This window comes from Lissotriton vulgaris, chromosome 2_1 (assembly GCF_964263255.1).
Source record: "Lissotriton vulgaris chromosome 2_1, aLisVul1.2, whole genome shotgun sequence".
In the NCBI taxonomy this organism is placed as follows: Eukaryota; Metazoa; Chordata; class Amphibia; order Caudata; family Salamandridae; genus Lissotriton; species Lissotriton vulgaris.
In genome coordinates, this window is record NC_141687.1 from 84362981 (window position 1) to 84435069 (window position 72089).

Here is a 72089-nt window from a genome sequence, read left to right on the forward strand (position 1 = left end):
CTCTAAGGAGGATGGAGGCAAAGCGGACCACCAAAACTGCCCCCTGGTACTCTCTGGAACTGCGGGAACTCAAGAGTAAATGTAGACGTCTGGAAAGGAAGTGGAGACTTGACTTCTCTTCCGCTAGCAAAGCCATTTACAGAGACTCGATTAGGTCATACAAAAAGGAGATCAAAGCCGCCCAAGCAATTTTCTTTGCAGAGGCAATTAATCTCGCCGCTCCAAACCCAAAGAAATTTATAGGATTGCAAAGACCCTCATGAAACGGCGAGAACCGCCCTCCAACTCTCAGAATGCACAGTCCCGCTGCAATGACCTAGCTAATTACTTCTCTGAAAAAATTCAGCTGATATATTCCTCCTTCCAGACATACCCCACCCCTTCTCAGAGGGAGTCCTCATCTATTCTTGAGATCCATCCTACTCATTCCCTGCAGTCTTTTCCTCAGATCAATATGGCCACACTCAATCTGATTGCTCCTCAGGTAAAATCAGGCTCCCTGAAGGACCCGGCTCGGCCACAAACCATTGATATGGTAAATGAAAACATTTTTCCAACACTATTGAACCTACTCAATACCTCCATCACTGCAGGCTCAGTCCCACTCCCCTGGAAACAGGCGATGGTCAAGGCCCTTTTAAAAAAACCTACCCTCGACCACACTGATCCCAAAAATTATCGTCCAATTTCAGTCCTCCCCTGGGCAAGCAAGGTGCTAGAAAAACATATTAACTCTGCACTAATGGAGTATATTGAAACTAGCCACCTGCTCGACGACTCACAAACAGGCTTTCGGCCCAAACATGGGACCGAAACCGCCCTGTTGGCAGTGACGGAGGAGGCATGGATGATTATGGACAGGGGGGTCTCTGCAGCCATAATCCTCCTGGACCTAAGCGCCGCCTTCGACACTGTCAACCACAGTACACTACTGTCACGTCTGACAAACATCGGAGTGTCGGGTAAGGCCAGATCCTGGCTAGAATCTTTTCTTTCTGATCGCTCCTTTCAAGTGTTTGAGGGCGACTCCATCTCACTGAGCAAACGTCTCGTTTGCGGTGTGCCCCAGGGCTCCTCATTAAGCCCGACGCTGTTTAATGTTTATATGGAGCCACTAGCGGGTGTCGTTCGACCGTTTGGAGTGCGAATTGTCACTTACGTGGACGACACCCAGCTGGTGGTGTCCCTCAATCAACTGGAATCCAACTCCGGCAATCTGATAGCATGCCTGGAGGAGGTCTCCAACTGGATGACCATGTCATATCTTAAATTAAACAGCGATAAGACCGAGCTAATGATCCTGGGCAACCCCTCCCCACTGGCTCTCAAGCTGCTTTGGCCTTCCTCTTTGGATTCCCCCCCGATGCCCAAAGATAATATCAAGAGCCTGGGCATTTGGCTCGACAAAACTCTCACTTTCAACGCCCAAGCCTCAAAACTCTTCTCCCCGTATTGCCATTCGAGGCCAGGAAGATCATGATCCAGGGACTCATCATGTCTAGACTGGAATTTGGAAACGCGCTGTATCTGGGTGCCCCTCAGTCGACCCTAAACACACTGCAGATTGTGCGGCCCGCACACTGCTCCAAATTCCCAGTCGAACATCAGTTAGGGATGAATTAAGGAGCCTACACTGGCTGCCAATCAGACGAAGAATCGAATTTAAATCTCTATGCACCATCCATCGAGTAATCTGGGAAACTGGCCCGCCCATCAATCGCTCCCTGGCAATCCCATACTCTCCCGCCAGGCAGCTCAGATCATCAAACTCATTTCTACTGACGGTCCCTAGGATCAAGAAAGCCAGATGCGGAGGCCGTGCCTTTTCGTACAATGCATCCGGCCTTTGGAACTCCCTCCCCCTCCACCTGCATGCAGAATCTAACCTACTGGCTTTTCGTAAATTACGAAAGACCCTTCTCTTCTCAAAACTCAATTAGGTCTCCTGCCCACCTCTTCCGCTCACAGTGTCTGTTAGCGCTAGGATGCCTCAGGGTAACTATCGCGCTCTATAAATCATCTTTCCATTCCATTCCATTTCCAGTCCCATAGAATACTCCCTGTCTTCCTGTCTCGAGTGGAATCGTCATGATGGCTTATAGAAAGCCCCCTCCCAGGGGAAGGTCTTCAGAAATTCCTATGTGGAACTCCACAGCATATACTGTAGATGGCTGATTAATGTCCATTCGCATAGGTTTCTCTGCTCCTCCTAGGTGGACCCCCAGAGCACATACTATGACTGGTTGATTAAAGGCCAATCTCATGGGTTGCTCCTCTGCTGTTGCTGGATGGGCTCATAAACCTAAGCTATATAATGGGTGGAGTACACTTTATGGCTATGATACATAGGTTGCTTCACTACCACAGTAGAATAAATCCCCCGAGCACTTACTATGGCTGGTTGTATACATATCCATTCTCTTTTGTTTCTGGTCTCCTACGGTTGTGTAGTCTTCAGGGTTTATAATATGGTTAATGGAAGAACGCACCTCATTTGCAATGCAATAGGTCTCGCATTACTGAATGTTTGAGCTATTGGTGTTGCATTATTTAACAATGCCAATAGCTCAAACTTTAATAATGCGGAACCTATTGCATTGCAAATGCTTGTTTTTCATGTAAGGCTCTTTTTAATTTTTTTCTGTGACCGTCCTTTTTAGCTTATAGAGACCGATGGGGGCCATATTTTTCTTTAGGGGGACTCTCAATTCATTCCTGTGGGGCCTCCTCTTCGGTGGGGGCTTCGTCACGGCTGAGTGTCGTTGATTTGAGCTAGTTGAATTGTCTGTGGAGGGTTTCGGCATGGACCCGATGCACCTTCTTTGTATACTTCCCTTCCACTCAGTGTTTCTCTATTTCTATGAGTAAGCAAGGTCCACCTCGAAGAGGCAGCAAGGTTGATTCACACTGCACTACCTGACTAGTCACAAGTATATATTCAAACATGTATTGCCCACCTCAAATGACCAGCTGCCACATGGCCATAAATACAATACAACTAAAACAGAGCGATGAGGCAAAACAAAAAGTACAGAATTGAGTCGACAGACACAAATAATTCTTTCTCCAATTCTGTTGGTTGTGCATTGCAATTCTGATATTTCTTGTGTTCTTTGAACAAATGCGTACAGCCCTTTGTACGCATTTGTACAAAGAATATAAGAAATAAAAGAATCTGAGAAATAATTATTTTTGTCTGTCGACTCAATTCTGTACTTTTTGTATTGCCTCTCATCACTTTGTTTTAATCCTCCTCGAACGTCCAGAATGTACACCTGCTTTTCAGACAATTGTACAGGACGCTTCATGTTCCCTTGACCCACCTCCTGTGATGGTGGTGGTCGTCTCCATTGCACTTGGTCTTTCCACCAGGTCTGTGGATAGCAGTCTCTGACCACATTGTTTTTGGGTTTGATGGAATTGGTATGGAGTCTTTTGGGCAAGTGATCTGATTGTATTCTGTGCTGTTTGACCTGGTAGGGTTTTACAGTGAGCACAATTGTAAGTTGTTTGTTCATGCTAATGGCTTGTCTTTTGTCAGGTCAGTCTTCTTTGTCGAAGTTAAGAGATGTATCTTTATAACAGTTGTCATTCCCAATCCCTGTTAAAAGGGAAATAATTCCTTCTAAAAATTGGAGAACCCCTCTATTAAGTTTGTTTACAAGAGCATGATCACATTGCCTCGTCGATCACCCTCTCCACGGCTATGAGGGATGGGGTGAGCCAGATTGAATCAATTACTGCCAGATCTTTTTCGGCACCATGGTCCTCTTTGTCTAGTGAAGAAGTTCCCCAGATGTTTTGTTGTTCCTTTCCACTAGATACAAGTTGCTTCTTCTAATCTTTCTAAGGGTGTTCCTGCATTGGCTGAGGTTTGTGGATTGTTGTCTGTCACTTTTGCTAGACAAAACTATTTGGGATTGTTAGATCTGCCGGCCTCTAGTTAGCAGAGGTAGGTACTTTGACCAAATATGGACCCTTGCTTCTAGTCAGGGTAAGGTGGATAAACACTTTAGATAACTACTGCTCACACCCTGGGTAGCTTGGCACGAGCAGACAGGCTTATCCCAAAGGCAATGTGTAAAGTATTTGTACCAACACTCACAGTAACGCAGTGAAAGCACCACAAATAGAACACCACAAATAGACACACCAGTTTAGAAAAATAACATCTTTATCTAAACTAAAAAAGATCAAAACGGCAAAAATCCAACATACAGAAACTCAGTAGAATGTCTTTGAAAAGGTTGTTGCAAAAATAAACTAGTATGTGATCAAATGTGACAGTCTCAACGTACCTGGGATGCGTCACTCAAAACAACCAAAAGGGGTGCAGAGAAGGTGATGCGTTGGTTCTTCCTGCGCTCTGGTTCCGATGCTTTAAGATGGCACCTTGATGCGTTGCGACATCTTTGTTGCGATGCGACAACATGGAGGAGATGCTTGCACGCCCGACGGCTGTGTGGCGAACTCAGTGATTTTCTGAGCCGCAACATACCCTGCGACATGCTTCTCCAGTGATGCGTCAACGCCATCGGCGACGGCAACACACTTCTCCGGTGTTGCGGCGGCGATCAGTGGCTGCGTGCTTCCTCAGCGATGCAACAGCCCTGCTACACGCTTCTCCAGTGATACGACGGAACCCTGTGCGCGGCGGCACGCTTCTCCAGTGATGCGATGGCGAACAGTGGTAGTGGCGACACGCTTCCTCGATGATGCGACAGCGGCTGCTGCGGCGATGTCATGCGTCTCTCGTTGCGTTGCGCTTCCAGCTCCCAACCGCAAAAAGGCCTTACACACAGTTTCAGGCCCTCCCGGCAGACTGGAACTCCCAGCAAGGAAGTTCAGGGAGTTGGAGTTGAAGACCTTTTGTGACTGGGACTTCAGAAACAGGAGGCCAGCTCTTCTCAAGCCCTTGGAGACTTTCCATCAGAGGGACATAGCACACTGCAAAGTCCTTCTTCAAGCAGGTGACACAGCACACAGCAAACTCCATTAGATCTCTCTTAGTAGAAACAGCAAACTGCAGGCCAACCTCAAACACACAGCAAGGGCAGTACTTCTCCTCAGTCTTCTTCAGCTGATCTTCTTTAGCAGGGATTCCTCTTGATCACAAATTACTCTAACCTTCAGGGGTTTCAGCTGTAGTATTTATACCACGAAAGTCTTTGTTCTCCCTGTGTGAGGGGTCCTGGACCTAGTTCAAACCAGTTCTGGGGGCACTCTGCCAGTGCACATCTTCTTCCTTTGTGAGTGTGGGCCGGGGCCATCAGACACACCGCAGGGGTTGGAGCCAGCGTTGTGGAAGGCAGGCACAGCCCGATTCAGGCCCAGATGCTACTCCTCCCACCACTCCAAATGCAGATAGGTCTAATCAGCCGAGTGCTGACTCACCCGGACTCCTGGAGCCACCCCCAACCCCTGTCACTCTCAAACCAGACAGTCAATCCACAAACAGGCAGAGGCACCCAGAAAGGTTGAAGGAGATAGCCACTTTCTAAAAGTGCTATTTTCAAACACTGAATTTAAAAACCATCCATCCTGAAATATGTTATTAAATTCTGATCTCAGGGATACCAGATTCCAAATTTCTATCTTGCTAGTATGGGAAGATATGCAGGTAAACATATTACACAGCATTCCCCATTCTGTCCTTTGGGCAAGATAGCCTTTCAATTGTGAAAAACAAAATTGGCAGAATTCTACTATCGGGACATGTTACCCACACTAGTACATGTCTTACCTTTCAAATACACTGCACCCTGCCCACGGGGATACCTTGGGCCTACCATAGGGGTGTCCAATGTGTAAGAAAAGGGAAGGGTCAGGTCTGGCAAGTGTGTACACTGGCCAGGACATTATTGCAGTTAACCAACTGAGCAGAGGCACTGCAGTGGCAGGCCTGAGACACCATCTTAGGGCTACTCATGGGGGTGGCACAATCGGTGCTGCAGGCCCAATAGTAGCACTTGAATCACCAGCCCTGGCACACCCAGTGCACTTTACTAGGGACCTACTGGTAAAACAAATATGGCAATCAAGGATTATCCAATCACAATAACCATTTAAGCAGGGAGCACTTGCACTTTGGCACTGATCAGCAGTGGCAAAGTGCCCAAAGCATCTAAACCAGCAAAAACGAATTCTAGCACAGTGTTAAAAATACAGGAGGTGGAGGCAAAAAGCCAGGGTAAACCATGCCAAGGATACCAGGTCTAACAGGGATTTGGAAGGATGTCCTCTTGTTAGCATTCATAGTCTGCATGGATGCTGTAGGGTTGTACTATTTCTGCATTGAATAAAAGAACGAGGAACGACAAAAGAATGCTCGGTGGTACCAGATAAGTCTATGATATCACATTCAGAAGAAGTGCTGGAGCCTGGACTGTGCCAGGTGAGCTAATTCAACTATACTGGACTCAGTCTGGAAGAGATTTATAATGTGTGGAATCTGCAGGTAGATAGAGTACCCACCAGAAAGATTCCTGCAGAAGGTAAGGCATTCTTTTGGCAAATGGTACTTTGCCATTTTGGAATCGGTGGGAGAACATTCCAAACACAAATGGTATAGGAGTTGTCCCCACTGTAGCATCTCTCTTTCAAGGACTAAAGATTGTGTTGGTAAAATTAATGCTGTGTTTGGCACAATAGAAATGTGTCCATGGAAACCAAGAAGCTGACCTTGCAGATGATCAGCTTATCCTCTCCCTCAAGGCACCGAGGGCAGGATTTGATTGCAGTTGAAGGGATTTTGCAAAGCTCTACAGATTGTGTGCCAGGTATATGAGTGGATGGCCCTCACCAGTGTTCTGTCTCTGAAGAAAAGAAGTCTATCCTGTCTGCAAAATTCACTTTCTGCACCAACACTGATGGGTACCATCAGCCATGCACCATTTGTCTTTTTACCTGTCCACCTTCTGATTTTCTACTAATACCACCATCCAGATTAATCACGTTTGATCTATTCCCCAGCTCTTGTTGCCCATTTTTTGTTTGTTAGAACCCGTTCTTTCTCCCTCTATTATTCAAACTCATTGTCTATGTTTTCACCCTCTCCTTAGACGCCTTTTATCCCTCTCCTCCCCAATCTCTAGAGGTATCACTCTTATATTTAGGTCTAGTGATGACAGTGACACTGCTAATACTTAGTGATTGATGTCAATTAAAATCGTTATCACTGGTGGATCAACTTGCATAATTTTGTACTTTACAATCTATCTTAGATTTTTACCTGGCCACCAATAATAATTTTTTACTCTGGCTTTTGTGAGGCTTCTGCCAAGGTGACTCCACTGTACTACAACAATAGTTTTTCCTTTCAAGGACACAGGAGGACTTAGTCGGAAACTTCATCCTAACATATCTGCTCGATTATCCCTGAAGACTTTTTTTCAGTAAATCATCACTTTCTTCCCCAGATTGCATTTCTGTGGTTTCTATGTCTTTTAAACCTGTGGATAGGACTGATTCCTCTAGGGGTTCCTCTAGTTCCCCTACCTTTGACATAGGTTCTCTAGATAGGCAATCTATCTAAAATAAAAGAACATATGATGGACAGAATGCTAAGACAATCAAACATTCACCCCCAGTCACAGATCATAGTTAAATCCATTGTGTTTTTCATGCAACACCATTCCAACTTAGACCCAGCCATATGCAAATCAGTCTTGACCCTGCGCCCTATGGGAACAGCCCAGCCCAAACTGCCTGGCCAGGTTCTCCCTGGGCCAGAAACAAGCATCCTGGGACCGGTTTCTGGGTTTTACCCCTCATCAGCCAGGCTAGCATAAATCTGGTGGCATAGCAAGGTTCTCTATATGGCAATCTGCTGAAAAATGTCTCGTGCCAGGCAAATATTAAATTGAAAAGTTATATATTTTGAGACAATGGAGCCACAGAGGTATTTTGGGTGTGGTGCATGTCGAGACCAAGATGGGGAAACATGCACTAACTGTTCATGATGTGTGCAAAAAACAAATGGTAGTCACCAAGATTTGTTTTTTAAATATCTTATAACCCAATAGGAAGCGCCTCCATATCCACAACAGAATAGTTCTTCCTATTGTCTTTAAGGAATTGAGAGACAAATGCAACATTCTTTTTAAGCCAATAACTTGAGACAATGTTGCTTGCAAACCCTTGGAAATGGTGTTTGTGGTGAGAATGATTTTTTTTCCTTCATCAAAACACCCTAAGTAGAACCACAGAGGAGTCATGAGTGAGGAGGAGGAGTAGGGAAGTTTTAAGATGTAGAAAGTGTGTGGCGTGTTGACAGGATATGATATTTTCTTTGAAACTCTGAAAAGTTCAATAGAGAGCCGTCAATAAATATATGGCCAATATTTATAATACCCTTGTCGACTCATTCTTTCCAAAAAAGAACTCTATTGTTTATTTATTGTACCAGATAAGTGATTGTGTGGTAATATCTATATGAGAATTAGAAGAGGCAATTCAAGGTTTTGCAATTGCTGTGGAATGGGCAAGTATAGGAGAGAAAAAGATCCTGGGGGTTGAGAATTATGAACGGTCTCCTTTAAAGAAAAATGAGTGATTTGGTACTGTTCCAGTTGACCCCAGGTGGTTAGCATTGTGTAAGGGCTTGTCGAAAGGGAAATCCAGGTCTGTTTCAAAGTAATAGCGGAATGGTAGCGCCGAAGGTTAGGAAAATTTACACCACCAGAGTACAGCAAGATTCTAGGCTGAACTTAACGAATGGTAAATGGTTTTAAAGAAAGAGAGCGGGAGGCTAACCAATAGCATGGATAAGTAGAAATTGATAATTAGTAGCAGCATCATTTTAATCATTGCTAATCTACTCCACCAAAAAAGAAATAATGGAGACCAGCCTTCCGTTAACATGGTGATTTTCGTGATGATCTTGTTGAGGTTAAGTCTAATGGTTTCTTTAATGTTCTTTGTATAAAAGACACCTAAACACTTAATATATTTTGAGTTCCATGTAAACCCCTATCACTCTATGGGTTTCTCCTCTCAAATAAAAGCATTAGGATTTTCCAATGGAGAACGACGAGGAAGGAGAGCGGCCATAGCGAGGAGGAGGCAGCCACAGCAGGTAAGTGCCTTTAAAAACAATATATCATTAATTAAGGAGTGGGGAAGAAGCGGAGTGGAGAGGGAGGTTCCATGGAGTTGTTTTCCAACTCGGTGGAATTCTGCGAAGAGGCACTACGCCAGCTCCGCCTAGGCCTTACCCAAAACTATCGCCCTGTTACCGACGTATGTACAATACGTTGCTACAGGTTGATAGTATCAGCTAGCCGTGGCGAACACTGCTACTAACACTAGCAACAAGGCAATACAAATGTTAACCCCTTTGCTGCACCGAACGTTCAGCACCCAGTGCTCAACATTCGAATAACAAGTGCTGGCCCGTCGGCCTACGGTCGTTCGCAGCACTGGGGAGGTAGCGCAGCCGTCGGCCGTTGGACGACGGCAGCGCTTAAGGGTTTAATGCTAGTGAGAGAAAAGTGACGAAAGGCCAAGTAGTGGCTGTGAGAAGTTGGCCTGGTATATGATGCTCACTAGTTCTAGTGATCACCTTGTACCATGCCAAGCAACCCTTATGATGATTGGTTGTAAGTCAACCTTATAGACCAGCTATCCTAGTAGCGTGGACAAAGCAGTCTTAGGCTAAACTCTGTAAAGGCATGTGAAGCAAGCTGTTTTACCATACACAATCCCCTTGAATACCAAATGAAAGGACACCACACAGATATATATTGAAAATATATATATATATATTTATTTACTACAAATATCCCCAATACTCTTTATGAGCACAGAAGCAAATGGGTTAAAACAAAACAGTTTAAAAATGCAAAAGTTGCACAACATGGATGAGCCCTAGTGGCCACCAAAACCATATACTAAAATAGTGGTATAAGAACCACCTATCGGAAAGGAAGTAGGCCTAAGGCCTGGGGAATCGCTGGAGCTGTTCGGGATTTACAGTGAAGAAGTCGGGAAAGGCCCGCGGGACTCGGGTGCAGCGCTTACAGCACACGCATGCACTAATGCAATGTCAATGGTGCGTAAAAGGTATAAAGTTACTGTTTAAGGAACCTTCGGACTGACCTAGAAGGACGAAACTTTAGACATATACACTAGAGGTGTGTACCAGTGTAGGAACACCGGCGTTGCTGAGTTACCTCACCCACAGGAAGCGGGTGCACAGGTGCTAAGTAGTGTCGGGATTCGTCACGCAGGTCGATGGTACCTGAAGATGAAGATGCTGCAGGCGGTTCGTCGAGGAGAGTTCCGGTGGATCCAAGGGTGGATCTGAAGTGGTGAAGACCTGAAAGCAGAGGGGACAATGTTCAAAGTCACTAGCCAGTGACTACCATGGAACCAGGATGGAACCAGGCGATGTCGGGTGCAAACAGGCGAAGAGGTATAGCTTGTGTCCACAGCCACGTGGACACGAAGAGGTCGAGGACGTCCAGGAGTCGATCACGAGCTGTCCCACAAAGGCTCTAGCTGATGGCGGTGTCGGCAACTTGATTGGAGCAAACAGGCCTTGGCTAATGCAAGCCACGCAGGAAGTGAAGAAAGCTTGTCACTCGGACCAGCAAGGTCAGAGCGGGTGCTCCTTTTCAGGGGAGCGAGGGCCAGTCTGGAGCAACCAGACCCGCAGTTTTGATTGTAGGTTTCATCGCCAAGATGGCTGCTAGCCACGTGGCAAGTGGCCGGGATGGCGCATCGAGTGGCAAAGTGCAAAAGGGCCCCACGCAGATCGTGGAGATGCTGGGGGGCTGATCTTTGGTGCAAATGCTGCTCGGTGGTGGGGCTTCTCAAATCCCAAAGCACAGCATCAAGGGTGCCTCGGGTGCTGCACAGTCAGCTTCTCGGGGTGTCCGGTCTCTCGGTGCCTCCATGGGTCTCTTTTTTTCAGGGACTGTGGATGTCTGGGAGTCTGGGTCTCGTCGGGCTCCGGGCTCGGGCTCCTGCAGGAGGCGGCGGCAAAGCAGACGTCGAGTTGCTGGATGGTGCCTGTGTTCACAGTGTGGCCACTCCTTGGCCACAAGGGAGATGCTCTTCAGTCTTCTGTGCAGCAGAATGTCGAAGTCCAGGCGTCTTCTTAGTTTCAATTCGATTTCAGGATGATCTGAGGTGCTATGGCACTGCTCCCACTCTTATTCCCAATCTGAGGGGTGGATCACCTGCTAGGTCCCTCCTCTGGATGGGACCAGGAAGGGGGGTGGTTACACCCCCTTTCCTTTGTCCAGCTCCGTGCCAGGACTCGGGGCTGGAAAGCCCCAGCACCGGTTTCGACTGGCTTATGCACGAGGACACCTTGTGTGCCCCAGGCATGTCTGATTCTATTCAGCCCTGTCCTACCCAATACACAAAATCCTGTCTGGGGTGGTGCTTGCACCTCCCAAGGCAGGAACCCCTTTGTCCAAGCCTCCCTCGCTGGAAGGACTCCCAGCAGAAGGAGGTCAGACTTGTGTCTGTGGTGGCAGCATCCATTTTGTGATGCTGAGGCTCAGGTTAACTTTAACCGGGGTTCAGGTTATGAACATGTCGTGTCCCTCTAGAAGGGTGGAATGCTATCCCCGTCGACAGGACTGTCGAGGGGATAGTATTCCAAATCGTATGACACCTTACTCGGCATGTTTTGTGAAAGCCAAACCAAAGTTAGCATATAACCGCGAGGATTATAATGCACTTAAGAGTATATGGTATGGCAATATCCCGGAACAGCTAAGGGAGTTGTTCTCGACAGCTGCAGACGGGCTTAGCTCGTGCCAGAGCGTCATCTCACATGAAACCAAGCACTCTGCCTCCAGGATTGCTAAGGCCTTCCATAGGAGTGGCTTCTACGTTAACATGTGTCCAGTTAGGGTTAGATATAGGGATACTATATCTAAGTAAGAGGGGGTTACACCAACTCACCCCAGCTGACTGAATAGCCAGTTGTGTCAAATATGGAGGCCAGGCTAGGGGTGGCACAATACATGCTGCAGCCCCTGGTAGGCCTTGGATACACCTATGCCCTGGGTACCTGGAGTACACTGTTACAGGGGCCTATAAGGTGAACCAGTTCCAATTCGTAATGCACCTAAAGTGCATTGGCATATTGGCAATAATTTAGAGAGAGAACAGCAGGCTGTGGGTCTGATTAGCAGGCCCACAGCCACATTAAGTCATAAACCAGTAAAGCAAAAAGCAAAAATTTGGGGTGACCATAGGATAGCAGACCCTACTCTCCTACACAACGCCCTCCCCCAAACGCAGGGACATTAGACTAACCTTGACCAGTTGTGTCTTCATGTTCTAAGTGGAAGTACCTGGAGAGACCATCTGCATTACCATGGTCAGTCCCTGGGCGGTGCTCCACTGTAAAGTCCATCCCCTGTAGGGAAATGGACCACCTGAGTAGTTTGGGGTTTTCACCCTTCATCTGATTAAGCCATAAGAGGGGCTTATGGTCGGTCTGAATCTTGAAGTGAGTGCCAAACAAGTATGGTCTCAACTTCTTCAGGGCCCACACCACAGCAAAGGCCTCCCTCTCAATAGCTGACCATCGTTTCTCCGTGGGGGTCAGCCTTCTGCTAATAAAAGCAATGGGCTGGTCTTGACCATCTACATTAAGTTGTGAAAGCACAGCTCCCACTCCCAACTCAGAAGCATCTGTTTGGACAATAAACTCTCTTGAGTAGTCAGGACTCTTCAGGATAGGTGCAGAGCACATGGCCTTCTTCAGGTCATCAAATGCCTTTTGACAGTTTACTGTCCACTGAAACATTTTGGGCATCTTCTTGGTTGTCAGATCATTATGAGGCGTCACAATGGACCCATAGTTCTTAACAAACTTCCTGTAGTACCCAGTCAGGCCCAAGAAAGCTCTGACCTGAGTCTGGGTAGTTGGAGGGGACCAGTCCTTTATGGTCTGGATCTTACTCTCCAGTGGCTGACCTTGGCCTCCACCTACAAGGTGGCCCAAGTACACAACCTTACTCTGCCCTATCTGGCACTTGGTGGCCTTGATAGTGAGGCCTGCCTTTTGCAGAGCCTCTAGCACTTCCTTCAGGTGGACCAGGTGATCCTCCCAGGTGGAGCTGAAGACAGCAATATCATCTAGATATGCTGCACAAAAGTCATCCAACCCACTAAGGACTTGATTCACCAAACTTTGGAAGGTGGCAGGTGCATTTTTCAAACCAAAGGGCATCACCACAAATTGGTAATGTCCTCCTGGGGTAGAAAATGCTGTCTTGGCTTTGGAGTCCTCAGATAATCTAATTTGCCTATAGCCAGCTGTCAAATCAAATGTGCTCAAATATTTGGCAGAAGCTAACTTGTCAATGAGCTCATCTGCCCTTGGAATAGGGTGTGCATCTGTCTTAGTGACAGCATTGAGTCTCTGTAATCCACACAGAACCTCATCTCTCTCTTGCCATCTTTGGTGTGAGGTTTGGGGACCAGAACCACTGGGCTAGCCCAGGGGCTTTCTGAAGGCTCAATAACACCTAATTCCAGCATATTGTGCACCTCAGTCTTTATACAGTCCCTGACATGGTCAGGTTGCCTGTAAATCTTGCTTTTCACAGGAAGATTGTCACCAGTGTCCACCACATGGGTACACCAGTTAGTCTGACTGGGTGTCAATGAGAACATATCTCTGTATGACTGCAAAACTTGTCTACAGTTATGTTGCTGATGTTCAGTGAGGCTGCCATCTAAGGCCACACCATCAACTGAGCCATCTTCAGGGTTCTGAGTTAACAGGTCTGGGAGAGGGTCACTCGCTTCCTCCTGCCCCTCATCTATAGCCATGAGCAAGCCCATGTCTGCCCTGTCAACATATGCCTTCAGTCTGTTGACATGGAGCACCCTGTGGGGGCTCCTAGGAGTCCCTAGGTCCACCAAGTAGGTAACCTCTCTCTTTTTCTCAACAATTGTATGGGGTCCAGACCATTTGTCTTGGAGTGCTGCTGGTGCCACTGGCTCCAACACCCATAACTTCTGTCCAGGCTGATACTCAGTCAAGACAGCCTTTTGGTCATGCCAAGCTTTCTGTAAATCTTGGCTAGCCTCAAGGTTTTTGGATGCCTTCTCCATATACTCAGCCATCCTGGAGCGGAGACCAAGTACATAGTCCACTATGTCCTGTTTAGGCTTTTTGAGAGGTAACTCCCATCCTTCCTTCACCAGACATAGGGGTCCTCTTACAGGGTGCCCAAACAACAATTCAAAGGGGCTGAAGCCAACCCCCTTTTGTGGGACCTCTCTGTAAGCAAACAGAAGGCAGGGTAGAAGGATGTCCCATCTCCGCCTGAGCTTTTCTGGTAAACCTTTGATCATACCCTTGAGGGTCTTGGTAAATCTATCAACAAGTCCATTACACTGTGGATGATAAGGAGTGGTGGACTTGTAGTTGACACCACATTCCTTCCACATAGCTGTTAAGTATCCTGACATGAAGTTGGCATCTCTATCAGATACTACCTCCTTAGGAAACCCCACTCTGGAGAAAACTCCAAGTAAGGCCCTGGCCACAACAGGAGCTGTTGTGGTCCTAAGGGGAATTGCCTCTGGGTACCTGGTAGCATGGTCCACCACCACCAGTATGAATCTGTGACCAGATGCTATAGGGGGATCCATTGGACCTACAAAATCAATCCCCACTCTTTCAAAGGGAACCCCCACCACAGGTAGTGGTATCAGGGGGGCCTTTGTTGTGCCACCTGCTTTATCACTGGCTTGGCAGGTTACACAGGAGCGACAAAACTCCTTGGAGTCTTCAGACATGTGAGGCCAGTGAAAGTGAGGGACAAGCCTGTCCCAAGTCTTATTCTGGCCTAGGTGTCCTGCTAAGGGAATATCATGGGCAAGGTAAGAAAGAAGCCCCTACATTGCAGAGGTATAACCAACCTCCTGGTTGTACTATGCTTGGGGTCTCTACCCTCTGAATAAAGGAGCCCATCATCCCAATATACTTTATGGGTACCTTGAGCATTCCCAGCAGCCTCAGCAGCAGCCTGCTGTCTGAGGGGTTCAAGAGAAGGACGGGTTAACTGAGCCTGCCCCAAGTCTGCCCTAGAAGGTCCCCCTGTCCCCAGAAACTCAACCTGATCAGGTTCAAGTTCTTCAGGGACAGTTCCTTCAGGGGTCTCAAGATCATCTTCCTGTGAAGGCTGATCCTCCCTTGTAGGCAGTTGGGAAGGCACAGCCTTTACCCTCCTGTTCTTCTTCTTGGAAGGTGCTTGGTCCATTGTTCCAGGATCCAAGACCTGAGGTTCAGAGAGGCACTTTTTGGCCTGTGACCTGGTCACAGCAAGGACATGTGATGATATCCCTAACATCTCTGCATGAGTCCTGTACTCAACTTCTGACCATAGAGAGCTCTCCAGGTCATTGCCCAACAAACATTCAACTGGGAGATCTGCACTAACCACAACTCTTTTTAGGCCAGTTACCCCTCCCCAGGAGAAATTAACAATGGCCACACTATGTGTAGTAGTGACATTGCTGGCATTGGTATCCAGGTAATTGTCATCTGGTATGTATTGTCCAGGGTCCACAAAGCTAGGTGTCACCATAGTGACACTGGCACATGTGTCCCTGTATTCTTGAGCCACTTTTTCATTAATCAAAGGTGTCTGTCTGTACGTGCCCAGATTACTGGGACTTATAGTAGGGGTCAAATCTATGTCCCCATCACAAATCAGAACAGCCTGTGTAGGGGTTCTGACTAGGCCAGAATCTCCCTCAGTTCCCAAGGTGATACCCACTACCCCCTTAGTTTGTGGGCCAACGCTGCCAGCTGTACTAGTGGGTGCAGGTTCCTTAGGGGCTGCAGTGTTGGGGGCTCCACCTTTTTTACACTCACTTGTCCAGTGAGAGGTGTTTTTACTACACCGGGGTTTCCTTTGATCTTTCTTCTTCTTCTTGGAAGTTTGGGACCCACCCTCAGTATTAGTTTGGGGCCCTGTTGAAGACTTCGGGGGCCTCATTTATGAGTCTTGCGTCAGTTTTGCGCTGCGGATGCGTCACTTTTTGTGACGCATCTGCGGCGTAAAACATGCGCCTTGTTGCGCCATATTTAAAAAGTGACGCATCTAGGTAGATGCGTCACTTTTTAAACCCCTGCGCCACATTATACCTGCGTCAGGTATAATGTATGCAGAGGGGGCGTTCCCCCGCAAAAAGCCTCGTAATAGTGACGCAGTGAAATCTATGAGATTTCACTGCGTCACTTTTAGGATGCGGTTGCGTCAAAATCTTGCGCCTGGTCTCAAGTATGGTCTCAACTTCTTCAGGGCCCACACCACAGCAAAGGCCTCCCTCTCAATAGCTGACCATCGTTTCTCCGTGGGGGTCAGCCTTCTGCTAATAAAAGCAATGGGCTGGTCTTGACCATCTACATTAAGTTGTGAAAGCACAGCTCCCACTCCCAACTCAGAAGCATCTGTTTGGACAATAAACTCTCTTGAGTAGTCAGGACTCTTCAGGATAGGTGCAGAGCACATGGCCTTCTTCAGGTCATCAAATGCCTTTTGACAGTTTACTGTCCACTGAAACATTTTGGGCATCTTCTTGGTTGTCAGATCATTATGAGGCGTCACAATGGACCCATAGTTCTTAACAAACTTCCTGTAGTACCCAGTCAGGCCCAAGAAAGCTCTGACCTGAGTCTGGGTAGTTGGAGGGGACCAGTCCTTTATGGTCTGGATCTTACTCTCCAGTGGCTGACCTTGGCCTCCACCTACAAGGTGGCCCAAGTACACAACCTTACTCTGCCCTATCTGGCACTTGGTGGCCTTGATAGTGAGGCCTGCCTTTTGCAGAGCCTCTAGCACTTCCTTCAGGTGGACCAGGTGATCCTCCCAGGTGGAGCTGAAGACAGCAATATCATCTAGATATGCTGCACAAAAGTCATCCAACCCAGTAAGGACTTGATTCACCAAACTTTGGAAGGTGGCAGGTGCATTTTTCAAACCAAAGGGCATCACCACAAATTGGTAATGTCCTCCTGGGGTAGAAAATGCTGTCTTGGCTTTGGAGTCCTCAGATAATCTAATTTGCCTATAGCCAGCTGTCAAATCAAATGTGCTCAAATATTTGGCAGAAGCTAACTTGTCAATGAGCTCATCTGCCCTTGGAATAGGGTGTGCATCTGTCTTAGTGACAGCATTGAGTCTCTGTAATCCACACAGAACCTCATCTCTCTCTTGCCATCTTTGGTGTGAGGTTTGGGGACCAGAACCACTGGGCTAGCCCAGGGGCTTTCTGAAGGCTCAATAACACCTAATTCCAGCATATTGTGCACCTCAGTCTTTATACAGTCCCTGACATGGTCAGGTTGCCTGTAAATCTTGCTTTTCACAGGAAGATTGTCACCAGTGTCCACCACATGGGTACACCAGTTAGTCTGACTGGGTGTCAATGAGAACATATCTCTGTATGACTGCAAAACTTGTCTACAGTTATGTTGCTGATGTTCAGTGAGGCTGCCATCTAAGGCCACACCATCAACTGAGCCATCTTCAGGGTTCTGAGTTAACAGGTCTGGGAGAGGGTCACTCGCTTCCTCCTGCCCCTCATCTATAGCCATGAGCAAGCCCATGTCTGCCCTGTCAACATATGCCTTCAGTCTGTTGACATGGAGCACCCTGTGGGGGCTCCTAGGAGTCCCTAGGTCCACCAAGTAGGTAACCTCTCTCTTTTTCTCAACAATTGTATGGGGTCCAGACCATTTGTCTTGGAGTGCTGCTGGTGCCACTGGCTCCAACACCCATAACTTCTGTCCAGGCTGATACTCAGTCAAGACAGCCTTTTGGTCATGCCAAGCTTTCTGTAAATCTTGGCTAGCCTCAAGGTTTTTGGATGCCTTCTCCATATACTCAGCCATCCTGGAGCGGAGACCAAGTACATAGTCCACTATGTCCTGTTTAGGCTTTTTGAGAGGTAACTCCCATCCTTCCTTCACCAGACATAGGGGTCCTCTTACAGGGTGCCCAAACAACAATTCAAAGGGGCTGAAGCCAACCCCCTTTTGTGGGACCTCTCTGTAAGCAAACAGAAGGCAGGGTAGAAGGATGTCCCATCTCCGCCTGAGCTTTTCTGGTAAACCTTTGATCATACCCTTGAGGGTCTTGGTAAATCTATCAACAAGTCCATTACACTGTGGATGATAAGGAGTGGTGGACTTGTAGTTGACACCACATTCCTTCCACATAGCTGTTAAGTATCCTGACATGAAGTTGGCATCTCTATCAGATACTACCTCCTTAGGAAACCCCACTCTGGAGAAAACTCCAAGTAAGGCCCTGGCCACAACAGGAGCTGTTGTGGTCCTAAGGGGAATTGCCTCTGGGTACCTGGTAGCATGGTCCACCACCACCAGTATGAATCTGTGACCAGATGCTATAGGGGGATCCATTGGACCTACAAAATCAATCCCCACTCTTTCAAAGGGAACCCCCACCACAGGTAGTGGTATCAGGGGGGCCTTTGTTGTGCCACCTGCTTTATCACTGGCTTGGCAGGTTACACAGGAGCGACAAAACTCCTTGGAGTCTTCAGACATGTGAGGCCAGTGAAAGTGAGGGACAAGCCTGTCCCAAGTCTTATTCTGGCCTAGGTGTCCTGCTAAGGGAATATCATGGGCAAGGTAAGAAAGAAGCCCCTACATTGCAGAGGTATAACCAACCTCCTGGTTGTACTATGCTTGGGGTCTCTACCCTCTGAATAAAGGAGCCCATCATCCCAATATACTTTATGGGTACCTTGAGCATTCCCAGCAGCCTCAGCAGCAGCCTGCTGTCTGAGGGGTTCAAGAGAAGGACGGGTTAACTGAGCCTGCCCCAAGTCTGCCCTAGAAGGTCCCCCTGTCCCCAGAAACTCAACCTGATCAGGTTCAAGTTCTTCAGGGACAGTTCCTTCAGGGGTCTCAAGATCATCTTCCTGTGAAGGCTGATCCTCCCTTGTAGGCAGTTGGGAAGGCACAGCCTTTACCCTCCTGTTCTTCTTCTTGGAAGGTGCTTGGTCCATTGTTCCAGGATCCAAGACCTGAGGTTCAGAGAGGCACTTTTTGGCCTGTGACCTGGTCACAGCAAGGACATGTGATGATATCCCTAACATCTCTGCATGAGTCCTGTACTCAACTTCTGACCATAGAGAGCTCTCCAGGTCATTGCCCAACAAACATTCAACTGGGAGATCTGCACTAACCACAACTCTTTTTAGGCCAGTTACCCCTCCCCAGGAGAAATTAACAATGGCCACACTATGTGTAGTAGTGACATTGCTGGCATTGGTATCCAGGTAATTGTCATCTGGTATGTATTGTCCAGGGTCCACAAAGCTAGGTGTCACCATAGTGACACTGGCACATGTGTCCCTGTATTCTTGAGCCACTTTTTCATTAATCAAAGGTGTCTGTCTGTACGTGCCCAGATTACTGGGACTTATAGTAGGGGTCAAATCTATGTCCCCATCACAAATCAGAACAGCCTGTGTAGGGGTTCTGACTAGGCCAGAATCTCCCTCAGTTCCCAAGGTGATACCCACTACCCCCTTAGTTTGTGGGCCAACGCTGCCAGCTGTACTAGTGGGTGCAGGTTCCTTAGGGGCTGCAGTGTTGGGGGCTCCACCTTTTTTACACTCACTTGTCCAGTGAGAGGTGTTTTTACTACACCGGGGTTTCCTTTGATCTTTCTTCTTCTTCTTGGAAGTTTGGGACCCACCCTCAGTATTAGTTTGGGGCCCTGTTGAAGACTTCGGGGGCCTCATTTATGAGTCTTGCGTCAGTTTTGCGCTGCGGATGCGTCACTTTTTGTGACGCATCTGCGGCGTAAAACATGCGCCTTGTTGCGCCATATTTAAAAAGTGACGCATCTAGGTAGATGCGTCACTTTTTAAACCCCTGCGCCACATTATACCTGCGTCAGGTATAATGTATGCAGAGGGGGCGTTCCCCCGCAAAAAGCCTCGTAATAGTGACGCAGTGAAATCTATGAGATTTCACTGCGTCACTTTTAGGATGCGGTTGCGTCAAAATCTTGCGCCTGCCTCACAGCAGGCGTAAGACTGACGCAAGCTCTTTCACATGGGGCTTTCCCCATGTGAAAGGACGCATTGCTGGAGATGCGTCACTTTTGTGACACACTCCAGCAATGCGTCACTTTTGCGCTTACAGATGCGTCATACATTAAATATGACGCATCATTGGTGTCGCAAGGAGTGCGCAGTGAAAAGTGACGCATCGCTTTTTTCACGCAGCGATGCGTCACTTTTCATAAATGAGGCCCCCGGTCTTTAGCTTTCTGCTCCCCACCCTTCTGGTCTGTTTTCTTCTGGTCACCACCCTGGTTCTGGTTCTGGTTCTTTTACTTAACCCTGGTTCTAACCCATTTGTCTGCCCTCTTTCCCAATTCTTGGGGAGAGGTCAGATCTGAGTCAATCAGGTGTTGATGCAACTGCTGGTTCTGACCATTATTTAAGATTTGTTCTCTCATAATTAAATTATACAATCCTGTATAGTCTATAACCTTACTTCCCAGCAACCATCCCTCCAGAGCCTTAGTGGCACTTTCAACAAATTCAGACCAGTCCTGAGTCTGTGTCTTCTGGGTCTCTCTGAACATTAACCTGTACTGTTCAGTGGTTAAGCCTAACCCATCTATCAGAGCACTCTTCAGGACCAGGTAGTTTCTAGAATCCCCATCACTAACTGTGAGGAGTCTGTCTCGGCCTCTACCTTCAAAGGAGAGCCACAGGATTACTGCCCAATGCTCCTGAGTGATCTGCTGTACCTTGCAGGCTCTCTCAAGTGCAGTCATCCATTTGTGGATATCATCCCCAGCTTTGTAGGGGGGCACAATCTTACTCAGGTTTCTATGATTATAGGACCTGTCTTTATCCTTAGGGATAATGCTGCCACCAGTGGGTACTAACCCACTCTCTCTAGGCTGTCTTGCTCTAGCAATTTTCTCTTGGGCCAGGGCAACTTCTAATTCTTGCTTCTGGATCCTAAGCTCAGCCTCTCTCATTTTGGCCTCATGTTCCCTTCTCTGAGGGCTAGTCATCCCCCTTCTGGAGTGACCATGAGAGCCTCTAGAAGCCTGGGAGGTATTGGATTCACCTGAGTGATTCCTCCTCCTCCTATGCTCCTGGTTAAGTCCACTTTGGGGTCTGAGTGGGTTCATCCCTGACTCAGTCCCAAATAGGCTTAAGTTAGCCATGCTAAGCCCTCTGGCTGGCACCTGACTATTTCTGCCATCATCAGAATCACTGCTCTCCCCTTCTGTCTCCTCTTCTTCCTCCTCCTGATCAGGCTGAGTATCTCCAGTGACTTGTTCATCCTCATCTATCTGGACTACAGGGACAGGGGTGTCAGTATTATCATCTTCAGTGGGAGAGCCTCCTTCACCATTCCCTGTGGGGTCTGGTTTAGAGGTCTTTAGAGCTTCAGACTGGTCTAAAAGCTCTCTGAGGTGGTCTGTGGTAGGGGTTGGACCCGTCTTGAGACCTCTTAAGGTACAGATCTGCCTCAGTTCTTTAAAGTTTAACATAGCAAATTTGGATGGTGCCCTTGTAGGGTCACTCTCAACAGGGGCAGGTCCAGTGGACCCCTCTGCTCCAGACATTGCTCTAGTGTGGGTGGATATGTTGCAATCTACCTACACTGCTGTTTACCTACTAAACCTATCTAGTAGTTGAAGTCAGGGTGTGCTACTCCCTATCCTCTACAACAACTAAGTTCAGTAGAACTTAAGTATACTAGTCTTGTTTTATATGTACCTAGCAGGTACCTGTATGATCTTTCAAATGATACTCTCAAAGATTCTAATGGTAAAACAACAGCAAGCTCAAATCCCCACCGCTGCTCACCAATGTGAGAAGTTAGCCTGGTATATGATGCTCACTAGTTCTAGTGATCACCTTGTACCTTGTACCATGCCAAGCAACCCTTATGATGATTGGTTGTAAGTCAACCTTATAGACCAGCTATCCTAGTAGCGTGGACAAAGCAGTCTTAGGCTAAACTCTGTAAAGGCATGTGAAGCAAGCTGTTTTACCATACACAATCCCCTTGAATACCAAATGAAAGGACACCACACGGATATATATTGAAAATATATATATATTTATTTACTACAAATATCCCCTATACTCTTTATGAGCACAGAAGCAAATGCGTAAAAACAAAACAGAGTTTAAATATACAAAAGTTGCACAATATGGATGAGCCCTAGGGGCCACCTAAACCATATACTAAAATAGTGGTATAAGAACCACCTATCGGAAAGGAAGTAGGCCTAGGGCCTGGGGAATCGCTGGAGGTGTTCGGAACTAACAGTGAAGAAGTCAGGAAAGGCCTGCGGGACTCGGGTGCAGCGCTTAAAGTGCACGCATACACCAATGCAATGTCAATGGTGCGTAAAAGTTATAAAGTTACTGTTTAAGGAACCTTCCGACTGACCTAGAAGGACGAAACTTTAGACATATACACTAGAGGTGTGTACCAGTGTAGGAACACTGGCGTTGCTGAGTTACCTCACCCACAGGAAGCGGATGCACAGGTGCAAAGTAGTGTCGGGTTTCGTCACGCTTCAGGTCGATGGTGCCTGAAGATAAAGATGCTGCAGGCGGGTCGTCGAGGAGAGTTACGGTGGATCCAAGGGTGGATCTGAAGTGGTGAAGAACTGAAAGCAGAGGGGACAATGTTCAAAGTCACTAGCCAGTGACTACCGTCGAACCAGGATGGAACCAGACGATGTCGGGTACAAACAGGCGAAGAGGTGTAGCTTGTCTCCGCAGCCACGTGAACACAAAGAGGTCGAGGATGTCCAGGAGTCGATCATGAGCTGCCCCACGAAGGCTCTAGCTGATGGCGGTGTCGGCAACTTGATTGGAGCAAACAGGCCTTAGCTAATGCAAGCCACGCAGGAAGTGAAGAAAGCTTGTCACTCGGACCAGCAAGGTCAGAGCGGGTGCTCCTTTTCAGGGGAGTGAGGGCCAGTCTGGAGCAACCAGACCCGCAGTGTTGATTGTAGGTTTCATTGCCAAGATGGCCGCTAGCCACGTGGCAAGTGGCCGGGATGGCGCGTTGAGTGGCAAAGTGCAAAAGGGCCCCACGCTGATCGTGGAGATGCTGGGGGGCTGATTTTCGGTGCAAATGCTGCTCGGTGGTGGGGCTTCTCAAACCCCAAAGCACAGCATCGAGGGTGCCTTGGGTGCTGCGCAGTCAGCTTCTCGGGGGTCTTTCGAGATGTGCGGTCCCACGTCTCTCGGTGCCTCCACGGGTCTCTTCTTTTCAGGGACTGTGGATCGGGCTCTGAGATTTCTGGGAGAGTGAGTCTCGTTGGGCTCTGGGCTCGGGCTCTGGCAGGAGGCGGCAGCAAAGCAGATGTCGAGTTGCTGGATGGTGCCTATGTTCACAGGGTGGCCCCTCCTTGGCCACAAGGGAGATGCTCTTCAGTCTTCTGTGCAGCAGAAAGTCGAAGTCCAGGCGTCTTCTTAGTTTCAAGTCGATTTCAGGATGATCTGAGGTGCTATGGCACTGCTCCCACTCTTATTCCCAATCTGAGGGGTGGATCACCTGCTAGGTCCCTCCTCTGGGTGGGACCAGGAAGGGGGGTGATTACACCCCCTTTCCTTTGTCCAGCTCCATGCCAGGACTGGGGCTGGAAAGCCCCAGCACCGGTTTGGACTAGCTTATGCACGAGGACACCTTGTGTGCCCCAGGCATGTCTGATTCTATTCAGCCCTGTCCTACCCAATACACAAAATCCTGTCTGGGGTGGTGCTCGCACCTCCCAAGGCAGGAAACCCTTTGTCTAAGCCTCCCTCGCTGGAAGGACTCCCAGCAGCAGGAGGTCAGACGTGTGTCTGTGGTGGCAGCATCCATTTTGTGATGCTGAGGCTCGGGTTAACTTTACCCGGGGTTCAGGTTATGTACATGTCGTGTCCCTCTAGAAGGGTGGAATGCTATCCCCGTCGACAGGACTGTCGCGGGGATAGCATTCCAAATCGTTTGACACCTTACTCGACATGTTTTGATAAAGCCAAACCAAAGTTAGCATATAACCGGGAGGATTATGTCCAGTTAGGGTTAGATATAGGGATACTATATCTAAGTAAGAGGTGATTACACCAACTTACCCCAGCTGAGTGATCAGCCAGTTGTGTCAAATATGGAGGCCAGGCCAGGGGTGGCACAATACATGCTGCAGCCCCTGGTAGGCCTTGGATACACCCATGCCCTGGGAACCTGGAGTACACTGTTACAGGGGCCTATAAGGTGAACCAGTTCCAATTCCTAATGCACCTAGAGTGCATTGGCATTAATTTAGAGAGAGAACAGCAGGCTGTGGGTCTGATTAGCAGGCCCACAGCCACATTAAGTCATAAACCAGTGAAGCAAAAAGCAAAAATTTGGGGTGACAATAAGATCGCAGACCCTACTCTCCTACAGTGGCAAAAAAAATCTCACGTTAATCAGCCCAACGTCACTTTTTTGCCTCTAGAGGCAGAAATAGCCTATAAGTCCGCCTCCAATAATAAAATAAAAACAATGGGATGCAGAATGGAGCAGCCTGGGCCTAGTTCTGCACATGTAAACAACCCCTGAACCCCCAACAGCCAGGATGACCAGCCACAGTCCCAGGGGAAGAGGACATGCAAATTCAGGGCTCCTTGTATGTGAAGAGGTGCATCACTGGAGAAAACCAGTGCTGCAGCACTTTGCATAGCGCCATCTTTGCAACAGCATAGCAGCTGATGCCTAGAAGCACGGACAGTCTCTGGGGCCTGCGCCTGAGACCCGGAGTGGGAGGCGGTGGTTCTGTGGAGTCACTGTGGCCTGACGGTGACGGCAGGCCGTGTTGGGCCCAAGCCTGTAGGCTGTTGTGGTAGATATTGAGGCATCAGCGCTTACCTGATTGTGTGATGCCAAGGCCCCGCTGTTGCCTGTGAGAGAAGCGGAGAGTATGCTTCTGGAAGAGCCCAAAGGCCAAAGATCCTGAGCTACATCCTGTCACACTCATTGTGTTTGTTTTTTTTCATTCCGCCTCGCGCTGCATTGATTTCATTAATTCCGCCTCGCATTGTGTCTGTTTATTTTCACTCCGCCTCGCGCTGCATTTATTTCATTAATTCCGCCTTGCATTGTGTTTGTTTGTTTTCATTCCGCCTCGCGCTGCATTTATTTCATTAATTCCGCCTCGCATTGTGTCTGTTTATTTTCATTCCGCCTCGCGCTGCATTTATTTCATTAATTCCGCCTCGCATTGTGTCTGTTTATTTTCATTCCGCCTCGCGCTGCATTGATTTCATTAATTCCGCCTCGCATTGTGTCTGTTTATTTTCACTCCGCCTCGCGCTGCATTTATTTCATTAATTCCGCCTTGCATTGTGTTTGTTTGTTGATTTCAGCCTCGCGCTGTGTTGGTTTAATAAGTTTATCCTTTAGCCCCCGGTGCCCTGTGACCCTCCATCTTGTTGTGTGTCCCCTGGCCCGCCCCTCCTCCCTGCTACCGCCTCCCAGCTGCTGCCCCTCCCACGCTCCGCCCCCTCCAACATCCATTTATGGCCAATGCCCCCACGTGCAGCGTCCACGCGCTTCGGCCACGCCGAAGGTGCGCCAAAGGTAAGCCCGTCTACGCCCGTCCGCGCCTGGACCGCGCCCAGCGCCAGACCCCCTGCCCCTCGCGCTCCCCAGCCCTCCCGCGTTACCTACGATGCCGCCACCCTCCTAGCCCTTAACCCTGGTCGCGCCCCCAACTGCGTCCATGCCGCTCCTGGACGCACCCATGGACCGTTCTCCTGCCTCTCCTGCAAATTTAGCGGCACCGACAACATCCCCGCTACGACCACACCACAGATTCCAGACCCCAACCACCTACAATGCATCCTTCTCAACACCTGTTCGGTCCACAGGCACGCCATTGACCTCTGGAACCTCCTAGACACCATCTCTCCTGACGTCGCCTTCCTAACGGAAACATGGATGAACGCCTCCTCCGCCCCTGACATCGCCATCGCTATCCCTGATAACTATAAGATCACACGCAAGGACCGCACCGACCATACAGGAGGAGGAATCGCTATCATCCATAAGAAATCCATCCGCATCTCTACCAGCTCCGACGCCAACCTCGCTAACTCCGAACACCTTCACTTCCAAATCCACATCGACCCCAAGACCACACTCAGAGGCACCCTCCTCTACAGACCACCAGGACCCCGCGCAAAATTCAGTGAAGACATCACGGACTTCATCACCCCACACGCGCTCCCCTCCAAAGACTACATCCTTCTGGGAGACCTCAACTTCCACCTTGAAAAGATCAACGACCGCAACACCGCCACCCTCTTGGACAACCTCGCCAACCTCGGACTTAAACAACTGGTCACCTCCCCCACCCACATCGCAGGTCACACACTCGACCCCATCTTCACCTCCAGCAACCATGTCTCCTTCAGCCACACTACGAATCTCATCTGGACTGACCACAGCTGCGTTCACTTCACCTACAACATGCCGAAACCCATCATCCACCTCCAACCAACTCTACAAAGAAACTGGAACAAAATCACCACGGATCAGATCTCCACATCGCTCCTTCGAACCTCCCCAGCCCTCTCTTCCAACGCCAACGAAGCCGCCTCCTACCTCACCCTTTGGTTATCCAACACCGCCGACACCTTAGCACCACTGAAAAAACGTCAACACAAACTTGGCAACAAGAAGGCCTCATGGTTCAACGATGATCTCAAGAAGTCCAAGAAACTGTGCCGCTCCCTTGAAAAGGCCTGGAAAAAAGACCCATCCACCAGCACCAAGGACGCCTTCAAAAGCGCCACCCGCACCCACCACCAACTGATCCGAAAAGCCAAGAAAACAGCATTCAAGGATCGACTTGACAACAACGCCCACAACAGCAAGGAACTATTCAACATCGTCAAGGAATTTTCCAACCCCGCGGCCAACTCCAACGACATCACCCCATCTCAAACCCTCTGCGACTCCCTAGCCTCTTTTTTCCACAACAAGATTGCTGACATCCACAACAGCTTTGACAACCAACCCGGAAGCCAACCCACCCTACCATCTGCTGACCATCTTCCCCCCGTAAACACCCTTAACGCCTGGAACCTTATCTCCACTGAGGACACCATCCGCCTGATGAATTCCATCCACTCCGGATCCCCCACAGACCCATGCCCTCACCACATCTTCAACAAAGCAGACTCCGTCATAGCCCCGCACCTCCGAGACGTCATCAACTGCTCCTTCAACTCCGCTACCTTCCCAGAAGACTGGAAACACGCTGAACTCACCGCCCTTCTGAAAAAACCAACAGCAGACCCCACCGAACTCAAAAACTACCGCCCCATCTCGCTTCTTCCATTCCCGGCCAAAGTCATCGAGAAAGCTGTCAACAACCAACTCGCCGCCTTCCTCGAAGCCAACAAATCACTCGACCCCTCACAATCTGGCTTCCGAGCCAAACACAGCACTGAGACCGCCCTCATCGCAGCAACAGACGACATTCGAACTCTACTGGACAATGGAGACACAGTCGCCCTCATCCTCCTCGACCTCTCTGCAGCCTTCGACACTGTCTGCCACAGCACCCTTTTACAACGCCTCAGAAACATCGGTATCCAAGGAAAAGCACTGGAATGGATCACCTCGTTCCTCACTGGAAGAACCCAGAGAGTCCGCCTCCCACCATTCAAGTCCGAGGCCTCTGAAATCATTTGTGGCGTACCTCAAGGATCCTCACTCAGTCCCACCCTCTTCAACGTATACATGAGCCCCCTAGCGACCATCGCCCGCCAACACAACCTGAACATCATCTCCTACGCGGACGACACTCAACTGATCCTCTCTCTCACCAAGGACCCCAGCACCGCCAAAACTAACCTACACGAAGGAATGAAAGAAGTCGCCGAATGGATGAAACAAAGCCGTCTGAAACTGAATTCAGACAAAACAGAAGTCCTCATCTTAGGTACATCCCCCTCTGCATGGGACGACTCCTGGTGGCCGGAAGCCCTCGGAAAAGCACCCATCCCGACAGACCACGCACGGAACCTTGGCGTCATCCTGGACTCCTCACTCTCCATGAACAGACAAGTCAACGCCGTATCCTCTTCCTGCTTTAACATTCTTCGCATGCTCAGAAAAACATTTCGCTGGATCCCCTCTGAAACAAGAAAAACAGTCACCCACGCTCTAGTCACGAGCCGACTGGACTACGGAAACACCCTATACGCAGGCACCACCGCTAAACTCCAGAAGAAACTACAACGAATCCAAAACGCCTCAGCCAGGCTCATACTAGACATCCCACGCAACGAACACATTTCTGGTCACCTTAAAGACCTCCACTGGCTACCCGTCAATAAGAGGATCACTTTCCGACTGCTTACCCACGCACACAAATCACTCTACGACATCGGACCAGATTGCCTCAACTCTCGACTGTCCTTCTACACCCCCTCCCGCCAACTTCGCTCCTCCAGTCAAGCCTTCGCCACTGTACCTCGCATCAACAAGACCACCATGGGAGGCAGATCCTTTTCATACCTGGCTGCCAAAACATGGAACTCACTCCCCGCTTACCTTCGCCTCACCCAGAATCACCTAGCGTTCAGAAAGCAGCTTAAAACGTGGATATTTGACAAATAATCCCCCTCCCCTTCCTAAGCGCCTTGAAACCCTCTGGGTATGTAGTGCGCTATACAAATTTTATGACTTGACTTGACTTGACTTGACTACCTGGTGGTGAAGTCTGGCAGGTCGCATGGAGACACGTTTCTGACCCATGTGGGAAATCCGCCTGGCACCCTTTGGAGCTGTGAACGGTAGAGGCGCTCCTGCGCAGCAATATAGGGAGTTCTTCATCACATAACACCCGTCACTACTACACCGGGGTGCACGGAGGAGTTTACCAATGGTGGGCCACGTCTCTCTGATTCACAGGCCAGAGGATGTAGTGCTGCTCGGACGATGTGGAGGGTGTGGCCCCTGAGCTGCACTGAACTTGTGGGGGGCCTGTTGCATCACCTACATGGGGAGGTTCCCCAGCGGACTTAGTAGCGAATGCTGTACCCAGGCCTGTGAAATCCTGCCTGGCTTAGGCTCCTGCAGGCTGAGTCACAGATTTGGAGAGTGCAGAGGATTGAGCCACAGTGTTAATGTCCTGGTGAGGAGAAGGTGGGACGAGGAGTGGAGGAGGCCCGGTGGTCAAGTCGGGTCCATGTCTAGCGCTTGCGGGTGGCGCACACTGTGCCCTGAGCAATCCCTGTGCTGCTGCTGATCTACAACACCGAGGGCACCACACAAGACTGCTGGGGACTCCACAAACTGGCTCAAGTTGATGAGATCGGCCATTGGTGGCAGCTGGTGCCATGGGCACCGGGGCTGGTTTGAGCCCAGGCCCTTGGGAATGCAGCTTGATCCGCTGTTATTCACTAGGGAACTGGGGAACACAGAATCTGGTCACCACTGTTAGATCGGAAGAGGCCTAATTTAGGAAAATAAGGGGCCCCTGCCTAAGCGGATGAACCCTGGCAAGGAAACAATATGTAGGGGTAAAGTCAGAACAAAAGTGCACCGGGTTATGTGCCTGGTAGAAAAAAGGGGAAGGAAAACTAAATAACTAATGACTGGAAACACTCTAGTGTTGATTTCTTATGATATTTTATTTTTATAACATCTTTTTTTCTTAGCAATTGTTTTTCTTAATTCATTATACGTGCAAATTATTATAGGTAAAAAGAGACAAAATATGTGCAAATGGTGTAAAATTAGACAATTTGATTAATTATTAAAAAATACAGAAGTGCATTCCTTTTCAACGCGTTTCGGCGTGAGCCTTCTTCAGGAAGTCTGTATTCATGCACCAATATCTTAAACTGAGAAATAAAGATTACATGTCATTAGTTTGATATATTGTTTTCATACCTCACATGATTTATAAATACATTTCAATTAATGATTTGTTTGTTTTGAATGGATCTCTCTAGTAGCACCCATTGGTGACGGCTAGGCCAAACCTCGAATTCCCTGTGTATACACGCATGTTAAAAATAGAAATGAACATATTTTTTGTATACATAGCGGCAAAGATTATCAAAAAAAACCTTTTTTTAAATTACATCTTTAAAAACTCTAAGTGCTTAGTGCATTATCTACATTCTGTTATTGTTTAATTATACACATTGTGACTTCTATATACACATATATACATTTTATTTATACATTTTACTGACTCATAGTATAGGAACATGGAACTGATATTTTGAGTTCTTTGATGATTACATCCTCTAATGCATATTGGACTAATTTATGCAAGGTGGATGCATGATCGTGTGTGGGATGGAAAAGAAAGGGGGGGGGCCCGGGTGGACCCTGATGGACAGAACTGAAAATGAGAAATACAGGTAAGTGGGTAACCCAACATGTAGGCAACCATGATAGTGGATATGAATAGCATGGGATGGTCAGAAACATTTCACATACTTAAGTCTAGGGCACCTCTAATATCCACACATAATAAAAACTGCCTATTTTCTAGGTCTAGCATACAAAGACAAGAAAGAAAGACACTGATGTATATACCTGCTGGCGGATAAAGCACAAGCGGATGTAAGTGTACTGCAGTATGATAAGAAAGTCAGTCCACCTGCTGGTATGTAGTTGTATGGAAGATATTCTATCTGGCAGAAACAACAAATCAAATATGGTGGTTAATTTAGGTAGGGGAGCACTACTTAAACGCTGGATGTCAAGGTGATAAAATTGTATACCTGACGGTGGTCTATGGATGCGTTAATGATCGGTCCTCCTATGTTCACTGATTGTGTCGGTAGATTAGCGTGGTATTCTTTCAAATGCACTGACTGTAGGGCCAGGAAACAACAGGAACTAATGAGCAGTGTTCCAGCTATATGAGATAAGTAATTTAGGAATGGCATGTGCCTGCCGGATGTCTTACCTATATAAAGGTATATGGTACCATCGATCAAAAGACGCTTGTTTGATGCAGGTAGCGTGTTTACCCTCATGAATCCAGAGAGGACTCCATCTGTAAATAATTATAGTGTATCAGCTTTAATAAGTATATTAACCGATAAGGAATACTGCGCTGACTTGTATCTTAATGTACAGTGAGTCAAAGCTGTGGTCTAAGTATAATACTGACCGCATACTATTGAGTGTAACCCCTTATATACGACGATTCCTGATGTTTAACTTTCTTTGTATTAAATACCCTTGATATCAGGAATCTGACGTTCCTGCGTGTGTTGAAATGTAATTGCTGCCTGGGGCTTAGAGTATGGGCATCTTCTTACCAAGGGCGCCATTTGCATATACGCCGCTACGTGCAGAAAGCTAAAGAGCACTGCTACAAATTCGGGTGTTTACACGGGGGGAGGCGCTTCCATGTAATATTAAGAAAAATAATTGCTGCCCGAGGCTGAGGGTATCTGCTTACCGAGGGCGCCAATTACATTAACTTCGCTGCGAGCAGAAGGCTAGAGAGCACTGCTACAAATTCAGGTGTTTACCCGAAGGGGAGCGCTTACATATAATATTAAGATAGTTGCTACCAAAGGCTGAGGATGCTGGCATCTCCGTACCCAGAGCGCTAATTGCATTAAAGTCGCTACGAGCGGGAAGCTCGAAAACGCGGCTACAAATTCGAGTGATTGCACGGGGGGGAGCGCTTACCTATGATTATACGGATCCGTCCATCACCCGATCGTCCGTCTGCACGGTCCGCCAGTTAATGTGGTTACTGGGTGCCGTGCTTATAAAGTGTAGCGGTAATGTGGACGGCTACAACGCTCGCGTGAGGATGGACAGACCGAGTGTTGGAGCCTATGGAGACGCCTAAGCGGATGTGACTAACTGGAGCGCCATCTTAGCTAGGTGGCTGTTCTATTGATAATAATTGATGTTCGCTTATTGAAGACGGGAAACCGAGGGATTTTAAATTTCCACGTGTATTTGATAATAACGGGGGCCTGATATTATTTTATTAATCTTCTATGGCAATAGGGCAAAAATTAACAACATGCCGATTTATATCCCTAATATGCAGGAAGTATATTATGTGAGTTAAACCAACCAAAAACATCGCAGTGGCTGCAGGTATAATAGCGTTGAAGTATACTGATGAATACGGGTTCACATGTGACTAGAAAGGTCTGGTATGTGTATGTATGGCACTCTGACTGTACTGGCCGCCATCTTTGATTGGGAAACAGTAGATGTGAAAATACAATACGCCCTCATGGGTTAGAAAGCCAGATACTATACAGTTGCAATAAACTATAAATATGGCTTATGTGCCACATGAGATCTGGTATGTATTTAAAATAAATATATTAGAACTGGGGTGTCCTATATATATTGAAGGTCTATCATTAAATTACATTGAGTAACATGATATTGGAATCGACCTAAAAATTGGTAGGGGGCCAAAGACGGTCCCTTGTATGACTTAAATGCTTGGAAGTCTTATGTGATGAGGAAATGGGGATTACCTTAAGTCCTATGTAGTCTATATGCATTAGTGATGATACTCATCATTGACAACAAGTACAGAGTATGTATACTTGGGCAAAGAACATATTCTTTCATGTGCATTATCAGTTTCCATTACAAAATAGCCTGTTCCCAAGGTATCTCGTTTAATCCTGTCACAGCTGTTCCCAACACAAAAATCCAATAGACTTCTCTAAGTTTTCTTATTTTGTCTATGTCTATGCCTGTTTTAGAATGTATTCTTTCAAGGATGTACCAAGACATTTGATCTGGTTCATGATTCTGTGTTAGATAGTGGGAAACCATGGGAGCTGTGAGTTTTTGTGTCCTAATTGCCGATCTGTGTTCTGTAAGTCTTACATGCAACGCTCGACTGGTTTGTCCCACATAGCCTTTGAGACATGGACAGATAATCAAATAGATCACGTTGGAAGTCTTGCAATTATTTAGATCTATTGGTTTGATTAGTTGCTTGTTAAAGGTCAGAGTCGGGCCTTGAAGTACTGTTGCACAAGATTTACAACTTGAACATTTAAAGGTACCAGTAACTGGAAGTGTATTCATTATACATTGTTGTCTACTGGGAGTGCTCTGTGTCATACGGGAACGCACTATGTGGTCTTTTATAGACTTGTTCCTTTTATAAGCGAACATCGGTTTTACTAGCTGATTTTCCTTTGGTATGTTCACATTTAATATAGTGCTATGTTATCAGAAAAGTTATGAGTAGGGAGCTACCCTTTCTGTCAGGAAAAGGACTGGGTCAACAACTATGAGAAAAAACAGGGTGCCTTTTCCTGATTGTTATACCTTGTTCGGTGTGCCTCTCCCAATGGGGGTGGCCACCTCTGTGTGTACAAAAGTTGTGCAGTCTTATTTAGGTTACCAAATTTACAACATGGACTAACAACCCTTCAGTGTCATGGGGGACCATATATAAAACAAAGACTTGTTTAAAAATTGTCATACATTTATTCAAATAGAATTCATAGTACTACAAAACTGTTGCATTAAAAACCGTTACACGATATATGTTCAATTTACACAAACAATATTAATAACACATTTATTAAAATCAATTTCAGTTATTTCTAAAAAAAGGATTTTTCCTTATGCAGCATTATTTCCCAAAAACATATTTGTACAACGTTAATAAAACACAAATAATAGGAACAAACTGTCGACGCGGCGTTTCGGTGCCTCTTAAGTTCTTGCACCTTCTTCAGGACTCGTTCCCTGATTGGTCACATCTACAAAGACATATATCATAATACATTTCATTAGGTCCCATCTACTAGTATCCGTTGCATATATTCAATACATCATTTGGCAAGCCTACTATTTGGTAACCTATATAGTATCTTCTGCACATCACAACTTGAGATTTGTTCCAACTCTGTTGCTATCTTTTTCCATAATCTATAAATTGGTAGCCTTCTAGGCTAAGCGGTAGTATGGCAGTGTTTCTTTGCACCAATATTTGGACGACTGACTCAGTTCTTATTTACTCTACTGGACAATACTTTTCCACACTTCTATCACATATCTTTTGATTGTAACTACGTGATTCCTGCTGACGGGTCCCTTAATTTCGACCCTAGTGCCTGGAATAACATTGTTTTCCCTTTTGCTGTATCGGTCCCAACAAGTTTATTACTCAACTTACCCAGGTGGGGTTCCCTGGATCTTTTTTAATCATATGAGTCTGTTTAACCTCTGCTCATATTTTCCGTTCCCTTCATTCATATGGGTTTTTTTCTCAACCAGTATTCTTGGTCTTTCCTCAGAGACTATGGAAATTAACCACTTCAGTACTATAAAGTAAAGGGAAAAAATATAAGTATATTTACTTTTTACTTTTATAAGTAATTTATTTTATGACTAACTCCTATGTAGTCCAATAGTTAAGCATTAGGTCTGTCTCATCCTCACCGGTTTTTGTTTCCAATTTTACTTTAGTTATCAGGAGGATGCCTCTGGGAGCTCCCTTTCTTTTGGGTTGGATACTTCACACCCCTGCTCCGTCTAGGGATGGGATAATCTTTGTTAGTGTTACTCTACTACTCCTTTACTTAATCAAAATTATCCCCTTCCTCTTGCATTTCTTACCTCATTGGAGATTTAGAGTTACTCTTAATTTACTTCACTCTTGGGGATGTTGGTCTTTAAGTTGAAGCCTTTTTACTTGGCTTTTGTTTCTGAGAAAGGATAAATATTAAGGCTGGGTCAGAACAGTCTGTTTCTTTTTTTAAAAAAACAGCATTCTACTCCTTGCAGCACAGTCATTACTCTATCTTTACTTACTTAGTTAAGGGAGCTGAACTGCGTGGCGTCCTCCTGGTCTCTTGAGTCTTCTCGATCTACTAAGACTTACTCCTGTCTGGTATTTATACCGTCACAGGCTGGCTCATTATTTGTCTTATCAATTCCACCTGGTTGCTGTTTGTAGGTGTAATTGCTTGGTGATCCGACTTTGGCCGCCATCTTGTAGTAGGTTAAAACCCTATATCTTATTAGCATTTTGAACTAAAATTATTTATCTTTGGTCTCCCTGTGTTTATTTCCTTAATTTTACTAATGTGTGCTTCGTTTGTCGGATGCGCGGGGCTCTGCTGAATTATTTGGCCGTTTTCTTCGTAACATGTTTATTTTATTTTTATATTATTTTCGCGCCGCGTTTATTCTACCGTGGGTCGTTGCTTGATGTTTGTTACAGATTTAGCGATCCAACCTCTTTCGAACGTTTGTATCTTGATCGGTTTGAGACCCGTTTTGGTTTCAGACCCTATTGGATTCCGCTCGTTTCGCGGTCGCCATTTTGGAATGGGAGACTTTTCGATTTACTCGATTACTGCGTAAATACGTATTTTGGGTCCCTGGCTATCTCCTAACTATTATAGATGCTATTGTTTCTACTGTCTGATTATTCACGTTTATTTAAGTGCCAGATTTGCCTACTTTACGTTTACTCTCTGCTGATGGTCCACACCATCTTGGATTGGGGAGCAAGGGCCCTTTTCAGTGTTTCAAGTAAATTGTTACCATATGTTTTTTGTTATGACTATACATTTGGGGCTCATAATTAATATCATCCTGCACCTATTTTCAAACTAAAATTTTTTTTGACCATATAGAAAGAAAATTCCTTAAATTTAGAAATTTTTTTGACCATATAAAAAAATTTTGACCTACTTAATTGTAGTGTTATTATTTTAATGTTGGACATTATCTGTAGTTATGGAGCCTCTTATCTGGTTATTACTGGAGGGGATCATTGTTCCCATATCTCGGTGATTATAAGTATTGGTGTTTACACCGCTACTTAAGAGTTTATCTATTGCCAGAGCCCTTCTTATTACGCGATTCTCATACTGCCTATTACTGTTATTTAGGTTTTCTCTGGTCCTTAGTTTGAGTCCATCGTTTCACTACAGTATTCTTTCCCATTCCTCTTTGTTATTCAGACCTATTTTGTGGGAGTTGAATTTGGACATATAATATTGTTCTCTTTGTTTCCGTTTTCTGGTTAGGTCTCCTCCTCTCTTATTTATACTGACTTGTTCCATAACACACCACCGTACATCTTCCACTGTGTGGCCCATTTCTGTCCAGTGGGCTACTAAGGGTGCTGTCAGCTTTTTAGTACGGATGGCTGACTTGTGTTCCGTTATTCTTGTTCTGATCTCTCGTTGGGTTTCTCCTATGTATACTTTGCCACAAGGGCAACTGATCAAATATATGACATTGTTAGTCCTACAGTTAAATAGTTCTTTATATGTGTGTGTTGTTTTGCCCAAGGTTATATTTGGACCAGGTATTATAGAGGGGCAATTTTTACAGTTACCACAGGCATAGTTGCCTGTTGGAGTTGATCCATCTAAGGTTCTGATGGAATTCCTTTTCATTTTATTGGGATATGTTTTAACTAGACAGTTTCTGATTGTGCGGTTTCTCCTAAAGGCAAATATTGGTTTGGGGATTGGTGTTTCGCCTAGGTCATTTAACAGCTTCCAGTTGCTATTGATACAGTTCTTCAATTTATTAGATACACATGAGAAGTTTGTCACAAATACAATGGGTTTTGTTTCATTATTTGGTTTAGTTTTTGGTTCAAATAGACTTTCTCTATTGTAATATTTTGCCCGTTTGTAGGCTTGTTTTATCATTTTCTTAGGATAGCCTCTGTCGGCAAATTTTTTCTTTAGAGCATTCGCATGTGTATCGTACTCTTTCATAGTAGTACTGTACTACTGTACTACTATGCAACTGGAAGCTGTTAAATGACCTAGGCGAAACACCAATCCCCAAACCAATATTTGCCTTTAGGAGAAACCGCACAATCAGAAACTGTCTAGTTAAAACATATCCCAATAAAATGAAAAGGAATTCCATCAGAACCTTAGATGGATCAACTCCAACAGGCAACTATGCCTGTGGTAACTGTAAAAATTGCCCCTCTATAATACCTGGTCCAAATATAACCTTGGGCAAAACAACACACACATATAAAGAACTATTTAACTGTAGGACTAACAATGTCATATATTTGATCAGTTGCCCTTGTGGCAAAGTATACATAGGAGAAACCCAACGAGAGATCAGAACAAGAATAACGGAACACAAGTCAGCCATCCGTACTAAAAAGCTGACAGCACCCTTAGTAGCCCACTGGACAGAAATGGGCCACACAGTGGAAGATGTACGGTGGTGTGTTATGGAACAAGTCAGTATAAATAAGAGAGGAGGAGACCTAACCAGAAAACGGAAACAAAGAGAACAATATTATATGTCCAAATTCAACTCCCACAAAATAGGTCTGAATAACAAAGAGGAATGGGAAAGAATACTGTAGTGAAACGATGGACTCAAACTAAGGACCAGAGAAAACCTAAATAACAGTAATAGGCATTATGAGAATCGCGTAATAAGAAGGGCTCTGGCAATAGATAAACTCTTAAGTAGCGGTGTAAACACCAATACTTATAATCACCGAGATATGGGAACAATGATCCCCTCCAGTAATAACCAGATAAGAGGCTCCATAACTACAGATAATGTCCAACATTAAAATAATAACACTACAATTAAGTAGGTCAAAAAAATTTTATATGGTCAAAAATTTTTCTAAATTTAAGGAATTTTCTTTCTATATGGTCAAAAAAAAATTTTGTTTGAAAATAGGTGCAGGATGATATTAATTATGAGCCCCAAATGTATAGTCATAACAAAAAACATATGGTAACAATTTACTTGAAACACTGAAAAGGGCCCTTGCTCCCCAATCCAAGATGGTGTGGACCATCAGCAGAGAGTAAACGCAAAGTAGGCAAATCTGGCACTTAAATAAACGTGAATAATCAGACAGTAGAAACAATAGCATCTATAATAGTTAGGAGATAGCCAGGGACCCAAAATACGTATTTACGCAGTAATCGAGTAAATCGAAAAGTCTCCCATTCCAAAATGGCGACCGCGAAACGAGCGGAATCCAATCGGGTCTGAAACCAAAACGGGTCTCAAACCGATCAAGATACAAACGTTCGAAAGAGGTTGGATCGCTAAATCTGTAACAAACATCAAGCAACGACCCACGGTAGAATAAACGCGGCGCGAAAATAATATAAAAATAAAATAAACATGTTACGAAGAAAACGGCCAAATAATTCAGCAGAGCCCCGCGCATCCGACAAACGAAGCACACATTAGTAAAATTAAGGAAATAAACACAGGGAGACCAAAGATAAATAATTTTAGTTCAAAATGCTAATAAGATATAGGGTTTTAACCTACTACAAGATGGCGGCCAAAGTCGGATCACCAAGCAATTACACCTACAAACAGCAACCAGGTGGAATTGATAAGACAAATAATGAGCCAGCCTGTGACGGTATAAATACCAGACAGGAGTAAGTCTTAGTAGATCGAGAAGACTCAAGAGACCAGGAGGACGCCACGCAGTTCAGCTCCCTTAACTAAGTAAGTAAAGATAGAGTAATGACTGTGCTGCAAGGAGTAGAATGCTGTTTTTTTTAAAAAAGAAACAGACTGTTCTGACCCAGCCTTAATATTTATCCTTTCTCAGAAACAAAAGCCAAGTAAAAAGGCTTCAACTTAAAGACCAACATCCCCAAGAGTGAAGTAAATTAAGAGTAACTCTAAATCTCCAATGAGGTAAGAAATGCAAGAGGAAGGGGATAATTTTGATTAAGTAAAGGAGTAGTAGAGTAACACTAACAAAGATTATCCCATCCCTAGACGGAGCAGGGGTGTGAAGTATCCAACCCAAAAGAAAGGGAGCTCCCAGAGGCATCCTCCTGATAACTAAAGTAAAATTGGAAACAAAAACCGGTGAGGATGAGACAGACCTAATGCTTAACTATTGGACTACATAGGAGTTAGTCATAAAATAAATTACTTATAAAAGTAAAAAGTAAATATACTTATATTTTTTCCCTTTACTTTATAGTACTGAAGTGGTTAATTTCCATAGTCTCTGAGGAAAGACCAAGAATACTGGTTGAGAAAAAAACCCATATGAATGAAGGGAACGGAAAATATGAGCAGAGGTTAAACAGACTCATATGATTAAAAAAGATCCAGGGAACCCCACCTGGGTAAGTTGAGTAATAAACTTGTTGGGACCGATACAGCAAAAGGGAAAACAATGTTATTCCAGGCACTAGGGTCGAAATTAAGGGACCCGTCAGCAGGAATCACGTAGTTACAATCAAAAGATATGTGATAGAAGTGTGGAAAAGTATTGTCCAGTAGAGTAAATAAGAACTGAGTCAGTCGTCCAAATATTGGTGCAAAGAAACACTGCCATACTACCGCTTAGCCTAGAAGGCTACCAATTTATAGATTATGGAAAAAGATAGCAACAGAGTTGGAACAAATCTCAAGTTGTGATGTGCAGAAGATACTATATAGGTTACCAAATAGTAGGCTTGCCAAATGATGTATTGAATATATGCAACTGATACTAGTAGATGGGACCTAATGAAATGTATTATGATATATGTCTTTGCAGATGTGACCAATCAGGGAACGAGTCCTGAAGAAGGTGCAAGAACTTAAGAGGCACCGAAACGCCGCGTCGACAGTTTGTTCCTATTATTTGTGTTTTATTAACTTTGTACAAATATGTTTTTTGGAAATAATGCTGCATAAGGAAAAATCCTTTTTTTAGAAATAACTGAAATTGATTTTAATAAATGTGTTATTAATATTGTTTGTGTAAATTGAACATATATCGTGTAACGGTTTTTAATGCAACAGTTTTGTAGTACTATGAATTCTATTTGAATAAATGTATGACAATTTTTAAACAAGTCTTTGTTTTATATATGGTCCCCCATGACACTGAAGGGTTGTTAGTCCATGTTGTAAATTTGGTAACCTAAATAAGACTGCACAACTTTTGTACACACAGAGGTGGCCGCCCCCATTGGGAGAGGCACACCGAACAAGGTATAACAATCAGGAAAAGGCACCCTGTTTTTTCTCACATTTAATATAGGCCAGTGGGCGCAGACAGTCTGTCGAATACGTTCATTCAGTACCGAGTGTTTAGTGATAAACACTTAGCTGGGATTGATTTTCTCTTTGCTTGGGGCCAATAATAGTTGTTGATCATAAAAGCGAGCCCGCTTATATGAATCGCGAACTATTTTGTTTGGGTATCCTCTAGACAAGAATTTAGACTTCATGGTTATAGATTTGTTATCATAGTCAGATAGATTTGTACAGTTACGTCGTAACCGGAGGAATTCACCAAACGGAACACTGTTCTTCTGTATCGTAGGATGGAAACTGTCGTAATGCAGTAATGTATTTCTTGCGGTGGGCTTAACGAATAAGTCCACTGCCAGAAGTCCATTCTGATGTTTTATGAGGACATCCAGATATTCAACCTGTGACCTATCTGTGCGATGAGTGAACTTGATATTATTATCGCACAGATTTATCCACTGAAGGAATTGATCCAGGTTATCATCATTATCTACCCAAATGAAAAATACATCATCTATGTATCGCGACCAGGAGGTCACAGATTCATAGAATGGTGCAATTTCATTAAAGATGAATTGATTTTCAAAGAGAGACATGTAAATGTTAGCAATAGTTGGAGCGCATGAAGCTCCCATGCTGACTCCTTGCTGTTGCTTATACAGATTGCCATTAAATTCAAAAATGTTATCTTTAAGAACAATCTTGAGACATTCTAGGACAAACACTGTTGGACATGGAACGTTGTATTTTTGTATGAACCAATGGGTTGCTTCTAACGCTCCCATAATGGGGATATTACTGTATAGCGCTTCTATGTCCATAGTCACTAACAGTTGCGAGGTGTTACAGAATTGTGTGTCTTCCACTAGATTGATGATATGTCTAGTGTCCTGTACATACCCCGGAATGCGGGATATGTGTGGGCACAGGATGGCATCAACGTATTTTGCCAAGGGCTCAGTAACTGAGCCTATGGTGGTCACTATAGGTCTCAAAGGTGGGTCAAGATTATTCTTATGGATCTTTGGGATTCCATAAATGCTTGCTAGTTTGGGATTCGTAACATTTAGGAATTCCCATTCCTTTTTACATATTTCTTCATCTTTGAGGGCTTTGTCTGTGATTTTTTTGATCTTGTTCTTAGTTTGTGTTGTGGTATCTCTAGATATCTGGGCATAAAAGCGGGTATCGTTTAACATTTCTTCCATTTTAGATACATAACCAGGAGTGTCGTAGACTACGATGCCTCCTCCCTTATCACAAGCTTTTACTGTGATGTCCTTATTTTCTTTGATATTCTTAAGGGCTTTGTGCTCTGCCACAGTTAGATTGAATGGTGTTTTGGGAGTCTGGCTGGTAATGTTCATGAATTTGTCATAGACGATTCGTTCAAAGATGGCAACTTGAGGAGGTAATTGATCTATATTGGGGGTAAAGGTAGATTTAGGTCGTAATCCTGACCGATTTAGCACCTCAGATGATTCGTCTTGTCCCAAGAAGAACATTTTAAGTCTGATTTTACGAAAAAAGGACTGTAAGTCTCTGAATAAATCAAACTTATTTAGACCAGAATGTGGTGCAAATGTTAGTCCTTTGGACAAAACAGCAATGGCCGGCATGGTAAGTTTCTTGGTACTCAGATTGAAAATGGGAAGTTGATCTAGTTTCTCCAGTACCGGTTGTTTCTTGTTTCCAGATACTGATTGTATACCATAGGTTGATGTGCTGGGAATTGGCTGTAATCTGGCATCGGGGCACTCTGAAATCGAGGTTGATAATGTGGCCTCCAATTGCCCCGTCTCATGTGGCGATTGCCTAAAAAAGGAGGTCTATTTTGGTATCTGATGTTCGGTCTACCTTGTTGATATGAATCTTCATAGTATGCCCCATCTCCATCAGACCCTGATGATTCTGAAAACGTGTTTACTCTTTTGCCATATCTTGGCTGTTTGTTTCCCCAATTATCTGCTGGTCCCTCCGAGTTAGCAAAATATTGATCAGCTAGATACGGATAGGTAGTCTCTTTTCTAAAAAAGTGAATATCCTTTTGTAATTTGTCTGTTTTTCTTTTGATCAGATAATCTGAATAGGAGTTCACATCTTTTTCTATCTCCTCAAGTTTTTTCTTTACATCTTCAACTATACCCGAGCTTTTGATTTTTTCTTCCAGGTCTGCTATTTCTTTGGCTAGTTCATGTAAAATGCCTTTTGATGTTTCGACAATTAGCATCATATAGTCCCTGGAACAGCGGTTAGATATCAATGCCCAGCGTTCCAAAAACTCTTTGATATGTACAAACAGGCCTGGTATATTGCGTACCCTGAGGCCTTGTGGAATGACACCCGCTTTCAAATACTGTAGCATGAAATGTCCATGTTGTTCTATTCGTTTGAGTTTTTTTCTGAGTCCTAATAAAATGTTTATGTCATCATTTTTGTTTTTACTTGTAATGATGGAGTCACTAAAGGAGACAGTGCTGCCAACCATGTTTGCGAATTGTTCATCTGAAAAGCCGAACGTGGGTAGTTTGGCCATGATGATTAAGACGATAGCGCAAAATTTAAGTGAGACAATACAATAGATGTACTACAAGGAAGGGATTTAAAATGGGAACCTGGGTTTAGACACCGACCACACCTAGGTGAACATGGAAAGATCGTTTACGCATCCATAGACCACCGTCAGGTATACAATTTTATCACCTTGACATCCAGCGTTTAAGTAGTGCTCCCCTACCGAAATTAACCACCATATTTGATTTGTTGTTTCTGCCAGATAGAATATCTTCCATACAACTACATACCAGCAGGTGGACTGACTTTCTTATCATACTGCAGTACACTTACATCCGCTTGCGCTTTATCTGCCAGCAGGTATATACATCAGTGTCTTTCTTTCTTGTCTTTGTATGCTAGACCTAGAAAATAGGCAGTTTTTATTATGTGTGGATATTAGAGGTGCCCTAGACTTAAGTATGTGAAATGTTTCTGACCATCCCATGCTATTCATATCCACTATCATGGTTGCCTACATGTTGGGTTACCCACTTACCTATATTTCTCATTTTCAGTTCTGTCCATCAGGGTCCACCCGGGCCCCCCCCCTTTCTTTTCCATCCCACACACGATCATGCAGCCACCTTGCATAAATTAGTCCAATATGCATTAGAGGATGTAATCATCAAAGAACTCAAAATATCAGTTCCATGTTCCTATACTATGAGTCAGTAAAATGTATAAATAAAATGTATATATGTGTATATAGAAGTCACAATGTGTATAATTAAACAATAACAGAATGTAGATAATGCACTAAGCACTTAGAGTTTTTAAAGATGTAATTTAAAAAAAGGTTTTTTTTGATAATCTTTGCCGCTATGTATACAAAAAATATGTTCATTTCTATTTTTAACATGCGTGTATACACAGGGAATTCGAGGTTTGGCCTAGCCGTCACCAATGGGTGCTACTAGAGAGATCCATTCAAAACAAACAAATCATTAATTGAAATGTATTTATAAATCATGTGAGGTATGAAAACAATATATCAAACTAATGACATGTAATCTTTATTTCTCAGTTTAAGATATTGGTGCATGAATACAGACTTCCTGAAGAAGGCTCACGCCGAAACGCGTTGAAAAGGAATGCACTTCTGTATTTTTTAATAATTAATCAAATTGTCTAATTTTACACCATTTGCACATATTTTGTCTCTTTTTACCTATAATAATTTGCACGTATAATGAATTAAGAAAAACAATTGCTAAGAAAAAAAATGTTATAAAAATAAAATATCATAAGAAATCAACACTAGAGTGTTTCCAGTCATTAGTTATTTAGTTTTCCGTCCCCTTTTTTCTACCAGGCACATAACCCGGTGCACTTTTGTTCTGACTTTACCCCTACAGATCGGAAGAGGCCTCCTGGTAGTGAGCTCTTGGGTGTACGGGACTATCCCTTAGTGGACTTGCTCTTCCTACAGCACAGTGCCGTCTGGTACCTGCTGCTGTCCCCATCTGCTGCTGCTGTCTCCATCTGTTGCTGCTGGTTCCTTTACCCCGTTGGTCAGGTGTTCGAGTCCCTCCTCCCCCCACAGGCTCCTGCCTGCGCCTCATCCCTGGTGGTCCAGTGGGAGAGCGTCGCTGCTCTGCTGCTTGACTGCCCTCCTATCCTTTTTTTCTGCTGTTCCTGTCCATCCTTCTGTTCTTCTCCATTGTTTACTATCTTTGGATTGTTTTTTTTCTTTGCTTTACTTTGTTTGGCTTTGTCTTTCCTGTGCTTTTGTTCAGTTTCTTTTTCCCTGTCCTTTCTCTCTCGGTGACGCTGCGATCCCCTCTAGTGTCCTTTCCCGCATTTCCTGCCTCCCAGCTGCCCAGCCCTCCTGCATCACTATTTAATGGTGGCCGCTGTGCGGCCATGCGCAGCGGGTATGCCACAGGTGTGCCATATGCACACCAAAGGCATGCCCGTCTGTGCCGACCGCGCCCAGTGCCAGGGACCCTGCCTCCTGTACACTCCATTGCTATGGCGCCAGCACCCTTCTTCTCCTCCAACCTGGATGCCACGCCGCCTGCCATCTAGCATCACCGCAGAATACCCTTGCACCCTTCGCCTGCCTTAACAGCTAATGCACCTTCGGTCACATCAACACACCCACGCCTCTCACCACCCAGCTCACCAACAGGCATCCGACCGGCTCAACTGCATTCTCCTCACCAGGTGGTCCCTCCACAAACACACCACAGAAATCTGGGACCTCCTCAACGCCAACTCTTCAGGAATCGCCTTCTTCACGTAAAACTGGGTCAACCTCTGCTCTGGACCGGACATCGCCATCGCCTATGGATACTAAATCACCTGCAAGGACCACCCCGACGGGGAACATTGTTTACAACGAACCTTTTCCCACGCACTACCATTACAACGCAGGAATTACAACGAAAGTTGTTACAACGTCTTTCGCTGGAGGGCGCTGTCGGATAGGGAATAGTTTAATTTTCTATCCAACACCTTCCCTACTATCCACGGGGACTGGAGTTGGAATAGAAAATTAAACTATTCCACTATCCAGCGGCCCCCAACGCAAGTCGTTGTAACGACTTGCGTTGTAATACCTGCATTGTAAAGGCATGCGTGGTAAAAGCATGCGTTGAAACGTCATACAACCCACCCCGACTGCCCAGGAGGCATTGCCATAGTCTACAAAAGCACACTTTGACTGACTACGCACTCTAATTAACTAACGGCAACCATGGAACACCTCTACTTCCAGGTCCGGACCAAGCCCCACACCACCCTCAGCAGGCACCCTCTTCTGCAGGCCCCCTAGCCCATAACCCCCCTTCACCGATACCATCGTATACCTCATTGCACCCCAATCTCTTCCATCCACGACTACATCCTACTCGGAGACCTCAACTTCCACCTGGACAACCACAGTGACCACAACATCATCACACTCCTGGAGAACCTCACCCTCATCGGACTCAAGCAGCTTGTTACTGCACTAACACACATAGCCAGAAATTCATTGGGGCTTATTCATGAGCCCCTTCCGGCAGTTTAGAGCCGCCAGAGAGTAATTTTCTTGAAGTACTTGCGGCATAAATTTTACACCACGTTGGGCCGTATTTACAAAGTGACGCATCTAGGCATATGCATGACCTTGTGAAGCCCTGTGCACCATTGTGCCTGCGTCAGGTATGATGTATGCAGGGAGGGGCGTTCCCACGCAGCAAAGCCTCGTTGGAGTGACGCAGTGAAATCTTTCGGATTTCACTGCGTCAATTCCAGATCGCCATTGTGTCAAAATCTTAAGCCTGCCTCTAGTCCGCCGTGTTGTAGTGTCATAGCTTCAGCTAGTCACTTACCATGAACTGTGACGAATATAAGGTTCCATTAACATCATTGGTCCTCTTAGGCACCTGTTCTGCATAGGTTCCACAGATGGCAGTTAAACCGTAGTAATGTGACATATTGACAAAAGCTGATGCAGGCGTACTACGTGTCTAAGGCTGTATGGGATAGACTTACCTCTGGCCATAAATCTTCTGCCTGGAGACATTACTACACACCCTATGCTCTGATTGGACGATCAGGTCAGGTGACCCAAGAAATGAGCCACCTGACTCTCCGGTCAACCAATTTTGGCAAAATAACATTTGAATCGCCAAGGCGTACTCTAATAGTTTATTTATCGAAATCCAAGACAAAAATGTAATGCAGTACAAAAACAAGGTTTTTTCTAATTACATTTCTAATATCGATTGTAATTCAGAGAATGAAACATCAACACATTTCGATGTAGCACGGATGCTTTTAAGTTTCACCGGCTCAGCGACACAAGACAATATAAAATACAAACTGAATAAATTCATCAAAATCAACTCGGAAAGGTTCTGACTTCTCTAGAATCGGTTTATGTGATTGGTTGCTCCTCCATGGAGGCCCAACTAAGATCCGTAGCTGCTCATCTGCAGAAACCACCAACTTACTTACTCCATATATACCTACATCCTGGACCAGGAAAGTGGGAGATTGGGGGGAAACAAATTTTCAGGCGGGGAGAGCTAAAATGAAGCCATTTTTGGCTTCAACAATTGGGAGTCTCCCGCCAGAATCGGGTGTGTTGGCGTGTATGGCCACGTTGTTTGTATAAGCACTTGGAAAACCAGTACCGACCAACAGACACTAACCATGCCATGCTGTGCACATCACCCGCAGAGACACGTAAACCACAGCAGGCCGGGCCAGAACCCATAGTACAAGAAGAAGACGTCTACGAAAAGGACGAGAAGATGCCACAAATATCCGTGGGCGTCTCATGGCATAGATAGGTTTTCTCTACCTGGAATAATGTTTACCAAATGTGAAGTAAAAAGGGAAATTAATAGCAAATGCACATTCCACAATACTTACTACTTAAGGATGGCAAGGACTAGAAGCTCGAGCCAGGGGCCTGGCTCTGTTCGGCATTCTCTTGGGTCCTCAAGCCCAAAACGAGCCGAGCTTTCACGTGACCTCTACCTGACCCCCTTGCTAGCTCGGATCTCATGCACAAAGAATTAACTACAATAAAGTGACTTTTGATGTGTGAAGTGAGTGCAAAAGAGAAGGATCGAGAGGCTGAATTGCACAGTGTGAAAGCAGGAAGCCGGGGATCAATCTCAGCTTCCCTGCATAACTAAGTGGTGTGTTCTTGGGCAAATATGTTCTTTAATCGCGCCTCCCTTGTGTTGTTCATTGCCGTGTATGAGAGCATCTTCAAACACATGAGCACAGGGTGTGCGCTGTACAAAAACGCTCTTGTGTTTGACCTAATGGACTAAAATGTTCCAACTGTAAGAATGTGGGGCACATGTAGGGTACCCTTCATAGCTGACTAGGTTCTTAGTTGACTATCTGCATTGTCGTTGGGGAGGAGGGGGTGATGGGCATAAATGTTTATTGTTCATGTTTAAACACGATCACTTTAATAAATGCCTCCCTATGCAGTGGTATAAACTGATGTACTAAAATGAACCCTTTTCACATGTTAAAGAAATATACTTTATTGAATTTTGAATACACTTCATTGTATTTTCGCATGATATCTGTTATTTGATTTACAGACTGAATATTTTCGAGGCTCGGCTTGTGCATGGGCTGTCAGAGCTGAGCCAGACCCTTGGCTTGGCTCAAGGGTCTGGCTTGTCGCTGGCTCAGCTCTCCTTTTTAGGTCGAGCCTAGAGCAGCGCATGCGGTGCTTGCTCGACTTTTGTAAGGGGGTTTCAAAGTGCTACCCACAGGCAGGCTTTTGCCGGCCACCAGCTTGTTGTTACGCCCACAAGCGTGCGCAACGTGCACAGCTATCATCTGGCTTTCTACAGCTCGTGAATCCCCTCCCCTACCCCCTCCAATTCCTTCTTCCCTCCTCCCTCCTCCCTCCTCCCTCCTCCCTTCTCGTCAGCTTCAATTTTTCCCGAGTGCTGATATTAAAAGAATTTGTGTTTCCCGTACTTCAAGGCAAGGGCGTGCACGTATAATTTTTGTATTTGATAATAATTGCATCCGTTTAATTGTAATTTCCATACTTCAAGGAAAGCACACACGTATAATTTCTTTTCTTGTTAATATAAAGTATTTGCTAATAATTGCGTATGTTGAGCCGACAGCAATGCTCGAACACTGGTCCTCAGCTCCCGAGTCAGCAGCTCTCACCACTGAACCATAACCTCTCCCTCTGAGAGCAGCATTTATTTTAAATGCTTGTTCACTTTCTTCCAATGATATGTCTATGTTTGAATATATGGGACATTATAAGGATGTTGTAACTCAACAACGACTTTCGTCACCATGTAAGGGAATTAGGAAGACACCAGTCCCTATGGCAGAGCGTGATCGAGAGAAGGCAGCGACTGCGGCTTCAGCACCTCAGAGAATGCGATACCGAGTGTGTTTATGTCGAGTCCAGTAGCGGTCAGCCGTGTGTGGAAACAAATGCAGTCTGTGCTCACCGTGCATGCAGGAGAGCACAGGAAGCCATTGCTACCATCACTCGATCAAGCTCTGCCTTACAAACAATAACATATGATTGTATAGCTTGCTGTTCTAGTTATTCTGTCAGTGCCCATGGTGGGTACAATCTTGCCCATTTAATGGGTAATTCAGTTCAGTGACTTCCATTTTACTCTGCCTAAGGCTTTTGCAGTTACTCGAGTAGTTTTCGGCGAGATTATAGTAAGCTGATTTGAAAACTCTAACACTGCGGATCACACACAGTTCATGTGAGAGCCAGGCGCGTGCACAGGAATTCGCTCCCCCTACCCCTCCCACAAAGCAAGATGAGAACATCAAAGCCATTTGCCAGCAGCCACTTCACGCGCTCCACAGGTCATAAACAGGACCATCTGCGCGTGAATCGGAATGCTGGCATTGTTGCCCAGCGCTGCCTTTCCTCAGCTTCAACTGGTGCCAAATGGAGAAACTATTGCATCCATCCACACCACCATAGACGAAAAGCAATGACTGAAACTTGGCAACACGTCTTTTCAACACGTGCACCGAAGTTCTGCCGATTACCCTCCCCCTCTAATCTATGCCCTCTTCCTCATCCCCTTCCCTCTGTCCCTTCCCTGACTCTGTTCATAGTTTCTCCCTTTCCATTCGATCTTTCTCGCTCTCTCCTACCCTTCCACTCTTACTCTCACCCTTCTCTTCCCTCTACCACCACCCCTGTGCCCCAGATACCGATGCCTCTCTTCTCTTTTTTTTTTTTTTACTTTTTGAGTTGGGAGTCAGCCCTATTACCCCCCGCCACAGCAATGCCGAGAGCTTGTTTCCCTACCCGATTTCTCTACCCCCAACAGCAAAAGTTAACATCAAAGATAACGAGCGAGTCAACATAGAGCATTTGAGTCGGAGCGTTACACAACACCACATTTTCACAACGTAGACAAGTATAGTTGACAACTGCCCCCAGCAGCATAGGTATACGCTTTCTAGCACCTAGATGCTGAAACGTGGGAGGAACAGAAAGGAGTCGACACATCTGAAGTTATTCCTCTTGAAAGGTTTTCTGAGTTTTTATTTTTTTTAAATCATCGATGGGCCTACACATAACACATTTTATACTTTTAAAGATGCGAAAGAAAAGCAATGACTGAAACTTGGCAACACGTCTTTTCAACACGTGCACCGAAGTTCTGCTGATTAATGCCAACTGAGAAATGGCCTTAGAGCCGAAAGTGCACTGAGGATGGGAAACAATCGAAATTAAACTATTCAATTGAGAAGACACTGTAACCTATTGAAATTCTAGTATGCACAATTATAAAGTGCATTTTTGATTGACACCTGACGTGGATAAACATTTTTTTTAAACTTGTCAATGAAAATTAACGAGCACTTTTCTTGAAATCACACTTGAACGTGACATATGTAAAATAAAACAAAGTTTTATAGCTGTACAAGCCTGTTGCTAGATGTTCGTGTATTTTGAGACACTCATTGGGGTTCAGTGTTTGGGGTGTGGTGTGCTTCTGGACCAATGAACCCCACCCAGAAGTCCCACTCCTGGCCCAGCAAATGTCAGACAGTGTAAAAATACTTACAGCCGTACAGGTCCGCCTGAACATTCTTTTACACTTTTTTGCCATTCACAAAATCGGTCGAACAGAGGCCTGGACTTAGCATACAATTCGACACTTGGGGCAGGCAGCCGAATGTGCTAAGCAAATATATTTATATTTATTTTCTCCGCTGGGAAAACATTTTCTCTGTCAAAACGTGTACCTTTTAACATTCATTCTCCTTCCTTGTATCACAAAAAGTGTATTTATTTGTTGTCGTTTACCATAAAAACATATACAGTTTCACTTGTAAAAATGCAATTTTTATAGTTTCTTCCATTGAATGCAAAGTTTATGTTTCTGGCACATAGTTTATATCTTAGGGCTCTCTGGAGGCATGCTATAACCTCCCTTGGGGGTCAAGGTAATTCAGTGTAACCAGAAGCCCCTGGAATTAAGCAATTCTGCGTAACTATGGATTTGCCACACTTACCCATGGTGGTTACAATCTTGCCCATTTAATGGGTAATTCAGTTCAGTGACTTCTCTTTCAAACTGCCTAAGGCTTTGGCAGTTACTCGAGTAAAACAGCTAAATTTTTTATAACTGGTGACTAGTGATATCACAACTGGACTCTAATAAGACCATTAGAGACAGCTTTTGATATAAGGAATGCAGGCTGCTTTAAAACAAAGTCAAGCGTGGCTAATACGTCTATAGTGGAATGGCCATAAAAACGTATTTGCAAGTTAACAACCACAGTCAACCTTAACTCTCATCCCTGTCATTGCTGCATGGAGCTTGTGATGATATGTGGGGTTTATAGACTAATTATGTTAATAGTTGAATGAAAGGCTATTCTACGGTGTAGTAAAACATTTAAGTGACACTGTCGAGCATTGTTCAAATCAAATCAAGTTTATTGATTCAGATTTACAGAAAAGCCATACAATAATAAAACAAGCAAATGAACCTCTGGCTTGTGTAATCAATACAGGATTCCTTATCCCAATAATAGAAGAAGCTGTAAAATAATAGAACACTCCTGGGCACAGAACATAAATATGTTCAAACAGGGATACGAATCTGATACAAGGGGGTTTAACCTTGAAAAACCTTGTGTCTTAGCAAACAATACTATCATGTGTTTTCAAATGCCTAATAAGTGGTACAGAGTTTAAATAACAAACTGATACAAAATAAATGAAAAGTGATTTGTAACCACGTCAAGCCGTGCTTAAAAGGAGAGACTAAAGAAACAACACACTTGCCAGTGCTGAGAAACTAATTTTTCAAAACAAACTGAATAGAAAAAGCATACATGAAAAATAGCATGGACACTTGCTTTATGAATTGCAACGCGAACACCCAAAACGAATCAGAGAAACTCATTCGATTACGTAAAAAACAGATCAGAACGGATCTCCACGGACATTTTCTACTCCAACATTTAAGATCTGGCACAATCCCTGGTCCGGGTCTGGTGGCTCAGTGGACTGATGCGTCCACTGCAGGGGCCTGTGTTCGACCTCATGGTCACAGGTTCAAATCCCGGCGGGTCCACTCAGCCTTTCATCCATCTGAGGTCGATAAAATGAGTACCATTGAGTTGGGTAACAATAAACATCTGTTATTCAGCGCCAAGAAACCGCTGGGTGAACGTGCGCTTTACAAATACACATGTTATGTTATGTTATGTTATGTTAGGACTTCAAATTCGCAATATCCCCGTTGTATTCACAGACGACCCCGAATATAAGAAGGGATTTAGTGGAATAGAAACAAAGTGCAGCAGGGACCTCATGGTACTCACCATTGAGACAGCACATAGGATTTCGGTGAAAGAACTGGAGGAAATCACAGCGCTGGAAAAAGAAATCCAAGATAATCAATTAATAGCGGACTCCAAAGGACTACTGGAAAAGGTAGAAAAAGAAATCGGGGAGTTTAAGGATTTTACAGTTGCCCAGAAAAACAACAAATTTGAGTTGGACAAGAAAAACTTCTCCCTGGAATCCGTATATCCATATCTTAGAAAAGAGTTTTATTCAAACTCAGACTCAAGGAGATTCCTACAGGACAACCAAGGCCGATCACGTCGTAAATTCGTCACATTCTCAGACACATCGTCATCTTCAGGAAGTGAATCAAACAATACGAACAGATCCTACCAAAATAGACAAGGCAACCAACAAAACCAACAACAAAGACAGCAACAAAACCAGATTCCTTTTTTAGAACAAGGCCAACAGAAGGGCAGAGGACGCACACGACCAGTCCAGCCATGGCAAATGAGGACACGATCCCGGTTTTACAAGAACTAAATCTTCCATCTATATTTAATTTATCTGACAGAATCTTGACGGAAGCAGAAACATCCATTTTGACAAAAGGACTTGGGTTTGTTCCATCGAGGCCCACAGATTTTGTCAAAATGAAGTTAGAGACGCTAGAATTCTGCCGCAAGATCCGATTAAAAACATTCTTTTCCGATATAAGTGAAGAACATCAACCCGAAGTAACGGGTTTAAGAAAGAAATCCACTTTTTGTCCAGCCGGTTCAAAAATTCCGAAAGAGGTCATTACTTTTGAACGGACAGTCCTATCAGGAATATCAGCTTTTGAGAAAAAGAGGAACTTCGTAAAATACAATCTTGCAAAAGCAGAAAAGGTTGCATTAATTACCTTGAAAAATGACAACACAGTGGTTGTGAAGCAAGCAGACAAGGGGGGAGCAGTGGTCGTCTGGGACGTCAACAAATACAAAACAGAAGTCTATCGTCAATTGAATGACAATACATGCTACAGACGCATTGCGAAAAATCCCACAAATGAACTCCAAAGTCAACTGTTCCAGATCATCCAAAAAGGATTCGACCAAGGCTTTGTGGGCCCAAAGGAACTGGCATTTTTACAGAATAAAAATCCGCGAACCCCAGTGTTGTACCTATTGCCAAAAATCCACAAGGATGAAAAAAAACCACCAGGACGTCCAATAGTTTCTGGATGTGAATCCTTATTCGAGCCGGTGGCCAAGTACATTGATTTTTTCTTAAAACCGTTCATTGAAACAGTCCCAGCTCACCTTAAAGATACAACTGCATTCCTCCAAAAGATCGAGATGATAAACTTTGATGAAAGCCAACAACTAATGGTGACGCTAGACGTCGTTTCACTTTATACCCAGATCCCCCAAGATCAAGCCCTTGAACCATTGTCATTTTTTCTGGACACACGCGACAGACCATTTCAAGTACCCACAGAATTTATCCTAGAACTGGCCTCTTTAGCGTTGCAAAAGAATTTTTTCACTTTTGACTCCGAATATTACTTCCAGGTAAAGGGAGTAGCCATGGGGTGTCCATTTGCCCCGGAACTAGCTGTAATGTACATGGGCCTCTACGAACAAAAGTTCATCTACAATGACAACCCCTTTAAGGACCGGATTTCACACTATATGAGATATATAGATGATGTGTTTCTCATTTGGACTGGTAACTCTGAAACCCTTAATGAATTCGTCGATTGGCTAAATGCACGCACAAACGATATCAAATTTAACTGCACGTCATCAAACAAATCCATAACATTCCTGGATGTTAAAGTTGAACCTTGTAATGGAAACCTTGGGACCACCTTGTTCCGAAAAACGACGGATAGAAACAAAGCATTGTTGTACACTAGCAATCACCCGCGCAGCTTGAGACAAATTCTACCCTTTGGACAATTCCTCAGGATTCGTAGGAATTGTTCACGGAAAGAGGATTATTTTGAACATGCCAATTTACTGAAGGAGAGGCTTCTCCTACGAGGATATCCAAAAAAACTATTAAAAAATTCGCTTAAAAGGACATGGTGGACGCCACGAGAAACATTAATGCAGAAGAAAACAAGAGTGGAGCAAAAACGAGTGGTCTGCGTGTCTACCTTCTGTCCTGCGGCCAATCAACTCAAAAAACTGATGACATCGAATTGGCACCTAGTGAAAGATCTACATGAGGATTTTAAAGAGCCGCCTTTGTTTGCATATAAAAAAGAAAAGAGTGTTGCAAACTACATTGTGAGGGCAGCCCTACCCATTGAGAAAGGCCCGACCCTGAGAAGTCTATTTGGATTTCCACCGACAACAGGACACCACAAATGTGGAACCTGCATCTGCTGTGATGAAACTATAGAGGAGACGGTTTTTCATTCAATAACATCAATTGGAAGCATGAAGTTTTTACTAATTGCAAGACAAGGAATGTCGTGTATGCTATAAATTGTCCCTGTCCAAAGTTATACATTGGAAAAACAACGCAAGAAGTCAGGCAACGCATTACCCAGCACAAGTCCAGAATACGCAGAGAAGTTGAAAATGCACCCTTAGTACACCATTGGTTGGCTAAGAACCACGATAAAAACAAACTAAAGTGGACGGTCCTGTCGAAAATTGAAAAAGATCCAAGAGGGGGCAATTTGGAGACACGACTCAATCAAAGAGAAGCTCTGCTTATTATGAAATATGACACAGCGGTCAATGGATTGAACGAGATCTCAGAAATCTACAAATCCAATACGTAAAATCTTCCAGTGTCTGAAACACCGCCAATAGGACTACATTCCCCATACTCCTCCAGTTTCTGAAACACCGCCAACAGGACTACATTTCCCACAATTCTCCAGAGCGAAGCCACACCCACAGCCAACAACATTGTGTGTTTCCATTCACCCTCTGTAGACTGAAGGGGAAGGAGCGGAAAATTACGAACCACAGTAGACTTCGAGTACCAGCGCGGAATACGGCCACGGTAAGAATGGCTCCAAGGGGGCCAGCGGACGTAACCACTCACCGCCAGGGAGACGCCCAACAACCCAGCGGTCTCACACGTTTCCCCATTTGATTTTTTCAGCATTTTGCGCCGAAACCACACGACAGAGCCCGATCCATTGGGGACAGAATCCTTAGCAATCACGCACTACGGCTAAGGTAAGCACGCAGGTTGACACCGCGTGAGTGATGAGAGGATGGACATGTGTGACACCAACACTGTTATTATTTTTTCAACAACTTAGCGCACTTTTTGTTTGTCTTTAATGTATTCCAGCACCTCTCGCTCCACCTGTATTTGGAATACAATTGTCTGCAATCACGGTTGGAGCCACGACCCAACAGTAGAGGTAGGCTGAGGGAAGCCAGATAGCGAATAAGGTGTTCATCTCTTAGATCATTAGAGTGATGATTGTTTTCCTTTCTTTTGTAGTTACTTTTTGGTCCTGAGGAGAACCCTGGCACTCTCAGGGTTTGAAACGCGTCGACCGACCCGGTCCCGGGTCACCCTTTTGAATTCACATTGAAAGTGTTTCGACAACTGATTGAAAGACTATTTGCTTTCTTTTTCCAACTTCTAGGAACCATTGTAAAAAGTGTAAAAACGACAAAAAAGACTCTGTTTGTTTTGTATATATAGGTTCTGTTTTGACACCGGGACCAGTATGGATGTGGTATAGTATGAATGGATGGCCAAGAATGTGTTGCGTGTGAGTTTGTTCGAATCACTGTACATACCAATTTGTCTTTTTTCATGTTTGTATATAAATGTATATAAAATCCCCCATGCTTTTGTATTCCCATGCACAAAACGAAAAATGACTAAAAACTTAAATAGTCTTCAGAAAAACAATTAAAAGCAAAGTTGCAATTCATAAAGCAAGTGTCCATGCTATTTTTCATGTATGCTTTTTCTATTCAGTTTGTTTTGAAAAATTAGTTTCTCAGCACTGGCAAGTGTGTTGTTTCTTTAGTTCATTTTGGCTCAGCCTTGCTGAGTGTAGGAGTCAAGACCCTTTTTGTTGTCTAAAAGGAGAGACGGCCTTGAGAAACTAAACAAGCATTGGCATAGGCAATAAGTCTCGCCTTTGGGACCTCGCCAATAGGTCTCGCCTTTAGGACCTTTTTAAGTGTTGGTACCCTTGGTGCAACAACATCAACTGTTGCGTGGCTAAACACTTATAAGGTCCCAAAGGTGAGACCTATTGGCTATGTCAATGCTTTTTTCTCTCTTCTTTACTGTAAAAGTGCGGAATTGGGAAAATGCATCTGCATCTGCGAAATTATGAGAGTTTGTGTTGTTTTACAGTGGTTTTAGTCGTTCACCAGTTCATGTGGAGGAAGGGAGGGAGGAAAGCCCCTAAATTCTGAAGCTCTGGAGAAAATCTGCAAAAAAGTTACAAATCGGTTCTGCATGCAGAACTTCCCCTGCAGGGGAGTTTTACGTGTTTCACCAAAAGGTTTAATTTACCATTATTAAAGACACAGCTGTGAGCACATTTTATTATTTCTTGCACCAAAGTAACTATTTTTTATTAAATACTTACTTATGTTGGACTATTACTCACCTGGTACTACTATCCTAGCATGCTGCTTGAAATAAAACTTATTAAAAATGAAAAGATTTTCTTTCTATAATTGTAAAGCTATGTTGTCCCACCATATCTGGCTCAATCTCTTTCTATGTAAAGTGCATTGACATTCATCCAGATTATGTTGGCGCTATAGCAAAGCTCAAAGAAATACATCCTTAAGTAGTATCCTCGATAGGTATGTTCGGTACCCATGTCCACCATTTCTAGAATAGTTGTAGATGAGGATTTCTGAACATATTTCTCTAACGACTGTTAAAATAAAGATTTGCTGTAGTTTTTAGCAGGGTCTTGTATTTACTAAAGCATATATTTGGGAGTTTTGTAAAGCGCTGTGTGTGACATTGCCGTTACTTCGTAGCACTACATTTACCCATTGTTTTGTTTATGTTGCAAGATGTATGCGGTTCTTTTTTCTATAGCGCATTGATATCTAGTTTAAAGCTGCCTGGGGCTACACAGGGTGCCAATTTCTGTATCGTCGGAAGTTGGATTTGATTGTTTTAATCGGTCCCTCACTCTGTCATTTGGTGTTTTACTACTGTTCGATTACAGATAGCCTCACTGACTCACTAGTTGTTGGTTTGTGTCCTGTGACACGTGGTGTCATCCGACATGCCCCGTTATCAGAGTTTGTGTTCTGTGGATTAACTTCCTGCAAAAGGGGGACACCTACATTCCTAAATAAGACCCCAGCTAGGAGAAGAGATGAAGAACTTCACACCTCCCTCTCCAAGCCCCATTGTTGTGCCTCTGCTTCGTGTCCATGTCGGATACGGGCCCAGGCAAGATCTGTGCCTGGCGGCCAACCAGAGGGGGGAGGGAGGCGAGTGGACAGGGCAGCCGGAGCCCACAGCTGTTGGCGCCCAATCTCATCAGGTCACACCCACAAGGTTGATATGAAATTATACCAGAGGAAGCGATAATTCCCCCTCTGACGATATGAAGTCTTTGAAACACCTCCTCCTTCAGTCATCTCCAGAACGGAAACATGTGCAGCAGAGGTTCTGAAAGCACCTCAGGGCCGCACCTGGTAGAAGGGCGCTATACAGATGTATGTAACACAACAAGAATGAATGAATGAATGATTACGTATTTGTATCGCGCATGGCTACCCGAAGGCATCCCAGCGCTTTAGACCAACGTTCATTCACCAAGGCTAGACGAACAGGAGGGTTTTTAGCATCTTCCTGAAACTAAGATGGTTACTTTCCATTCTGATGGAAAGTGGAAGATTGTTCCAGAGTTTTGAGGCCTGTAGGGAGAAGCGTCGACCACCCATACGCACTCTCCTTGTTTTAGGGACTGTCAAGAGGTTTTTGTTATGGGATCTTAATTCCCGACCAGGGGAATACGGGCAGAATATTGATTGCATCAATGCAGGTCCTGTTTTATGAACTACTTTATGGACCGTGACCAGAGCTTTAAATTCGATCCTCTGTTGCACTGGAAACCAATGCAGCTGGCGGAGTGCAGGTTTGGCAGATGTTCTCCGTGGGACGTTCAACAACATACGTGCGGCGCAATTCTGCGCAGCCTGCAGTATCTTAATTGTCCCTTGAGGGGCACCTAGATATATTGCATTTGAATAATCTAGGCGTGATAATATCAACGCCTGAACTAGGATCCTTCTAGCTTCGAAGGGGAGAAGGATGATAATTTTCCTCAGAAGCCTCATGGGTGCATAGCATGTAGCAGCTACCTTCCGGGCCTGTACTGAAAAGTTAAGAGCTGGGTCCATCCACACCCCAAGGCTCTTGATTTGAGTCTTGGGCGTGGGTGGTTGGTCCAAGCTATCCGGCCACCATTCCTCCACTGTGGTAGGTGCCTTGTGTCCACTCCCAGCATCATCACCTCTGTTTTTGCCCCATTAAGTTTTAGGAAGGATTCATCCATCCATTCCCGAACTCTATTAAGGCAAATGGAGAGGTTTTCAAAAGGGGCATCATGCGTGGTTAATGAAATAATCAGTTGTGTGATGTCTGCGTATGTTACAAGTTGTACTCCCCAGGGAAGCACCACCTCAGCCAAAGGCCTCATATAAATGTTAAATAAGGTGGGGCTGAGGGACACACCCTGGGGAACACCGCAATTAAGACACATTTGGGGGGAGGAAGCCTCGTTTTCAAAGACCACAAAGGTCCTATCAGACAGGAAGGAGTGCAGCCACTGTACCGCGCGGCTCGAGACACCAACTTCCTCCAGCCTGTGTAACAGGATGGAGTGTTTCACGGTGTCAAAGGCCGCGCTCAGATCTAATAGTAGTATGGCTGCGTGGTTTCCGTTGTCTACGATCTTCCTTGCTTCCTCAACCACTGAAATGAGAGCTGTTTCAATCAATCAATCAATCAAGACACTTGTATAGCGCGCTACTCACCCGAGAGGGTCTCAAGGCACTTGGGGGAGGGGGTCCGCTACTGCTCGAACAGCCAGGTCTTGAGTTGTTTCCTGAAGGTGAGATGGTCCTGGGTCAGTCGGAGGTGGATGGGGAGGGAGTTCCATGTTTTGGCCGCCAGGTAGGAGAAGGATCTGCCTCCGGCGGTTGCTCTTCGGATGCGTGGTACGGCGGCGAGGGCGAGGCTGGTGGATCGTAGCTGGCGGGTGGGCGTGTAGAAGGTCAGTCGGTCGTTGAGGTACTTGGGGCCCAGGTCGTGGAGAGACTTGTGTGCGTGGGTGAGGAGCCTGAATGGGATCCTCTTGTTGATGGGAAGCCAGTGCAGGTCCCTCAGGTGGCCGGAGATGTGGCTACGACGGGGGATGTTCAGGATGAGTCGGGCGGAGGCATTCTGGATGCGTTGGAGTTTCCTCTGTAGCTTGGCTGTGGTTCCGGCATAGAGGGAGTTTCCGTAGTCCAGTCGGTTGGTGATGAGTGCCTGGGTGACCGTCTTCCTAGTATCGGTCGGGATCCAGCGGAAGATCTTGCGGAGCATGCGTAGGGTGTTAAAGCACGATGAGGAGACGGCGTTGACTTGTCTGGTCAACGAGAGGGAAGAGTCCAGGATGAAGCCCAGGTTGCGTGCGTGGTCTTTTGGTTTGGGAGCGGTGCCCAGGGTGGGAGGCCACCAGGAGTCGTCCCAGGCGGAGGGCGATGGTCCCAGGATGAGAACTTCCGTCTTGTACGAGTTCAGTTTCAGGCGGCTGTTCTTCATCCACTCGGCGACGTCTTTCATTCCTTCGTGTAGGCTGGTTCTGGCGGTGTCGGGGTCCCTGGTGAGAGAGAGGATCAGCTGGGTGTCGTCGGCGTAGGAGATGATGTTGAGGTTGTGTTGGCGTGCGATGGCTGCGAGCGGTTTCATGTAGACGTTGAAGAGGGTGGGGCTGAGTGATGATCCTTGTGGTACGCCACAGATGACTTCGGTGGCCTCGGAGCGAAACGGGGGGAGGCGAACTCTCTGTGTTCTCCCGTCGAGGAACGAGATGATCCACTCCAGTGCCTTCTCTTGGATGCCGGTGTTGCTGAGGCGTTGAACTAGGGTGCGGTGGCAGACCGTGTCGAACTCTGCGGAGAGGTCCAGGAGGATGAGTGCTGCTGTTTCCCCGTTGTCGAGCAGGGCTCGGATGTCGTCGGTGGCTGCGATCAGTGCGTTTTCGGTGCTGTGGTTGGCTCTGAAACCGGATTGCGAGGGGTCGAGGGATCCGTTCGTCTCGAGGAAGGCGGTCAGCTGTCTGTTGATGATCTTCTCGATAACTTTCGCAGGGAAAGGGAGGAGCGAGATGGGGCGGAAGTTCTTGAGGTCGGTGGGGTCCGCTGTTGGTTTCTTCAGTAGGGCGCTGAGTTCGGCATGCTTCCAGCTCTCTGGGAAGGTGGCGGTGTTGAAGGAGGTGTTGATGATGTTCCGGAGTTGGAGTGCGATGGTGGAGTCGGCCTTGTTGAAGACGTGGTGGGGGCAGGGGGCGGTCGGAGATCCGGAGTGGATGGTGTTCATCGTGCGGGCTGTGTCTTCGGTGGTCACCGTGGTCCAGGTGCGGAGGGTGGCGTTGGGGGGCGTTGGTTCGATGGTTGGGTGCGTGGATGGTGCGCCAAAGCTGTTTTGGATGTCGGCGATCTTGCAGTGGAAGAACGAGGCGAGAGAGTCGCAGAGATCTTGTGAAGGAGTGATGTCGTTGTTGCCGGTGCAGGGGTTGGAGAACTCCTTGACGATGCTGAAGAGTTCCTTGCTGTCGTGGGCGTTGTTGTCCAGTCGTTCCTTCAGAGATTTCTTCTTGGTGGTGCAGATGAGCTGGTGGTGCTTGCGGGTGGCTTGTTTGAGGGCGGTCCTGTTGTCTGTGGTCTGGTCGAGGAGCCAGGCTTTCTCGAGGGTGCGGCAGTTCTTCTTGGAGTCCTTGAGTTCGCTGGTGAACCAGGAGGCCTTCTTGCTTCTGGGTCTGCTGGGAGGGTTCTTGAGTGGTGCGAGGTCGTCGGCGCAGGTGGTCAGCCACTGCGTGAAGTTGTGGGCTGCTTTGTTGGGGTCCGTTGTGCTGGCAGGGGGGTTCTGGCTGAGGGAAGTGGTGAGCTGGTCGGCGGTGATCTTGCTCCAGCTCCTGCGAGGAACCTGTTGCGGGTGGTGGTGGGTCGTGGTTCTTCTGAAGCTGAAGTGGATGCAGCTGTGGTCGGTCCAGTGGAGTCCGGTGGCGTGGCTGAAGGTGATGTGCTTGCAGGAAGAGAAGACGGGGTGAAGCGTGTGGCCGGCGTAGTGGGTGGGGGTGTTGACCAGTTGCTTGAGTCCGAGGTTGGCAAGGTTTTCTAGCAGGGCGGCGGTGTTGCGGTCCTTGTTGTTCTCCAGGTGGAAGTTGAGGTCCCCTAGGAGGATGTAGTCGGTGGAGGGGAGGGCATGCAGGCTGATGAAGTCCGTGATGTCTTCGCTGAATTAGGTGCGTGGTCCCGGGGGTCTGTAGATGAGGGTGCCTCTGAGGGTGGTCTTTGGGTTGGTGTGTATCTGGAAGTGGAGGTGCTCAGCAGTGGCGAATGTGTCGGTGGAATCGGTCGAGATGCGGATGGTGTTCTTGTGGACGATGGCGATGCCTCCTCCGGTCTGGTTGATGCGGTCCCTCCTGATGATCTTGTATCCGTCCGGGATGGCGATGGCGATGTCGGGGGCTGAGGAGGCGTTCATCCATGTTTCCGTGAGGAAGACGACGTCTGGTGATGTTGTGTCGAGGAGGTTCCAGAGTTCCACGGCGTGTCTGTGGATGGAGCGGGTGTTGAGCAGGATACACTTGAGGTGGTTGTTGCTGGTGTCCGGCTTGGCGGATGCGGTGCAGGTTCGGAGGCAGGTGAACTTGCATGTTCTGCAGGTAAGGGTCCGTGGATGCGTTTCGGGGTGGCCCGGCAACAGGTGGGGTTCTGGCCAGCATTGAGTGCGTTGAGGGCGGCGGCGTCGTAGGTCTGTCGGCTCGTCTTGCAACGGCGTGGATCAGGGGTCCTGGCGCTGGGCGCGGTCCAGGCGCGGACGTGCGCAGACGGGCTTGCCTTTGGCGCGCCTTCGGCGCGCCCACTGCGCGTCAACGCTGCGCATGGGCATCGGCGTCATAAGAAGGACGCCGGGAGGGCGGGTCAGCTGGGTGACGGGAGCGGGGCGGCAAATGGGCTGTCAGGGGGCGGGGCCGCAGGGAGGCAGTGGCGGGAAAAAGACTGTGGCAAGCGGGCGGCTCAGCGGCGGCTGGGTCGCTCGTGTCAGCTGAAACAACAAAGCAGGCTGCAAACAGGAGGAAGGCTGCGGCAGCGGCGGTGACGCGTGGGGGGTAGACCTCGCCTGAAGCAGGCTCAGCGGTCACTCCTTCGTGGTCAGCGCGGTCCCCTTAAGAAGGACGCCGGGAGGGCGGGTCAGCTGGGTGGCGGGAGCGGGCGTTGAATGGGCTGTCGGGGGGCGGGCCGCAGGGAGGCAGCGGCGGGAAAAAGAATGTGGCAAGCGGGCGGCTCAGAGGCGGCTGGGTCGCTGGTGTCAGCTGAAACAACAAAGCAGGCTGCAAACAGGAGGAAGGCTGTGGCAGCGGCGGTGACGCGTGGGGGGTGACCTCGCCTGAAGAGGGCTCAGCTGCCCTGGTTTCTCCTAAACCCTGTCTGTGTGGCATGAAAGGAGTTGTTATCCTCCAGAAAAGTAGCCAATAGAGAATTAACATATTTCTCCGTGAGTTTGCTGATGGTGGGCAGAAGGGAGATGGGGCGGTAGTTTGCCCAGTCTTCAGGGTTAAGGTAGGTTTCTTCAACAGAGCCTTAACTTTAGCCTGTTTCCAAGTAGACGGAACCAGGCCTGAGGCCAGAGAGGCATTAATCACCTCCTGAATAACTGGGGCAACAGTGTCTGATACCAGGTTTAATATGGTAGGAGGTGCAGGATCATTCGGCGAGCCTGACTTTAAATTACTTAGAAGACGCTGAGTAGTAGGAAGGTCTACCGGATCAAATTCCTTCAGTTGGGTCAGAGCCATGTGGGATGAGGAAGGAAATTCAATAGGTGTATTTTGGAAGGATGAGTATATAATGGCCACTTTAGTGAAAAGGAATTTTGCCAGTTCCTCACATCGCACCTGTGCGAGTCCTGGATCATCAATAGGGGAAGGAGGGGTGACCAAGGATTTAAAAATTTTGAAAATTTCTCTAGGGGAGTTGGCGGCTGTACTAATTTTTGTCTGAAAGTAATTGGATTGAGTGATTTTAATCTCCTTTTTATACTTTTTTAAGGCAAGTTTATAGCTGGCCTTATCAGTTTCAGAATAATGTTTTCTCCACTGTCTTTCCTGTTGTTTACATACTAGCTTCAATAGTTTCAAATCGGGCGTGTACCAGGCTTTCTTATTCTCCCCACTTCTATGAGAGAGATGTATTTACTTACAGTTAATCTAGGTGTAAGTCTGTTGCGTAGTAGGTAATTTTCCTCAACATGTGACAGGCTCAAAGTTACCAAATATTTTTGAATAAAGTTAACTCAATATAAATAAAAAATACCTGATATGCTTGCAAACGTCTGTGTGTACTTTTTAGTGTGATCATGATGTGACTGCACCTCAGGGAGATGCACTGATTCTTCCTCCTCCCCCACAACATGAAAGTGGTGAAGGCGGGTGTTGGGCAGCTGCAGGAGCATTGGCTAAAACCGGAGAGGGAGCACTGTGTGTGTGCTGCGGAGGACAGTTTAACGTAGTGTAAGAGCTGCCCCAACATGGCAAAACTAGGTAACAAGTCGAAGCACCTTAGCTGACTCACCGACAAAGCTTTACCTCGTGCCTCTATTACCGCTATGCCAACTATGGTGGCAGTAAAATCTCACAATGTATTAGGCGGCAAAAAGCTCCAGTGTCTCTGGGTAGGATGCGTAAGTTAGGACCGGCAGCTTCTCTCTCAGAAATACTTTTTTCGGACATAGGAAGTAGCTCATCAGTACTTTGCTGACACCGATTAAAGATACTCTCTTAAAGGGAAATGTACGTTGGTTCCCAAGTGAGAGAAAGCTAGCGCACTCTAGATGTAACGAGCGAGCCGTCCCTCAGTTAACTCTGGTTCACTGATGAAAGCACTCACAAGTAGACTTCTAATGACAGGTGGTGCTCGCAATGCAGCAGGGGAGGGGAGATAGGAGGGGGGCCTGCACGATTCCCTCGCTGGAGCAAGCAGCAAGGCGATAATTGAATACATGTGGCGCCAGCTGCTCGCTCCCGCGAGTGAATCACCAGACGTGCACGCGTTGCCATCGGAAGCAACATGTGCACGTTTTTGCAGGGAAAGCTGTGCCGATGGCTAAAGGTTTCTCTCCTATGTAGCGCATGGGCGATGTGTAGGAGAGGCCTAAAAAGCACATAAACCACTAAAATGCAACCATGCATAAAAACAGTTGTGGAGGGCTCACAAGATCATACAGTTTACAAATAAGGTGCAGGATATAATTTCCAATATAAATAACTAAAGACTGTTAGCCTAGCAGGCTTATATGTGCAACACCTCCTAAAGCAACAAGCATTGGCATAGCCAATAGGTCTCGCCAATTGGGACCTTATAAGTATTTAGTTATGCAGCACAATATCCTTACTTCAACAACATTAACTGTTGCATGGCTAAACACTTATAAGGTCCCAAAGGCGAGACCTATTGGCTATGCCAAAGCTTGTTCATTTGTTGACTCACCTACCTCTGCAAGGTACTCCTGCGGAGCATCTGACCTGAGGACTGCGTGGTGGGGGTTGGGAGGAGTGCGGAGGAATACTGGAGTAACAAAGCTCCCACGTTTCCCAGGGACATATGTGGGTAGAGGATCAAGTCCACGTTTTCGCTTTGTATTGTGGGACAGGTAGTCTTGTTCACTCCCAGTAAATCCATATCTACATTAAAAACCAGATCACTGCTTAGGGTTGAGATTATGAAAGAGTTGCATAATTGGTGTAACTACCCATGTCAATTGTTTTAGAGATATCGACCTCTGAAGGATGGAATGCGGAATCAGCCCTGCTTGGCCTCGAACCTCTCACATACATGTCCCGCCTCAGCCTCCTGGGTTTTTCTTCATTTGGCCCAGCTCTTCGTGACTGGGGCACGTGAACTTGTGAACAACTACAGACAGAGTGCAGTGACCCACAGTCCAGGTAGGTACAGACCCAGTGCTTCTCGTCACGTTCACCGCAACCTTTGGAATCCCCGGGGCTGTGCTCGATTATCACAGAATAATTCTTTATGGCATGCCATTCATGCTTGGCGAGTTAATGATTACTCCATTAACTCCAGAAAACATGACTCCCTTTGTGTGTGTTCTGTGCATGGCCAGGTGGCAGACACCGGCTCTGTCCAGGAAAATTTAGTACTGCCATTAGCCTAACATTAGCCTAACAATCAATCATTCCGCCATTTCATACAAACCCTATTCTCTTTGGGCTGTACCCAGGGCCACTGGAACTATGCAGCAGGGGAGGGCCACATTACGCGGCAAGATTGACTAAATTATGCATCAAGAAAAGGCAAATTATGCAGCATAGCATTTTGTGATAGTATTACTTCATTATTTTGTCATTTGTACTCATGGTGTCACTGTCTCGGCAACAATCTCACCTCATTAGAACCCAATTTAACAACCAAATACAGGAATAAGCACCTGAAAGATGACTTAATCAACTTTTGTGAGGCGGCTTCCAAAGCACTGGGAAATATCGCCAGGTTTTTATTAAATACTGATCTTATCTGCGCTAGAAACAAACATTTGTTCTTGTTAATATCTGCAGCTTTTGCCGGAGATGGTGAATTATGTGGCAAATGCTCCAAATCCATAATTATGTGGAAAGCGGAGTAGCGGCAGAATTGCATGATTCCAGTGGCCCTGGCAATACCTAGGGTCACGGGAATTGTGCGGCAACAGGCACCAATTTATGCAGCAGAGTTTACAAGTTTACCTCGCAAGAAAAGTCAAGTTATGCATCTAGAAAGGTAATTCATGCAAAATACTGAGCATTTAATGACAATTATGTGGGACCTTCTTTGCCATTAATCTCTAGCTATTTTGACCTATTAACAGACATTGATACAGAAGGAGTTACAAAGCTTCAAAAATCCACGGGGTTCTTTAGAAATAGCCGAAGTAATACGAGCTGTGCTGTGCTCATTCAGTGCATCCCATTTTTCCCCTAGAAGCAGATTTCGGGCTTGTTTTTACTCTGTGTTCGCCTTGGTGGCCCAATGGAAGCAGCTCTTTCCAACAACGATTGGGCTGGAGGCAATGTAGTAAAGCCCTAGCACCTGTTTGAAATGACTGCAGCTTTGAGACAAGAGCTGCTAAAACACACACATTTGTGGGAATAGGGAAAGCAGCATTTTTATGACATAGAGGGAATTATTGTTTCCTTCTACCTAAAATAAATGTTGTGTATTTTAGGTATTTGCTTCCTGCTGCAGACCAAAGCTCTCTCCAATCGACTGGGAACAGTTACACTATCTGGGCAAAACTGTTACCTCTTTAAATATCTAAATATCTGACTACATAAATCATCAACTAAAGGTGATTGAATATGTTTGCAGAGTGTCAGGCACTGCATTCCACCGCATGGGCTTCCCTTACAGCACCAGCACCCACTTGGATGTGACAGGGGGGCGTTCCTCTTCTAGAATCCACTTCTTTATGTCACCACTCTAACCAGATGTAACTCCAGTCTTTCCAAACGATGGGGGACAGTAACGTCCTAGGCATCAATCGACCAGCATCTCTGGAAAGTCCTCTCCCTGTTGAACTCATTGGCCTCCCCTGGAGTCAGCCCCACTGCTGGGTGAGCCCAGTTGGGTGTCAGGGCTTATTTGTAGGTCTCTTTGAGGCCTTTGCTTGAGGACTTGGGGCAGTCAGTGGATGCTGGGCACTACCTGTGGGGGTACTGTTGCTTATCCCTGGGGTCTCAGGGCTTTGGACCCACTGCACATCATGTTTTACTCCCAAAAGCGGTAGTAGGTTCGGGGCCCAGATACAGTTTGACACTACTACAATCACACATATTAGCATCAATATCTTGTCGGCGCTACGCCTTTTTTATATTTACGTATTATTATTTGCACGTAGGACAAGCAAGGACCTTGCAATAAGGCATAACACAAATACCCAGAAGATTTTGGCATCTTTTGGGGCAAACTTCTGATTCAAAACATTAGTCTAGTGAAAAGAAAAGTATAGCCGAAGGGATCAAAAGATCTGCAGCCAAGCATTTACTCTAGGTATGTCTTTGGCAAATTGAGACGTGTCTGCAGGCAGCTCACGGTCCTAACATGAGCCACAAGAGTCGTCCAGGCTACTGCAACCAGGATGGTCCCACTTCAATGAGTGGATGGATGCAATGGACCTGGGATGCTGGGATAAGTCTGTCCTTGGACCTAGACACTAGGCCCTAGTGTCACCTAAAGCTCAGTGTTCAAGGAGCTAGAACCAAAAACGGTAAGCCTTGCAGAATCCATAAACAAAGCACAATAGCCCGGCCCCAAAAATGGGTGTGGATTCCAAAACCACATGAACGAGTGTTTCTGAGCCGCACAGTGAAAACGGAGAGCCGCTGTAGTTTTTGGGTTGTCTGTGTACTAAGGCCTCTGGGTGGGAGAATGATGGTATGGCTCTCCCCTATGGCCTACTTGAGTCCCCATGGCCATATACCCGTCAGCATCATCCCTGTGCTCCTCGAATTTAGGAAAGCGCTGAAAACACATCTCTTTAAATACACTACCTCACAATGCATAAGAACTGGCTACTTGTGTCCTACTGCAGCTCACTTTTAGGGAACAGTTTTTGATTTTATATTAGAACATTGGAATGTTGGGAGCTCCAATACAGACAATGGAGTGCTCCCTGCTTCTACGGGCCGGTAAAGGCCCTCAGAGCAGCATTCCAATGTTCTACAAAGGCTTCTCGAAGCTCGAGGGGATTTATGTCCCCTCGAACTCCGAGGGGCCTTTGTTTAATTTGTTAGAACAATCTGCCCTCTAGTGGCAGAATGTTCTAATAGGATATACAACCTTTAGCACGCATTTTTTACAACGCACTACCATTACAACGCAGGCATTACCACACATACCATTACAACGCAGTGCGCTGGGGGGCGCTCTAGGATAGGGAATACGTTTAATTTTCTATCCAACACCTTCCCTAGTGTCCACGGGGACTGGAGTTGGAATAGAAAATTATACTTACCACTATCCAGCACCTCTAAGCGCTATGCGTTGTAATGGTATTCGTTGTAAATACCGCGTTGTAAAGGTATGCGTGGTAATAGTATGCGTGGTAACGTCATACATCCTTCTAATAGCCTTATAGCCCTTTGTAGCTGGGCTATACCGGCTATTAAAGTCCTATCCCTTTGGCTCGGGCCTTTAATAGCCGGTATAGCCCGCTACGGCAGGCTATAAAGCTATATTAGTGTTATAGACAGGGGAAAACCCAATAAACCCTTGTAGGCTTATGCACTGTACGATTAAGGTAAGAGTATGCTACGAGGGACTTATTTAGAAAATAATCGGTATGATTTGTGAGTTGTACAAATGTAACACACTCAATTGTATCCACAGGATAACAATCTTAATACACAAACAAAATAAATTGATGGAAGGTAACGAGAGAACACACAGAGAAAGAAATATATTTGGCAAGTTTATATTTTCTAACACAAAATTGGGGAGATGAATACAGACAAATAAATTGGAGCAAAAGTCATGAGCAGAGACCAACAATATTTTCTCTACAGCTCATAACTGAAAGACATCAACTCCTTGTGAATGAGGCAGACAACCTAAGTTAATTAATAAGAAATGGTTGTAAGTTTGTGCCAAAGCAACATTTCAGGAGATGATGGGGTGTCGACGTTTCGGTCTAGAAGGCAGACGTCATATAGACGATCACCAGGACTATATATTTTCAATGCTGAAAAGACTCCCTATATAAAACAATAGATTTATGTTACAAACAAAGTATCTTAATAAATCGCATAAAATCAATATATATACATAAAAAACTCTATGTGTCTGGCAGTCACTTTATGTCTAATCAATACCAAGCAATTACCCCTTCCTGGTAGTGTTTGGTAGACAATCATTAGACAAACAGTAGTCAATATGACTCGATTAGTTTTCAGTGAGTATCATGAATTCAATCTATGAATGCTCTGAAAAAATTATTAAAAAGGAACATTTCTACCCATGAAAACAATTGAGAGAAATGAGATATTTACATTGATATAACATTAAAAGATACAATTAGACCAAACTAGAAATCGGAGAGTTAATCTCACTAGATTGTTATGTAAGCATGTTAATACATCAAACAATCGATAAAGCAATTGTTAACACAGTTAATTTGTCACCTGGAACTTCTGAGAGGATGCCCAATCGAATGACAATGGACGAGGGGCGATGTCAGCCACAAATGAAATCTGTAAATGTACAGAGCTCCTTTTAGTTTTAAAGTGAGTGAAACTAAGAATCTAAAACCTAATAGGACTGGAGGGTTCAAAAGGCCTACCTTAAATGTGGATGAATTGGGCCACACCGGTTGGCCAGATCTCGGGTAACAGTCGAATTAATGATGCAACCCAGTTGTTCTGAAAAGAATGAACATATTGCTTCAAGGGGCTAGTGAACAGTGTTGGTTTAACTACAACGGTATATTAAATATTGATGTTGAATTAATTGTTCAAATTGTATCCAAATAGCGTTAAAACGGCATATAAACCGTACGGTTAGATATTACTGATGTACCGCTGCTTGATGGTGAAATTGCGCAAAAGGCAGATAAAGATTCAAGAATTTGAAGCCTGCTTAGTGTCGATCACGACAACATCGGCTATTCACAACGAGAGTATAAATCAGAGATCTTAATTATGGGTAGAGAAGACCTCATGTTTACCGGTGAAAATCTCAATAAAGCAATAGTTAAACAGTTTATCACGGGTAAACATAGCGCAAGCGGCTACAATCATTAGGATAGCTAGAGTCCGGAAACCAATTGCGAGTGGCGGGTAGAAGAGTGCACTTACTTGGAACGAGAGCTCGAGTAGCGTTCTGCGTATCCTTGCAGGTTCGTCAGAAACGCCAACTAAACCGGGGTTGAGAAATTTAAAGTAATGACCCGGAAGTGAAAGATTTGTGACGGAATAATCCGGAACTTATCTATCAAATGAATGTAAACAGCAGCAGTCGCCATGTTGGAGGAGGACATTGCTTATGGGTGTAAATAAATCATTAGGTGTGATATGAAAAGAAATACCCACTATTAGGGGTGTATATTTAAAAGGATCTAAGTGACAAATCCACCAATGGTAGTTACATTTCATTATAACAATGAAACGTCATTATTCGTCATCCCCCAAAAAATGATATACAATCATCAATACTCATCTCAGAAATACAACAAAGGGACAGGTGTTTAATATGAGTCTGTTGATGTATATAAGTAAGACTGCACACATTAGTATTAATTGAAAATGGTGTGGAGATGACTGTTTGGTTTATGTAAGACAAGCAAGCGTGTGCCATTCTGTGCAGGAGTTAAGACCAAATTTCACTGAGTCTGCCAAACAAATCAAACGTTGTTCTTTTAAAGTCAATAAATGGTCTACATTGGGTTGTCTGATCGTGGGTTTGATAACCTCTACCACCCACCAGTTTAGCTCATTTTCACTGTGTTCCTTGGCGGAATAGTGGTCAACCAACGGGGCATTTTCGGTATGACAACGAATTCTGGATTGGTGTTGCAGAATTCTTTTTTTGATTGGCTGGGTGGTCTTGCCAAAATACTTGAGCCCACAAGGACATTCTATGCAATATATAACATTGGTTGTGTTACAATTTGAAAAATTCTTAAGCCGAAAATTCTTGTTGTTCAGATTGAATTGTTTAATGTTAGCTGTGGTAGCACAGGCTGCACAATGGTTGCATTGGTAGTGTCCTTGTAGTGGACTTAGTCGTCTCATGTTGTCAACTACATCAGCTTCTTTGTTTTTATGTAGAAATTGTTCCAGGCGAATCGACTACTTCAGAGAAGCCCAACAACTTAAATTGAAATTGCTGGCGCGTGGTTATCCTAATAGGTTACTGAAACGCTCACTCGAGCGGGCATGGTATAATAACCGTGATTCACTACTTCAAGTTAAGGCAAAATCAACAGAACCCAAACTGGTATGTGTCACGACCTTTGGCACATCTAGCAATTCCATCAAAAAATTGATTTCTAAAAACTGGTCTCTCCTTTCAGATCTACCAGAACTGATTGACAAACCGATGTTTGCCTTCAAAAGAGGCAGAAACCTTACAGACAGGCTGGTGCATGCTTATAAAAACAAAGAAGCTGATGTAGTTGACAACATGAGACAACTAAGTCCACTACAAGGACACTACAAATGCAACCATTGTGCAGCCTGTGCTACCACAGCTAACATTAAACAATTCAATCTGAACAACAAGAATTTTCGGCTTAAGAATTTTTCAAATTGTAACACAACCAATGTTGTATATTGCATAGAATGTCCTTGTGGACTCAAGTATTTTGGCAAGACCACCCAGCCAATCAAAAAAACAATTCTGCAACATCAATCCAGAATTCGTTGTCATACCGAAAATGCCCCGTTGGTTGACCACTATTCCACCAAGGAACACAGTGAAAATGAGCTAAACTGGTGGGTGGTAGAGGTTATCAAACCCACGATCAGACAACCCAATGTAGACCATTTATTGACTTTAAAAGAACAACGTTGGATTTGTTTGGCAGACTCAGTGAAATTCGGTCTTAACTCCTGCACAGAATGGCACACACTTGCTTGTCGTACCTAAACCAAACAGTCATCTCCACACCATTTTCAATTAATACTAATGTGTGCAGTCTTACTTATATACATCAACAGACTCATATTAAACACCTGTCCCTTGGTCGTATTTCTGAGATGAGTATTGATCATTGTGTATAATTTTTTGGAGATGACGAATAATTACGTTTCATTGTTATATTGAAATGTAACTACCATCGGTGGATTTGTCACTTAGAACCTTTTAAATATACACCCCTAATAGTGGGTATTTCTTTTCATATCACACCTAATGATTTATTTACACCCACGAGCGATGTCCTCACCCAACATGGCGACTGCTGCTGTTTACATTCATTTGA